Source organism: Panicum hallii, chromosome 2 (genome assembly GCF_002211085.1).
Source record: "Panicum hallii strain FIL2 chromosome 2, PHallii_v3.1, whole genome shotgun sequence".
In the NCBI taxonomy this organism is placed as follows: Eukaryota; Viridiplantae; Streptophyta; class Magnoliopsida; order Poales; family Poaceae; genus Panicum; species Panicum hallii.
Window position 1 is genome coordinate 22,106,542 of NC_038043.1, and position 72,089 is coordinate 22,178,630.

Consider the following 72,089-nt stretch of genomic DNA (forward strand, 5'->3'; position numbering starts at 1 on the left):
GACGAGCACGGCCTGACGCCTGCTCCTCGGCGGCCTTAGCCACCATCTCGGCCCTCTCGGCCTCTCTCGCTGCGCGAGTCCGCTTGCGAGCGGGCTCCTCGACCACGATCTCCTTACCCTTCCTCTTGTCACGACCCATCTCGACAATCGATAGAAACAAGAATGCGACGCTGCGAACTAGGGCTAGCGAAAGGGAGCGCGGCGTGAATGCGCGAGAGCAATGCAATGCGTGTGTGTAGTGGCTTGGTGGAGGTGCAGTGCGATGGCACGGTGGAGCGTGGGCGGCGCGGGCGCAGGCGGTGGCGTGGAATGTGGTGGCGGCGGCGCCGGGGCTGTGCAGGGGCGCAGTGCAGGACGGTGCAGTGAGCGGCGGCGCGACGGGCGGCGATTTGACGGCGGCCGGCGGTTGCACAAGGGAGGCGGACAACGGCGGCGCGGGGGCGGCGCAGGAATGCAGCTGCGCACGGGCGTCGCAAGCGCGGGCGACGGCGGCACGGTGGTGGACGGTGACAGCGGCGGCGAGCGGGCGGCGGACGGCGGTGCACGAACGGCGAGTGGAGGGCGAAGTCGAAAGGACGGCGGAAAACGAAAGTGAGCAGAGGGTCGTGAGCGGGCAAGAGAGAAATATGACATGTGGACCCCGCAGTTTTTCTTATCGCCGGTTGATCCGACGCTTAGGTTTTGAGCACCGGTTGATTGCGTCGGTGTAGTTTACCAGAAACACTGCCAAATTATTATCAGTACGCCGGTTGAACCGATGATCCGAAAAGAGAACTCGTCGGTTGAACGACGCAAATAACAGTTGATTTTCAGGTCGGAAGCATGTTATGTTCACCGGTTGATCCGATGCTGCAAACTTTGTATACACCGGTTGAACGCTTGAAATGTCTGAGCTGAATCTGAAACTTAGTAACGCTGGTTAAACCGATGGGTATAGATCCGTTGAACGTCGGTTTAACCGGTGAACCCAAAAACCCTCTCTCAGCTCACTTTTCTATGCTAAGTCCAATGAACTTATAAGATTCAACTAAACTCAAGTTAATGGACTTGCATAGGCGACTTTACCCCTCAAAGTAAATAGGATAGCTTAATAACTTAAATAGTTTTTCTTTTCAAAATCAAGGAAAAGTCGCAAGAGAGACAAAGTCCCAAATTAAAATGTATGAGCCATGTCATAGGAATATTGAAGAAGGAAAGCTTCAAACTCACCATGACATTGCTCACTAGGCAATAACGCACCTAACACTTTACTCTTTTCACTTCTCATGAATTAAGATCTTGCACGTAAAACAAGTCTCATTTTCATCAAGTGATCTCCTTTGTGACCCTTACGCATGCAATGATAATGCAAACTACAACCACATGCGAAGGAAAGGTAAACATGAAGTGCACAACTATATGACAAGCAAATGCATGGCGAGAATTTAAAATCTACTTGTCAAGTTTGATCCCACGGAAAGCTTCATCATGATGAGCCTTTCTACAAGCCTAGAGGAAAACGAATGGACCACCACCTCTAGCTAAACCCTTGCTCATCACTATCTTACCATGGTTAGACAAGTGACCTATATGTATGCATTTTTCTATATGACATGGCAACTTTACATGACGTTTGCCGCATCTAATACATTAAGCTCATTTCTTAGCCTAACAAAGGTACTCTCGTCTAAAGGTTTTGTGAAAATATCCGCCAATTGCTCCTCGGATCTCACACCTTGAAGGGAAATGTCCCCCTTGGCTTCGTGATCACGCAAGAAGTGATGGCGAATATCAATGTGCTTTGTGCGAGAGTGTTGAACCGGATTCTTGGCAATTTTTACGGCACTTTCATTGTCACAAAGGAGTGGTATTCTTCCTAGTTTCACACCAAAGTCCAAAAGGGTTTGCTTCATATATAGAATTTGGGCACAACATGCACCGGCTGCTATATATTCCGCTTCCGCGGTGGACAAAGCCACGGAATTTTGCTTCTTACTCGACCAAGAAACTAGAGAACGCCCAAGCAAGTGGCAACCCCCGGAGGTACTCTTGCGATCCACATGGCTTCCGGCAAAATCCGAATCCGAGTATCCCAAGAGATCTAAGCTAGCGCCTTTGGGGTACCACAAGCCTATGCTAGGAGTGTGTTTGAGATACCGAAGGATCCTATTCACAGCAGAAAGGTGTGATTCCTTAGGGTTAGCTTGAAAATGGGCACACAAGCACACACTAAACATTATATCGGGCCTAGATGCGGTAAGGTAAAGCAAAGACCCTATCATAGAACGATAGAGGGATTGATCAACTGGTTTACCGTCCACATTTAAGTCGAGATGCCCATTTGTAGCCATAGGAGTCTTAATTGGCTTGCATTCATCCATCTTGAACTTCTTCAAGATATCTTTAGTGTATTTTTCTTGATAGATGAATGTCCCTTCTTTCATTTGTTTGACTTGAAAACCAAGGAAGAAAGTCAATTCGCCAATCATGGACATCTCGAATTCCCTAGACATCATGGTAGCAAACTCATGGCTTAGTAAATCATTAGTTGAGCCAAAGATAATATCGTCAACATAAATTTGACAAATGAAAAGATCCCCGTTGACGTCTTTTGTGAACAAAGTGGTGTCCACCCTCCCGATCTTGAAGCCTTGCATGATTAGGAAGTCACGAAGTCTCTCATACCAAGCCCTTGGAGCTTGTTTGAGCCCGTAGAGTGCCTTGTGCAACCTATAAACATGGTTGGGATTCCTCGGATCTTCAAACCCGGGAGGTTGCTCAACATAAACAAGTTCGTTAATAAAGCCATTTAAGAAAGCACTTTTCACATCCATTTGATATAACTTAATATTATGATGTGAAGAGTAAGCAAGAAGAATGCGGATAGCTTCAAGTCTTGCGACCGGAGCAAAAGTTTCACCAAAATCCAAACCTTCGACTTGAGAAAACCCTTTTGCCACAAGTCTTGCTTTGTTGCGTACCACCACCCCATGTTCATCTTGCTTGTTTCGAAAGACCCACTTTGTGCCGATGATGTTCTTGTCTTTTGGAGGAGCTTCGAGGACCCATACTTCATTGCGGGTGAAATTGTTCAACTCTTCTTGCATGGCCATCACCCAATCCGAGTCCTCAAGTGCTTCCTCTATGCTAGTGGGTTCAATACAAGAAACAAACGAGTGATGTTCGCAAAATGAAGCATACTTAGAGCGAGTTCTTACTCCTTTAGAAGGACTACCAATGATTTGACCGATTGGATGATCCTTGGAGATGCGACCATGCTTCACTAGCGGTATTTGCGTGGATTCTTGTTGGGGTGGGTCATGAGTGACTTGTGCTTGTGGTGGAACATTTTGCTCTTCTTGTTCTTGGACTTGGGGTGTTGGCGTTGACACATTTTCTTGAGGTAGTGGATCAACTTTATCTTGATTTTCACCCACTTGAGGTGCCGTGGAGGTGTTTGGCAAAGATGAGGAAGTTCCTCCCCCTCGATCATTGTCTTCATGCACCTCCTCCGGCTTGATATCCCCAATGGACATCTTCTTTAAGGCTTCTTCAATCTCTTCATCCCCTACATTTTCATAGCCAACAACCTCCTCTTGGGAGCCATTAGATTCATCAAACTCCACATCACATGTTTCTTCAACTAACCCGGAGGTTTGATTGAATACTCTATATGCTTTGGAGTTTGATGCATAACCAAGAAAGAAACCTTCATCACATCTACTTTCAAACTTACCGAGCCTTTTCTTCTTATAGATGAAGCATTTGCAACCAAAGACTCGAAAGTATGATATATTTGGTTTCCTCCCGGTGATGAGCTCATAAGGAGTTTTCTTGAGGAGTCGGTGAGGATACACTCGGTTGGATGCATGACACGCCGTGTTGATTGCTTCCGCCCAAAACTTCTCGGATGTGCCATAATCATCCAACATTGCTCTTGCTAGGGTGATGAGTGTCTTGTTCTTTCTTTCCACCACTCCATTTTGTTGAGGCGTGTAGGTGGCGGAAAACTCATGTTTGACTCCTTCTTCATCGCACCATTCTTCAATCTTCATATTTTTGAACTCGGTGCCGTTGTCACTCCGAATCTTCACGATTGGGGAATTGTATTCCCTTTGAGCTTTTCATGCAAATGACTTGAAGATTTCCGGAGTTTCACCCTTATCGCCTAGAAACATGACCCAAGTGTAACGTGAAAAATCATCAACAATTACTAGGCAATAGAGGTTACCACCAATGCTCTTGTATGAAGTTGGACCAAAGAGATCCATGTGTAGTAGCTCGAGCGGCTTGGAGGTAGACAACATCGTCTTGATAGGATGATGAGTTGCAACTTGCTTCCCGGCTTGACATGCTTTGCATAGCTTGTTCTTGTCAAAAGTGACGTCCTTTATGCCGGTGATCATCCCTTTCTTGTGGGCTTTCTTGAGGTTGCTCATGCCAATATGAGCAATTCTTCTATGCCAAAGCCACCCAAGAGACGACTTGGTGAAGAGGCAAGTCATGGTGCTTGTTTGCTTTGAAGAGAAATCCACCAAATAGATATTGCCATGCCTAAACCCCGTGAATACCAATGACTTGTCTTTTTCATGAGTCACTACAACACCATTCTTGTCAAAGTCACACGTTAGTCCAAGATCACATAATTGTGCAATAGAAATAAGATTAAAACTAAGTGCTTCTACAAACAACACATTTGAAATGGATAAATCTTTTGAAATTGCAATTCTACCCAAACCTAAGACTTTCCCCTTTGAGTTATCACCATAGGTGACATGTTCATGATCGCCGGGGTCTTCAAGTGAGGTGAACATGCTATCATTGCCGGTCATGTGTTGAGAGCAACCGCTATCAAGTACCCAATATTTTCCACCGGCTTTGTAGTTCACCTACACACATGAGAATTTATTTTTGAGTTTTCGGAACCCAAACAAGCTTTGGGCCTTACACATGTGTGACAAGAGCTTTTGGGACCCAAAGTTGCTTGGGGAGCTTCTTCTTCGACTCCTTAGCAATTTTGCCAATGAATTTGGCCTTCACCTTGCCCTTCACTTTACTCAAGAGAAAATGATTATTTTGGAACATTGATGAGTAATTCTTGGGTAATTTAGGAAGAGGACGTGATGGTAAAGTGCACTCCCTAGTGTGGTGCCCAGTGACTTGGCAATGTTGGCAATATGAGCCAACTTCCTTGATGAAGCTTGTCTTGATCTCCGGAGAAGGAGTTGTAGCCATGTTTGGCTCCGGAAATGAACCAAGACCTCTCTTACCATAGTCACGGGCATTGTTAAAGAGAATCTCCTTGTGGATGTATTCTCCCCTTGAGAGTTTCTCCACACTACTCTTGAGACTTGCCACTTGATCCATCAATTCCTTTTCCCTAGAAGAAGCAAGCTTGGGCACAACATTAGTGGCATACGCATCAATGAGTAGGTCATCACATGAAGTAGAAGCATTGACCTTTTCATGAATAACTTTCTCAAGACTTGGGTCAATTACTTCATAAGCAAATTCAAGTTCTTGATACTTGTGAGCCAACTCCCTATGCTCTTGTTTGAGCTTTTTGTGGCTCTCTTCAACTTGCTTAGCAAGTACAAGTGACTCATTGTGCTTTTTGAGCAAGTCATTGTACTTACTAAGTAAGTCGGAGTGGGCAAGCTCTAACTTGGCATGAGTGCTCTCAAGAATTTTGACTTTGCCCTTTTCCCTCTTGATAACGGATGTATACTCATTGATGAGGTTAGTAAATTCATTTGGATCAAGCTCTTCATCACTATCATCTTCACTATCTACCTCACATACCTTGGTGTTACCTTTTGCCATGAGGCACATAGGAGGCGGAGGTAGAGATGGTTCTTCATTGGTGAGGGCAATGGTGACAATGTCTTCATCACTTGAGTCTTCGCTTGATGAGACATCGGTCACCCACTCTTGTTTCTCCACTAAGAAACTTTTCTTGGTGTGCCCTTTCTTCTTTGGGAAGAGCTTGGTCTTCTTGTCATGGGTCTTCTTCTTCCCAAATCTCTTATTTTTGTTCTTTCTCTCCTCTTCTTCATCATCGCTTGAATCATGGCGATGCTTATTCTTGTTGTCCTTGCTTCTTTTGTCCGGCTTGGGGCAATTTGGACGGATGTGCCCTTTTTCGCCACAATTGTAGCAAATCTTGTTCTTGACATCCATTGGCCGGAACATTCCCTTCTTGGAGTCAAAGTTGAAACCCTTCTTATTGATCTTCTCATTCAAGCGTGTGAACTTTCTCATCATGAGAGCAAGTTCTCCATCATCTTCAACATCGGATGAGCTCTTATGATGATCATCTTCTTCATTGCTTGAGCTTGAGTCTTGTTTGACCATCTTGAGCTTGCGGGATTTGTTTGTCTTGGTCTTTAGAGCAATTGACTTGCTTGATGTTGGCTCTTCGGACATACCAAGAATGCTCATTTCATGAGCGCGAATTTCGCCCACAAGTTCTCCTACTTCCATTGTGGCGAGATCCTCCTTTTGAAGCATAGCATTGATAATGTTATACTTAGGCTTCGGGAGGAGCATGAGGATCTTGCGATTGATGGATGCACTGTCAATTTTGGATATTTCAAGTGCATTAATGTCCTTGACAATGACATTCAAGCGAGAATACATATCATTGCAATTTTCATGAGCTAGCATTTTAAAGGAATCATACTTAGCTTTAAACAAGTGATATTTTTGCTCACGGACTTTGGTGGAACCTTCATGAATCTCAATGAGCTCCTTCCAAATATCACTTGCTAGGTCCATGCCATTTACTCTAGCAAAGACCTCCTCACTAATAGCTTCGAAAATTGCATTTCTAGCTTTAGCATTCCATTTTAATTGTTCGGGGGTGGGAGTTCCGGTGAACCCGACTTTAGTTGCCGACCACACTTCGGGGGCAATCGCATCAAGGTATGCGGCCATGCGAACTTTCCAATAGGCAAAGTTCTTGCCCTCAAAGTGAGGCGGCGAACCACCCATCTTGGCCATAGCTCTAGGCGGTGAAGCCTAATGATCCAAATGAGCAACGAGGCTCTGATACCAATTGAAAGGATCGATGGACCAAGAGGGGGGGTGAATTGGGCCTTTTTCAATTTCTAAAACGAGATAAAGCAAGCTTAACCTATGCAAAACTAGAAAGGCACCAATTCACCAACCGGGCAACTAAACTACTTACGCAAGCTAGGAAGGATAAAAAGAGACAAAGCCTAGCAAGGTAGAGCTAACTAGTGATCCCTAAATCAAGCACATGAATGAATTGCATGAAAGATAATGCTTGAATAAGTAAAGTGGACAAGGGACAACCGGATTTTTTCCCGTGGTATCGATGTGTTGGCACACACCCCTAATCCACGTTGTGACACTCACAAAGAGTATTGTCACCTCCCAAGTCACCAAGACGAGGGCGCTCACTAAGAGTCTCCGTTCACCATCCCGGTGTGGTGGAGATCAAGCCACGTACAATCTTCTTCTCCGGGCTTCCACAATCCTTGGCAAGCTCCGCGAGAATCACCTCGATCACTAAGATCGCCTAGGTGATGCCAATCACCAAGAGTAACAAGCTAAGGCCTTCACTTGAGCAAGAACCAATCACCAAGAATGGATGCACACAAGCTTCTCTTTACTCAAGTCCTTAATCTTGCTTCTTGAATGATTGAATGAACAAGTGTATGAAATGATGAAGCTCAAGATGGCTCTTGACTATAGTATAAGTGTTTTGGGTTTTGCCTGGTGTCAAGAGTGGTAGAATGACCCATTGGAGGGGTATATATAGGCAGCTCACACGAATAGAGCCGTTGGAGAAAAAGCTGCCAGAAAACTGCGTAGCGCCGGTTAATCCGACGTCCCTCCAATAGCCATCGTCGGTTTAACCGGTGAATGTAAACTACCCCTTCTGAAAAACTAGCCGTTACAGCTTGAGCAGATTAACTGTCGTTGCATCGGTTTATCCGGTGAGTGTAGTTATCCATTGATCAACTGAAAAACCAAGTCACTGGACAACTGCACCGACGTCCAATTTCAAATAGCGTCGGTTTAACCGATGAGTGTAGTTGTCCACTGATCAACTGAAAACCAAGTCTCTGGACAACTGCACCGACGTTAAATTCAAATATCGTCGGTTGAACCAGTGTATAGACTTGTCCAGACTCTGCTGACCTCGTTTAACCGACGTATAGAAATCTTGAGGCGTCGGTTAAACCGGTGTTAAGGATTTTTCTGATTTTGAGTTTTCTGACTTGAGTCTTGAATGAAATCCAAATATTTCTTGAGATATAAGTTGAGAACCACTTATTTGAGCTTCTAGAAACCTGAGTGACCATTGTGTGCATCCATTTTCAAATGACCATGTCCATGCTCAAGTTACTAAGCCTAAACCCCTCTTAATAGTGCGATCACTACAAAACTATAAAACCTATACTAACCTAAGTGTCCTTCTCATCCTTATGACACTTAGGACTAGAAAGATCCTTAGTCTTGACATATTATTGAGTTAAATACCGAGATCGCCTTTTTGAATAATGAAAGTTAGGGGCCTCTTTTGACATATAACCAAATGAGCGATAATGATCTATAAAGCTGCACAAACTCATTAGTCACAATAATGGTTGTCATTAATCACCGAAACATACCTTGAGGGCCTAGATGCTTACAATAGGGAGGCGTCCTCTCATGAATAATACCATGTTCCTAACAGAATTCATCAAAGATTTTAGAGAAATACCACCACAAAGATCAGACTTTAGACATTTGATCTTTCTCTCTAGTTGATTTTCAACTTCGGCTTTATAGATGTTAAAGTAGTCGAACACTTCATCTTTAGTTTGCAACAAATAAACATAGCAAAATCTAGTCGCACCATCAATCGATATCAATCAATATTTCTTTGCACCTTTTGTCAACACACCATTCATCTCGCAGATATCAGAATGTATGAGTTTTAGAGGTGCCAAATTCTTCTCCTCAGTCGACTTGTGAGGTTTTCAAGGTTACTTCGATTGCGCACAACTATGGCACTTAGAACCTTTGGTAATAGTGAAACTTGGAATTAAACACATGCTGGAAAGCCGAGACATTAAACCAAAATTAATATGACATAAATGAGAATGCCAAATACTTGGATCATCACTAACGCCGCCACAAATATGGTTCATTGACTTATTAAAAAATTCTACAAGTGAAAAGTGGAACAAGCCTCTGCTATCATAGCCTTTACCAATGAATTATCCATGCTTAGACACTACTAATTTATTGAACTCTAAAACTATCTTAAAACCATCCCTACACAAAAGGGAGCCACTCACGAGAGATTCTTGTTGATAGACGGGACATAATGCTCGTTCTCCAGTTGCACGATCTTTTCCGAAGTAAACTTTAGATCTACCATGGCAACACCATGAACAGAAGACTTTGATCCATTCCCCATTAGGACGGAAGAACCCCTAGCGACCTAGTAAGAAGAATACATAAGATGTCAGCACACACATGAACATTAGCACTCGTATCAAGCCACCAACTAATAGATTGAAATACTAAAAAATAGTAGGTAAATTACCATACCCTTTCTCCAGTCTTGGATCCAGATCCATTGCTATCCTTCTCCTTGCGATCTGCATGATTTGGATATTCTCTTGCGAAGTGTCCCCATCACCGCACATGAAACAAGCTCCTTTAGCATTAGTAGTCTTCTTCTTCTTGAAGGTAGTAGTCTTGACAGGCTTATTGGAAACCTTCCTTTCGTTCTTACTGTGTGGGTGGTTCTTCTACACTATGTTGGCGCTGGAGTGAGCCTCACCTCCTTTCTTAGAAGCATCCTTAGCCCGAGCCTTCTCCTCAATATCAAGAGATGCTATCAGATTTTCAACTGATATTTCCTCTCTCTTGTGTTTCAGAGCCATGGCGAAGTTCCTCCATGAGGAGGGCAACTTTGCAATCATGCACCTAGCTACAAACTTATCGGGTAAAGGATACTTCAGGAGTTCGAGTTCCTTCACAAGGATCTGTATCCCATGAGCCTGCTCTACCACAGAACAGTTGTTCACCATCCTGAAGTCATGAAAGCTCTTCATGGTGTACAGTTCACTGCCCGCATCAGTTGTATCATACTTTGCAACCAATGCATCCCACGGCTCTTTTGCATCTATTATGTGCATGTACACATCAACCAGACGATCAGCAAGAACACTTATAACGCAACTCACGAAGAGATTGCTAGCATCCGTGAACTTCTTCCTCTCCTCAGGAGAATGTTCACCTTCTGGTATGCCAAGCCTTGCTTCCCATGCATGCATCACAGTCAGCTAGAGATGGACCTTAACTTGCCATCTCTTAAAGTGCACACCAGAAAACATTTTTGGCCTCCGTGCATCAACAAAACCAGCCATTGTAAAATCAACAAATTGCCTATAATAAGATTTTTGGATTGTTAAGAATATAGACAATCGTAGTATTAAATTCTGTATGAAATAAATCATGATGAACACAGTAACTAGCATGCATAGATCTAACATACTAGACAGTATAAACAATATAGCCAGGATTTCAGGATACATACTTAAGAAACAGATCAGATCACAGATTACGTACCGAGGCTTGGCTGGAGGGCTGACGATGAAGAACTACCACTGCTGGAGACAACAAAGCCGGTTGACCCGTGAGGTGACTGAGTTGGGTGGAAGACGCACCATGGTGAAGATCTTGACCAGTCGCGTGAAGCGCTTCCTAAAAAACTTATTCGCCCTCTCCCGGTGTAGGATCTCAAAGGCGAAGAGTTCCGGACACCCGCTATCCCGTTTGCTGGTGCACGCTGGCACTCGAGATGGAGTAGGCTACGAAGGCGGCGCAATAGCGAGAAGAGGCGAAACCCGTAGGTTTTGATATGATTTTGGTGGAGGCCGATGGGTCATATATACAGGGAAACCGAACTGACCTTGTGTCACGTTAGCTGTCTAAACCGATTTAGTTTAGGGTTTAGGTTTCCATATCTCGCATACTTAGAGCCAAGTCACCAAAAATAAAAACTGCAAAAAGGAAGCTACAGCCCCACGAGACGAGGATCGGATTTCGGCGGACCATTCACGCAGGTGCCACACGCTCTTCGCCCTACCCGTCCCCATCCCGGCGAGGTGTGGCGTCCGCGCACGTGTGGTGTTTCTCTTCTCTCCCCCATCACATATCTTGAAGCAGTGGAGACAACCTCCATATTTATATTGGTCATCCCACTTCTCCACTAGTAAGGTGGAATTAAATTTGCACCACTTGCTCTTGTATACATAGGCCTTTGAGATTTATTAGAAATTTTGAATATGTTAATGGGCCAAGCCCATAAAAATTCCAGCAATTCATTCCCTCGAAAATAACTACGGATTCGTCATTCTAGCATGGCCAAGACAACTCTTGTTTTCTTTCGGTTCCTTTCCCTTTTCCTCTTTCTTGAATTTCATTTTCTTTTGCAAGCTAAGAATTCTTCTTCAGGAATGGCCGTTCTTGCGTAGTGGGGTTTTCATCTGCAACGCAAACTTTGGAACAAAGGAAAATCATAGGAATTTTGAAGGATTCTGATCCTATAGAAAATTTTCCTACGTGACCCTTTGGAACAAAAGATTGTATGCTATCCAATTCCTTAGGATTTCTATGAATTCATAGGAATTTTGGAGGAAAACTAACATGAGGTTGGACCTCATGGAAACTTTCTTTTGTGTCTATCCCTCTCATCGGATTCCTGTATTTTTCCTATGTTGTATCCAAAGACTAGTTTAGAAAATTTTCTGCATTTTGAATTCCTTGGGATTGTAAGCTTCATGCATCTCTAATCCTGCGTTTTTCCTATTCCTGCGTTTTGAGAATCCTGTGTTCCAAAGGGTACCTATATGGGCCGAGTGATGTTAAGCCGAGGTCCTAACTGCCTAGCTATAGCTAGTGTGGGGATTGGGGTCTCTCTCATGCTGTGAGGGTGCGCCTATGTATCCAGGCTTTGTGAATCAGCGAAATAATCACATGCGTAAATATTTTTGCAGTTGTCATGACATAGGGGAGCTCCAACCTACTTGATGATGTGTGGTAGGCTGCAGATCACCCTGTAGGATTAGTGAATTTGATTATGCGCGCCAAACAAAACAATTGAAGTGCAGCTTGGGAGGTCACACCTCTCACTGTAATCAAATAAGTAATTTTTTTAATGTTTGCTCGAGGGAGGAAGAAGCAGGTGAACCATAATTTAATTAGGAGTAGATCACGAATCTGCTACAAGAGCATTTAGGAATTGCTTATATTCAAGTGGGAGTATACTATGAATCCATTCTATATATGCATGGAGAAAGTGTTTCTGGAAATTTCCTCCCAAATCTAGAAAAAGCTCAACACCAAAATCTAGAATAGAAAAAAGTTCATCATAGATGAGATTAATTTTCTACTTGATCAGAAAATTTTTAGTTCAATTCTGATAGTAATCAACTCGAAGACTTAAACCTTTTCAAAGAATTCTTTTTCTTTGCAAGTGTGCTTCAAAAGGCAAAATTTATTTCAATATTTTGCCAACTAGGTTAGTATTTAGTGTTATCTTTTTTTCCTAGCAGTAGGTTAGTATTTAGTGTTTCATGGTGTGTTGCTTAGTAGGTTAGTATTTAGTGTTATCTACAGCCTAAAAGTTTCATGGTGTGTTGCTTAGTTCGAGGTAAATGTACTAAAATAAGCTTTCCACTTAGCTAACTTTAACCTTGCGAACTTCAATAGCTAGTATTGACCTAGCAAACTTCAATAGCCACCAACCGGGACTGAAGATCTCTCATTATTAGTAACGGTTGGTGGCTCCAACCACCATCAATCGGCACTAAATGTACTCCTCCGTTGCTAGCAAGCCGTGAATCTAGAAGTGCTTTCATTTGTTCCGAACCAACAACGGTCAGGATCAGTGTCAGAAAGCGATGACCGATTTTGTAAGTAGTGCTATGTATGTTTGAATTGGCGCCGCAGGTAACTTTGTCAAAATTTACCCGTTGATCCTGGGCGACCACACTTTTGAGTTAAATTTCAGCTCCTGCAGTTAAATTTCGTGCGAAGCCGGCGGATTCCCGGACGGTTGAATCGGTCGCCAAAATTTGATCGCTGCTGGTAAGCACCTTCAGTGGCCAACAGTGACCGTAGAAAAGGGCTACTGCGCAAGGAGGGAGGAGAGGAGGATTGTGAAATAGGCATAGACAGTTAGACACCACTTAATTATCTCTTTTACATGTTTTGGATGAAGCCCACAACATGCTCCCTGTGGCACCGAGACAAAAACACCCCTGTATCCCGGCCAACCAAATCAAATCTAAGGGATCGGAATACAGATTGTTCACCGGAGAGCTACTCCCAACAGTGGCTCAGCCAGCCTCCCCTAGCTGGGTGCTGGCTCCTTTCCCATTTCGCAGAAGCGAGTACTAGTACAGATCCACGGTGAGGGTTTGGGTCCAGCCTCGCCGGACCTCCCACCGGCGGCGGCCGCCCTTTCTCCGGCGCCGGTGCCCTTCTCTCCTTTCGCACCCGCACGCTGGGTAGCGGGGATGAAGGATGTATTGGGGAGCCCGGGGACGTGGAGCGGCATGGCGCTGCGCCTGTCGCAATGCGTGTCTGCCGGCGCGTCCATGGCCGCCATGGCCACCGCGTACGGCTTCTCCAACTACACTGCCTTCTGGTAACCCCGCTTCCCTCCTCTATCCCTCTCCTCCCCTCCGCTCAGTCGCTTCTTGTGTGCTGCATTGGTTTCATGGATGGCTAGCCCTGCGGTTGGGTAAAGGTGCGAATTTTCTTGCTTTGGTAAGCCTTGTCTGAACCAGATGTGCGGCTGTTTCTTCGAATTTTGTTAAGAATTCATAATATGGGCTCTTCTGGGTTTTGGACAAGCATAATCTCAATGTACCTTGAATAAGTGGTTCTTGGTCCAATGCGGCTTGCTGAAGATGCTGGTTTTTTGGAGTTAGTCGGAAAAAACGTTAACCAGCCAAAAGATGCTGCTCCCTACGATGTGAAGTTTTCAGGTTGCTAAAGTATGTCTCCTGCTACTTTTGGTCTTCACTAGCTTGGATTAGTTCTATGGGAGTTTGGCCCCAAAGTAGTTCCGTTATGAGTGGATTTTCTTTTCTTTGTAATGTGAATTGTTCCTCCAGATGAGTTGTCATGGGGCACATTTCTCGGTTAGTTATTGGATATGGTGCTGCTTGTTTGAAAATTATGTGGAGTGTTGCTATGTAACGAGGAACTAAATTGTATGTTCCGTTATACAAGACCTTAAATTTATAACTTCCACAATAATTTTGTCAACTTGCCTATATTTTGAGGGAATTTACTATATTTTCTCAAACACGCAGGAGAGATGTGTATCTTTATATTAAGAAGGTGGGTGGTGGGGGATTTACTATAGCAATATAAGATGTACTCCTTTCGTTCCAAATTGTAGGATGTTTTAGGATTTCTAAATACATTGCTTTTGTTATGCATCTAGATATACACTATGTCTAGATACATAACAAAAATTATGTATTTAGATTTGCCAAAATGACTTACAATTTGGAACGGAGGAGGTAGTTATCTAATAAAATGGCAAAAATTCCCTGTACAGCACTCCCCATGAACCGGTTTGGAAACGTACCATTATTTTTCCACCTATTACTATTTTAGCACTTGATGACTCTGTGAGCTCCACCTTCCATTGTACCATCCTGTTCTATCAACGGTGTAGATCAGTCTCGGATCACATCTTACCCTAACTCTATAAGAGCCCATTGTTTTCCCCGTCGCTTCCAACAAACCCACCGTGGATGTCCTATGCCCCTACCTCCATGGTCATCCACTCATCCCCTTCATCTCCTCCCTGTATGTTGCATATGTGAGCATACCCATGGTGCCACCCGGATCTACAAACAGCATCCTCCTTCAAGGGCCCACCTTATTGGTCTTACTGCCCTGGCCCTCCCTCTAAACTCACTAGCGCTGGTGTGAGCATAGTGTTCACACGCCTGACCAAAAACTTCGGATATTTCAGGAAACTGAAATTAAGGAGCTGTGTAACTATAATATTGACTTCTACAGTTAAGGGCCTAATTCATAATTTTGCACAGGGCCTCAAAATTCTTAGGGGTGGCCCTAGGCCCACAAGTTGTTGCTTCCCTCCCAGTCTCATTCTAAGTGCTTATCCCTATTCATGCGTCCCAAAATATAAGTTACTGCTTCACCTAGGGTTTCCTCTATTCTCCTGACCTGACCATCCACTGCTCCTTCGAAATGCGGCGGCGGCGGCTACCCCCTCGAGTCCTCCACCATCTCAGCCTCATCCAGTTACTTGTTCTGTGAAAGTGAGTCCACAGGAGTGACATAAAGTGCACCGATCTTTGCAGATGAGAGATGTACTGCTAACCTAGGTACCTCGCCAAGTTTTTCTCTGCGAATCTCACAAGGCTTCCTTGTGACTGTTTTCCTTGTCGAGTTGTCGTCATGGCCTCATATTTTGACTTCATCGACTACCCTCCCTTCCGGTACTTCCTCCTCTCTCTACTCCTTTATTATGCGATACTCAAGGTAAAGTATCTCAATTTTGGCAAGCATGAATGAGTGGATCAAATGGGGTTCTGTCTTGTGTTACCCATAATTCTCAAATTACATGCTGTGCTTATGTAGAGCATAATCCTCAGACAGCTGGGTCGATGCTTCAACTGGAATCTGTAATACATAGTTCTTGAATGATGTTACTCTTCACAACTCTATTTGATGTTTTTGATTATTACCAAATTTTGCATTAATGAACTGTATTTATTGTCTGTAGCTTTGCACTTTTCAAGGAGGGCTAGCTAGATCACTAGATGATGTAGGCTGTTTCAAATTAGTCCACAAATTAACAATTGGTACGTTCTGTGAATTACATCGCCATTTGGGTTAGAAGTATGAGCTTCTGGCGACTCAAATGAAAAGAAGGCATATATGGCATAGTTTTAGATGCATTACAGAGTCTGACAGTCTAAGCCTATCTGTTGCCCAGCTGCCCAAAATTTCAATGCGGCATATGTTCTTATTTAGGTGCCTATAAAGGGATTTTACTTGAACTCAGGTGCTGCCCTAATCTTTATTCTTTCCAGTACACCAGAATTATTACTACAAGTAATGTTAGGCTAAAATGTTTGTTTGCGTGTTCAAATCATTCTATGAAAGACAACTTAATTCAAATGTAATAGAAGAACCAAGAACAGCATCTTTCCTGATTGCCCTTTCCATCCTCTTCTTTTGTAGATTAGTTCACATCAAACTTTTTGGCATCCTTCACTGTAACTCATCAAGGGTCCCAATTTGGAGATTTCTTTTTGAAAGCTTTAGTACCTTAGGTATATATATTATGGCCTTATGGAGCTCTTCACACATGATGACTTCATAACTTATTTGTAGCAATTGCTGGTTCAAAGCATACAATTTATGAAGTCCTTAGATAGTAACAGGGTAAAATCTGTGGCACTCGTGATGATTTTGCAGTAATATAAAGTAGTTAAACGGTAATGCCATCCTCTCAAAACAGGTTGCAGCATTTTATATATTGAATTGTTTCTGTTAGAAATGGGGTGAGAATTGTGGGCTAAATCTTTTTAACCGTATGTATGAATGATACTTGCTGTCTTTTGTTCACCTTGATTGAGATCACTCCATTCATAGTCTCTCATTGAGGTGGCCACCCACCCAGGCTCAAACCCAGGTGCTAGCAAAATGTGTGTGCCTCTCTGAGACTCAGTGATGCTGACAGCTATGGGTCAGTGCTCTCCTTAATTCACACAGGGGATGTCACTTCCCTGTGGTCGAGTTTTTTTTTTCCTCACACACGCAAGAGGGCTACATATCATTCGCATTCAGGAGAAGAAAGTAAAGAATACAACAGACATGCCAAAAGAATGAATACACATTGGTTCCTATTCAACGTTGGGTTAGGAAAAGAGTTTTTTATCTAATTCCTATTTAACTTTGTGAGCTAGATTCTCTTGTACCTCGTCCTTTTATATTTGCGCTGCTGTTCCTTAACTTTCGTAAAATTTTTCCTGTAAAAATAAATTTTGACAAATTAAGCACTATGAATATCTCACTGTTCAGTTTAGTACTAGAAACTTGTCATTGATTTTAAATTTTTCCCACCCCCGTGACCCTTTTCTTTTGCCATAGGATTTTCCTATCATATATTTCATGAAAAGAAATGCAAGTTACAAATATGGCACTGCTGTTTATTTAAATTTCTCCTTGCATAGTTTAGCCCTACAAGAATAACCCCGATTGGAGCCGACCCTATCCGTGCCTTGCTGACTCTTGCAACATACATGGGGCTCCCTGGCATTTCAATGTCCTTGCAACATACATGGGGCTGCTCGTCTTAGCGAATATGGGTTTCTATTTCTAATCTTTACCATGGTGCTGCCATGATGTTTGCTAGGGTTTCTCATTAGAATTAGAATATTGATTAGGTAGGATAGCTCTGGAGTGCAATATTGCACATAAGTGTGCACGTGTTCCAATGACATTATTCTATCTTTACATATATCTTTTTTTTCCTGTGATGGTTGGAGTCTCTATGTATCTTGACAACTGCATTGATGCATAAGTGGTTCTCTCTCCCGCTCAGCTAATTTTATCGACTGTAACTTAATCACATCTGAAAGTTATTGAGTAATATTCAGAATGGCTTGGGCATGTGCTCAATGCTCAATTATGCATATATTGGGGTATCTTTTACACTGCTACTAGGTGTCTTATTCTGATCTCTCTTTTTTTCAGCTACTTGATTGCTTCAATGGGCCTGCAGCTTCTTTGGAGTTTTGGCCTTGCTTGTCTTGATATCTACTCTTTGAAGACTAAAAGAGATCTTCACAACCCTGTGCTTGTAAGCCTGTTTGTTGTTGGGGACTGGGTAAGTGGTTTATATTATCTATTTATTGCTGAAGTACTTACATTTAAGTTATTCTGAAGACTTCCCGTTCTAGTGAACAGTTCAAATTACTTGTTTGATTTTACCATATGGCAGTTACTAGTTAGCCTAGAGGAAAGTATGCATTGAATAAGTAATGCTCCATCCCTGAGCTTATTCTTTTCAACATCAGCGATGATAAACTAGCAATGTGTTCTGCATTACTCTTGGATGATACTTCTCTAGTTTGTGGATTGTCTTTCTCCTGTTGGATCAATTTCTAGGAAACTTAGGAAACTGGAGCACGATATGCTGGACCCTTATATCTGATTCTGCGATGCGGTTGGTTGCTGCAGGTGACGGCGATCTTGTCGTTTGCAGCCGCCTCTGCCTCAGCTGGTGTGACCATCCTGTTCGAGAGGGATGTCCACTTCTGCAGGATGTACCCACAGCTGTCGTGCGGGCGGTACGAGCTCTCTGTGATCCTGGCGTTCATCACATGGTCCTTCATCGCGACATCTGCCGTCTCCATGTTCTGGCTGCTGCCATCACTCTGAATCTGCGTCTCAGGAGCCTGTCAGTCCATCCTGTGTACATCCGTTTGGCTGGCCTCGCTGGTGCTGTGTACCGACCGCTGTGTTGTGCCCTGTGCTACCTGTCAGTTGTAACAAGTAGATTTCAGTTGCCGTTCCAGCATCAGTCATCCTGTGTTGTTTGCTTGGCCCAATGGTGCTGTGTTCCTACCTATACAGAGAGTGGTTCGGTGCGCTTCGAAGTGGACATCATTTGGAGGGTAAGTGATCGGTTTGCTGGAAAATGTGACGGCAAGCGGCCTTTGTGAGGTGTGCCAGTGCGTTATGCGCACCGCGGATGCACGGGGAAGCGAATCATGTTTCGGCAGTTTGCAGATCGGGGATCGAGTGCATCGTCATGTTTCGCAATTTGCTAGCTGGCACATAACTGGAAAAGGGTGCCGGGGCATCCGCACCGCTCAAGACTTAAGAGCCCGTTTGGCTGGGTTTTGGCCGGCTCCAGCTCCTGACACGCGTGCTCTGTTGGTTACTATAGCAAGAAGCTGGAACGGAAATTAAAATGAAAAATAAACTAGGAAGAAGGAGAAGCCTGAAAAATGGCTCCTTCGGTTCTAGCTCCACATTGCTCCAATAGTGCTACAATGGCTGGAGACGGAACCAGGGGACCGAGCTCGTTTGGCCGGGCTCCCCTGGTGAAGTCCTACCAATTACCAAACATCAATTTCCAATCACAGTGGGAGTCTTGCCAAACATATCCTTGAAATGCAGAAATCAAGTGGAGTCCTACCAATTACCAAACATCAATTTCCAATCAGAGCGGGAGCCTTGCCAAACGTATCCTGATAGTCTGTTTGAAATGCAGAAATCAAGGCAACCTGAGGAAAAATGGAGCAGGTAATAGTCAGCCAACCAACCAAGGCAGCAGACCAGCGGGTCTGAGGACCGATGAAGCAGGCTAGCTGCTAGGCAAGTCGACCACAAGAGCTGCTCCGTGAAGGTCCGGTTTTGATCCACTAGAGGTTGAGAAAATTTAAACAGACTTCGTAGCGTCCGGACGTCCGAGGCTAGTATCAGATGGTGCCCTCCTGTTAAAACTCCCTTCGATATTCCATTGCAACAGATAAAATAGAGTATGCAACATGAGGAAATAGTATTTGCATCAACAAATGAACATCCAAGACGTGTCTTAAAAATTCTTCTCTACCATCCGACGAGAATAAAAAAATCCACCATAACATGTGTGTTTTGTTGCTTACAACATTCAATCTTTCACTACGTTACATGTTGTAGCATTGAAAAATGCAACTCCCAAACTATTGCAACATCTGGAAGCATCATGCGCAAAATTCAAAAGGACCTACTGAAATATCGTGAAGAAAAGAACCATCTAACATCGAAAGGTCATCCTATGAAATATCTCAAAATACCTCATGATTGCTGCTTCATGGTGAATCCACAATAGAAAAAAATAGGCTGAAACATTTGCAACATCTCGAATCAACGAGTGAGACATCACAAAGCTACCTATTACAATATCTCTAAATCAACCATGCAATATCAAAAGTCAGCCAACCTCTTTGGATTTGTTCTAGTGCGTGCGGTACACATACGAACGGTTGTATCCCGGGTGCACTGCAGATCAGGCCTTTCTCCTTCGACCACAAATCCTTTAGGTCTGTGTGAGCTACCGAGCTTCTTGATTCTCGATGTGTGCGTTGCACGTGTTTGATGAAATGCATGACCTAGCACCATGTCATATCAGGTGGTTATTTTGATTGGTCATATCATTTACTCATTTTTCATCTTCTCATGTTCATGCCGTGGGTAATTCAATTGATAAAATGGGGAATGCACAAAGCCATTCAGGACAAAGCCGGAACAGAGCTACATGGGGCTAACAGCAACACAGTATTTAGAGGGAAAGGGGTGGTTTCAGGGTACGACTATTGCAACACAGTTTCAATTTGGCTGGCTTTCTATGGTAAAGTACTGTGTGATGTAGAGTGTGTTCATGAGGCAAGTGTGATATTCGTATCCGAATTTAACGTGGTACTAAAATTGATATATCCGAATTCAATTTTGTTGATTTTCTCTATCCCATTCTACATTCATATTTAACAATATTTGGCACTATCCGTATCCGTGAAGAATAAAGCACCATGTGAAATTATCTAGAACTTATCTTTATAACTAATGACAAATGATATTAATTTTAATATTGCTAATGATGTATCCACCGAAACTATTTAAAAGTTATATCTATTTTTTATGACCAATATATTAATTTTAATAATAAAGATATATGAAAATTAAGTTTAATTTTAAATTATCTAGTTTATCTACTTGTGGATGAAATTATTTTTATACAATTATTATTTATATATAGAGAACTATTTATATATTTATTGAAATTACATTTTTTACTTATAATTTTATTTATTAGTATATAATTACTAAAATATTTATTGATAAACATATTATTTTTATGAGTGTTATTTTTTATGAGCAATCTCTATCTATGTTTGTTTATATTATCATACTTCAGCTTTTACTTGTATAATGATTTTATAGTTTTAAAATCATCAATAAAGAAAATAGCTAAGTGCTAGCTTCTTAATTGAGTGAATATCAAATGTGAATACATGTCCGAACAATCCTTTTTGCATTCATATTTGAGAGCATCCGAATCTGTATTCATATCTGAGTTAAAATATGGTAAAATATTATATCTGAATTCCGATTCCATATGAATCCTTAATACAAATATTGCCATCTAGTGTCGGTGTAATATCTAATACCCAGAGCTACATACCTGAAGGCTGCATACAAATATATCGTTACCCATATATAGATATGCTCTAACCTATTGTATTGGTGTTTCGATCATACGGCTAGTAAATTAGCGGCGCGCTTCTCTGTAGCTCGATGGCTAACACTCAAAGACAAAGGTTTAGACTGGTTCGAGCGACTGCCCTACATCCAGTCTGGGAGGTGTGCTTCGTGTTTCTTGAGTTCGAGTGCTAGTGCTTACAACAGGACGCTTGCAAGCGGTGAATGTGTGTGGGTCATAAAGTGTTCAGAGAGAGAAGGCCCAGCTCCACCTTATATAGTCCAGTGGGCCGGGCCACAATGCGAGAGAAGGGGTACCTCACCCATCGGGGTTGGCATCCCGGTGAGGAGTCGGGAGCCCTACACGTGTCCCGTCTGGGGCCCTCGGTTGGTTGCGCTTCCTCGTATCCCGAAGCCAAGTCGTGTTCGCCCGTTCCGCCGCCTGACGTGACCTCGGTCTTATCTGCCATGCCCATGGTAGGGCATGTGTTGATATTTCTTAGCGTCATCACCAGCATTGTTAGCCCCAGGCAACAGCCCCAGAAATACGTGTTGGTATATCTTAACGTTTACAGAATAAATCCGCAAGTGCACAGATATACCGTTGTAGCGTTTCACCCAGAGAGTATCAGGGTATCATTATTTATATTTTCCCAAATGATGGCATGGTGTAAAAGAGTTTACTAGGTACATAATCAAGACAATATGCTTAAGCTATAGACTATATTTCATACAGGGGTAAGTTATGATAGATGGTGTATAAGGGTAATGGGATGAACACACAAGCCAATCTCATGAATAAAGACTAACAAATAAACCAAGGTTAGTGGGAGCATAGGCATACAAAGATTGTTCTAGTGATATCTACTCAAGTTAGCAAGGATTATACAACACATGGTTAGAATTAGATTTAAGCATTCAACATTATGGGGAGACTACCCAGTACTGGTCTGCCAACAACCTAGAGTAGCACTTGGACTCCTACACCACATCCGAATGTGGGGGACTACAAGGGACGGACAAGGCTGTCACCACCTGCCGCCTACCCCGATGCAGTTATATTCGATGGATCCTTCGTGCCCTGGGCACCACACCCATGCACAAGATCACTACTTAGCCCCTCCAGAACCTCCACCATAATGATGGATAGGCATTGAACTAGAGCAAGCCCGAAAGCACACCAAACCGATGTTGAGACTCAAAGCTAAGCTAAACATGGTTATATAACTTGAGGGAGCATAAGACATGGTATAGCATACTATAAAGATAGCAAGATAACTATGAATCTACTATATATTATGAGTAGAGTACTGATGAGTAGGATACAAAACCATACCAAGGTCTGAAGGTTGCTCAACGACCCCGAGGACGACTTGGATTCGCTAAGAGAGAAAACTAGTGTAGCTCCATTAGCCTAAGGATTACAAGTCACAACTAGAGGGAGGGAAAGAGGCTTCATGTGTGGTGTGTGTCATGAGAGGGCTCATTCTCCTCCTTTTATACTCTCTAAGCGCGGTTCCCGGCTAAGTTAAGGATGGAAACTTGTCAAACCGACCTCAAGAGGATCAGATCAACCTTCCCACCAAGCTGCCTCTGGATGGGAGTCAAGCCGGGTTCGGCCGACCGTGATGTCAGACTGGGGCCACGGGACTGCGCACATGGCATGAATATTCTAGAATAAAGGATGGGACATATCGCATACCTTATATCTATTGTAAGTTTCTCGACCACGAGTAGGACTAGTCGGAATAGAAAAAAACTACCCGAGTAGTACTCGGGTAGGACTCCTGAGCTCCTATCTAGCTAGGATATCTGTAACCCTGTCCCCCCAAACTATGTAAGGGTGGACAGGGACCCCCTCCAACACATAATCATCTAAGGCAATACAAACCACCACACAGAGGGTATTATGCTTTTGGCGGGCTGAACCTTTCTAAAGTTTTGTGTTCCTTGCACATTCGAGTTTCAGATCTCGGCGACACCCCACCTCCAACCTACCACCTCAGGGGTATCCCTCGGTAGGCTTGGCAGTAAAACACTGACACTTGGGGGTCAGCCGAGCCCCTGGTGGCCCCCCTGGCCACCACCTTCGAGTGGCTTGCTGACAGGCGGGTCCTCTTTTCAGATTCTATATGTTCGCCATCTTTGCACGTCGGTTTGCCCTGCCATGTGGGCCCTCTTTGTAAGTGTGACGCATGATGGGATCTTCTGTATACTTCTTCTGCGTCCTCTGTGTATTTTCATCTTAGTTTGGACTTGCATCCCTGAAATGGCTTGATAGACAGTACATCTATGAAACTAGGTTAGTGATACAAATATGCAAGTAAGGTAGTTCTTCCTTATTCCTTAGTATAGTTGGCGGTTGGATTTTGCATTTAAGAACTGCCAACAACTCCCCCAAGCTAGGCCTTTGCTTGTCCTGAGCAAAGTTTAGACTTAGGTTGTTGATCAGGAGTTGCTACAATGTTGCATTTCCAACTTATACCATAGGCACAACAAAGTGTTCTTGCCATGATTTTGAATAAGTTGGCTCTTGATCTTACCTTTTGCCTTACTCCTATAGGGCTTTTAGCTTCACCTTTCTTTGGCGGTTGAGAGTTAGAACAATTTCGTAGTATACCTTTAACTGACCCCTTTTTTCAACCATCAATCCGGAGATTTTATAAAGTTTTTCAAAAGAAATGTTAAAGTTCCTCAAATGATCTCTCGGATCGCTCAATGTGTTTCATTCCTTACCAAGGCTTTTATTTTGCCCTTCTTTCTCATCCTAGTCCTGATGGCTTGTTTTTTGGAGCTATATGTATGGAGAATTTGAAGGCTTACTTGTTGCTCATATTTTGTTAAGTCAAAAACCAGATCAAAAGAAGAGACAAGTCATAAACCTTGATGAAGATGTGCACGTGTGTGGATATTTTTGGTGGATGATGTATAAACTCCTTTTCATGGATCACCTCCCCTTTATTTCTTTTTCTCGGACATTGGCTATCTTTCTTCTCTTTTTTTTTTGGACCTTCTTGAGTCCAATTCTTTTTTTTTCTTCTCATACTTTATTGAGCATATCTTTTATTTCTTTTTGCATAGCCCATATCCTTTTTCTCATACTGATAACTTTGGAGAGAGTGGTCATGGAACAATATGTAGTTTTATTTTGTGGGTGAATGGAATAAGTGCTTGCTATCTTCTAGTGTAGAAGCTTAGCACATGGTGGTTACATGTACGTAATCTTGATCATGGAAATATGAAATGTAGGGTCACAACAATTTGACAAAACTCAATGAGATAGCAAGTTGCATACGTGGAAGGTTTTCATATGGGTTTAGATAGGAATTTCTTATCATTGAGGAACTTTCTTATATTTTTTTATTTCAAAAATTAAATACTCCGGATATCAAGTTTGACGTAGGAGAAGATCATAGCAACTCTATTTCAACCATATCATAGCTCACAACAACTTAGATTCGGATCATGTTTTTTGCTACCCACAAGTTTTAAGTTTAAGGTTTGATCATGTAAGCCAACAAATTAAAAACTAGGTAGAGCACAAAGTTGTAACTAGGCATAAGAAGAAAACTAACAGAGCAACTATTCATCATTTCAACAAGGAAGAACTACACCATGCTTACTACACATAAGAGAGCAAGTAAATATTTTTGGTCTTTTCTAAGTTTTGCAAATTTTTATTTTCTTTTTGGTTTTGCAGATTTTTATTTTGTTTTTAGACTTTAAAATTTTTATTTTATTTCATGCATAAGTTTAAAAAGTGGTAAAGATACAAGATACAAGGTACCTCTCGTGGTGTTCCTCCTCCAAGCAAGCTTCAAGCTCACTGCTGTTAGTTGGGGTTGTACCCTGCCCAACAGAAGTAAGCCCTCCACTCCTCCTACTGCTGTAGCTGCCTCTGCTCCATGGTGTGGATCCTCTCGTAGCCATTCTTGGTTGGTCTGGATGTGTTGGTTTAGCGACTCCTCGATGTCGTTGGCCTGGACCCTAAGCTCGCCTATCTGCTGAGTGATGGAGCTGAAGTCTCGGGTCAAGGCCGTAGGTCGTGCGAGGTGTGGGACCCCACTGGAGCTGGAGCTGGTGGATTGGCGCCTAGGGGCTTACCGTGCCCAGTCATTGGTGCTTGCACTCCGCCATGATGATCCACCTGCCTCATGTGGATAGGGTGGCTGAGGTTGTGGAGGTGGCAGTGTCGGCATGGCTTCCATTCTGGTCCTGGTTCGTGTCACCCTGCCAGGTAAACCAGAAACACTATGCTTGCGGACTTCCTCTTGTAGAACAAGAGGGAAGGGTAGTGACTGGCAGTTATACAAATGGTACCCTGCATTAGGTAACAGGATCTTATTTGCATAGCCTAGGGAGAAGAAAATCAAAGAGTCGTTCGGGCCTTTCTTGAGTGTGTGACCCTAGGTCAAATAAGTCTCATCGATAAGAACACGGTAATCCTCAATGAAAGGAATAACATTCCCATGTAAGATCCCCATGCTCGAAGCGATGTGAGTAATCAAAGAAGTGCACTGAATAGGACCCATCATCTTGAAATTTGTAAGCCATTGCTTAACCACTGCCTTCATGGGGGAGATTCAGATTTTGTTGACCATGGCGTATAGGATCATTAACTCATTGTTGCGCATAGGCCGAATGTCCATTGGAAAGGGAGTGACGACCAACCAGTTGTGCATCAAACGAAGAGTCGGATTTTGGATATTGTTGCACCGAGGTGCAAACTTGCCATGGACAACTTGACCCAAAATCAAACCCCAAAAATCGTGGCGATTAAAACCGCGACAACCTTGTTCAAGAGAAATTGGCAAGCGCGCGCTAAAACAAGGGTGGTGACTCAAATTCTTCCAAGTAAGATAGTATTCATTTCCAAGAAGCCAAAAACAAACACCGTCATCCACCTCCCGGAGAGTGCAAACAAATTGGATGGTGAGGAGATGAGAACTGTCCTCCTCAATGGGTACAAAACCATTCCATCCAACCGCATGCCAAACGCAAGCAAAGTCTACATCGATACCTATTTTCTCGAGGAGGTCCGAGTCAAAGGCTTTGGTGTGACCAAAGTCTCGACGCTTGATGATGCTGTAGGATTGCCTCTTGCGTTCATCTTACAAGTTGAGGTAGGGTGCATCGTCATCGTCCATTTCCATGTCCTCGGCTTGAGGTTTGGCTAGCTCTTTGGCATGTTCTTCTTGCTCTTCTTCGTAGTCCATCATGCTTGGGCTCAGAGTAGGTTCGGTAGTGTGACGGGGACTCGAGCCACCCCGAGAACAGGATGAGCTTGCAGCCGTCATCTTCTTCAATGCACTAGAAATTTTACGATCCATGCCCTCATGGTTGAAGCTTAAAGAGCAAGAACAAACAAGAACAACTTGAACCAGGTTACATTAGTGAAACCGAATGAAAGCTCTTACCTGAAAGTTGTTCCTCCAATGGTGTGACAAATCTTGCAACAAAGAAATGAGAGAGAGAGGTTTCTTGTACTTGATCTTGAGCAAAAACCCAAAGGAATCCCGAGAGCAAAGAGTGTGAGAGGGAGTGAGTGAGTGAAATGAGTCTGAGAGCTCCATTCCCCCCTATCGGCCTCTATTTAAAGAGCTCGGGCAACAAACATTCATGGGGAGCTAGGCAACAACGGCTAGTAGCCGTTGGAGAAAGGTGGGGCCCAGAGGCCGTTGGCCTAGGTCAGCCAACCCAGGGTGGTCCCCCGGCTGACAGCCGGGGCCCATCTGCTCCCCAACGGTCATATTCTTTCATGCCCGTGTGCTCGCTCAGAACTTTCTTAGAAAAGATGTTCAAAATATTTTTCCAAAGGATTTTGTGCTCTGAAATATTTTTTAGAGTTTTTGTAAAAAGAGAAAAAGGCTAGAAAACATTCCAGCATGCAAAAGAGTGTTGGAAAAAAAATCATATAGGCAAATAGAAAATTCAAATAGTGAGAAAAAGCAAAATTTGAAAATTCAAATATGAGATAATCACCTATTTACCTTCGGTAAGAGCTCATTGTTTTGAGTCCAACGAGCAGGACTTTCTCCGGCGTGTTTACTTTGTTGATAGGGCATCTGGTCTGGGAGAAACAAGCACGGATGGTTGTACGTCCTTCACCTTCCACACCTTTTTTGTTTTCTTCGGTGTTGCTGGTGTGGCTGGTGGTTGTGTCTATGCGGACTTCGGGGTTTGTTGCTTCTTTGGTTTGTGTCTCTGGGCTTTCCACTCCCCGGACCTCTTATCCATTCTTTCTTGGTCTTCTTTTATGAGTGCCTTCATGAAGGTGATGAGGCTATCCATCTTATGTAGCGTCAATTCGACCTCCTTAATGCCTTGTGGATTTGGCCCATATTTGATTTTGATCATGGAGCATTGCTCCGTCTTCGGATGAAAAGGGAACATTTCTTCCTTGCCGTTGATGTTGAAGCAGATCTCTCTAGCTCCTACATTGATCGTTGCTCTAGCAGTGCTCAGTAATGGCCGCCCTAGGATGAGCGGGGTTTCCTTGGATATATCCATGTCGAGCTCCACGAAGTTGACAGGGATGAAGTAGTCCCGAACCTTTACCCGAATGTCCTCTGCTTCCCTTCTCGATAGCGAACTGAGGAATTGGCCAGTTGGTGTTGATGTGAGATGAGTGAAGTTTAGCTTGTTGTAGATGGCCTTGGGCATCACGCTAACACTAGCCCCAAGGTCGCACAAGGTGTGCCCGAAGTGCTGTGTGCTCCAATCCAGCATGTGATCGTTGGCACCCTGGATCCTTCTTTTCCAGAGGTTGGTTGAGTATAGTTGCGCTACACTCTTCTAAGAGCTTGACAACCTCTGTGGTGGATAGTGGGCGCTTGTTGTTGATCATGTCCTTGATGTACCGAGCATACGTTGGTACATGAATCATGTCCAACAAGGGCACGTTGACATGTATCTTCTGGATCATCTCAACAAAATGGGCGAACTGCTCGTCCACCATGTTGCACTCATTATGAACCAATTTTGACCGTCAAATCCTGCATAAAAATGGAATAAAACCACATGCTAACATTAGAATAGGGTCGCTATCTAACGGATCCCACATATGTTGGTATTAAAATGTGTGTAGGTAAATTTGGACTAAAAATGCATGAACAGAGCAAGCATAATCCAAGCTACGAAAGCTCAGCCAATCAGAGACAAGCACACAAATCAAAGGGCCCATAAACCAGGCCAAATCGACCTAGAAACTTGCCATGCATGAAGATAAGGAAAAGGGACTGACCTGTTAGCCTCCTAGCCAAAGTTGGTGGCCAGGGGTCGGCCAAACTGGCTCTAGCCCCCCTCGCCTCTAGCTTCCACGTGGCAGCCCCTACTGAAGTCTAGAAGTCGGTTCTGTATGCCTTGACGAGTTTGCCGGCCAGGAACTGCCTCATTCACACCTATAAATATGAGGGGAGGGGCTGCTAATTGAGACACACAACTCACACTCCTCTCTTGCGCTTACACTCCCATACTTGAGCTTTAGGCGCACCTTAGAGGCTTAGTGCTGTCTAGGTAGTGCTTAGAAAATAGGGAGAGAGGGAAGTTGGGGAGGTGCCGGGTTTGTCTGCCCTCGACGCTCTCCTCCAGCTTGTACCTCGACTGATGCTTATTAATCACAGTAAGTATTGGTGATTTCTTTTGTGCTTTAGTGTGTTAGTTAATATTAGTCTAGTCCCCTAGCTATTTACAGGATCAATCGTTCACTAGTTTAGTGGGTGCTCTAGTCTAAGGCTTCTGATAGAGATGGATGTCCTTGATCAATTCTAGAGTTAGTAAAAGACGGTGTAGATGTGGTGTTTGGACTAGACTTTACCTGCCGGTTGTGGTATATCCCATGGTTAGATGAGGTAGGTAGCAGGTGGTGATAACTTTGTCTACTTAGTGTAACCCTTACTATTCAGGTATATCACAATCCATGTATTGCTGGAGCAGACCAAATTTTATCTAGGGAGAAGCCAGTATCCCGAAGTAAACAATTAGGATAGTTCTATCTTATCTTAGATTCTAGCCTTAGAAATCCTCTCTACCCCTTTCCCTTATACAGTGTGGTGTCCTTGGATGAACCTGAACCTTAGATAATATACTCACATTTCCATGTGGATTACAATACCTTGGAATATTTCTAGGTGAAAGCTACAATGGTATCTGTACGCTTGCAGATTTATTTGTGATTGCTAAAATACCCAACAAGCTTTCCAGCGCCGTTGCTAGGGAACGGTAGCTATATTCTCTTCGAACCAAGTTCGTCCTTGTATCTATTTTTTCTTTGATTCTATCTCTACCCACACTATCAATGGAGAGTCTATCCATCCAACAGCTCTCCGTCTCTAGGGGCGAGTTCTATGAGCCTTCACAATCTTCAAAATGATTCCTTTCATCTGGCTACGAACTCCGTCCTGGCTTTATAGCCATGGTTTGAAATCGACCCTTCTCTAGGGTGATTAATGTAGAACCCTACAATCATTTGCAAGAGTTCAAGGAACTATGTTTGTGCCTGGTAATCCTAGGCATGACACAGGAAACCTTGCGGTGGAAGTTGTTTCCTTTCTCTCATAGAGAGGGCGGAGCAATGGTACACCCGTACGATAGGGAGTATGAGCGGTGATTGGGAAGAACTCCAAATTGAGTTTTGTTACTCATTCTCCCTTATAGAACGCATAGACTCTCTACCGATTGACATCCTCAATTTTGATCAATTAAAGAAGAAGTGCATAGGTGCAGCATGGGCGAGATTCTCACCCCTTTTGGCATCTAGCCCAAACTTGTATACCTGATGATATATCATTGGACATCTTTTGCTTGGGTTTAGATATGAAATCTTCCCTAGACCTCGACATCGCCGCCAAAAATTCGTTTGCACACAAAACTCCGATGGAAGGAAGAGAGATCCTAGATCACCTCTTAGAAAACTCTTCTTTTCCTACCGACCATAACGAACCCCACCGAGAGAAATCCGAGTCAAGGCATGCGAGTCTGTCAACAGCCAAATTCGAGCTTTCACCTTTCATAACCCAAGATTCATCTGTTGAGCCCTCTCCCGAACCACGAATACCGAAGGAAGAAGAAATTCAACCTTCAGAGTTCTCTTCCCGATTCGAGGATGATCCTTCAGGAAACATTAGAAACACCTCGAATCATCTAAGGCACAAGAAGCCTACGCCATCGTTGTGTCTTTATGAGACCGTCGATAAAGTTTTCCACCATGCAACCATAGTGGATTGATCGAAGGAGGTAAAGCATATTTCCGAAGTAATTCAGATTAGTACAATTTCCACAACCATCCCTTGTACTATGAGGTGAAATGCCGTAGAAGCCCTTCATGATCCTGCTGCCGAGGCTTGTATCATATCCGAATACCTCATGAACACTCCTATGGGTAACAAGTCTCAAATACCTTAGAAGTCCCTTAGGACTCTTCTTTGAATGTCGGGGGATCGCAAGGGATGTGCCGATCACCATAGATAAAATCGAAGTGTGCTTAGATTTCTACATCTATAATGTCATATATTTTGATCTCCTCCTAGGCTACCCTCTAGAAAAACTTCTTCAGAAAAATGTATCTCAAGGGAGCCTAGATGAAAAGCTTAGGGAAACCGGTTCTGCCAGCGCTACCACTTATTTAGAAAATCCTATGGCGAAGCCTCTTCCCAAGAAAAAACCGCTCGAGAAAATGATGCAAGTATCTCCATTCGTATCATCTGAGCTTGTTCACTTTGAGGTTACAAAATCTGCCAATCCCAAAGAGTACAACTTCGAAGAAATCCTTCACCTTTGTGAAGATGAAGAATCATCATCACCCTTGCTCGACTTTGAGCCTCATCCCGCTGGTCGGGAGTGACTGTTAGACCCAGGCCTACAGGACTACGCAAATGGCCTACATCTTACAGGATAAGAGGTCGGACTGTAACACCCTACGTGTTTAGAACCCTAAGCATGAAAATCTAAATATAGCATCATGCATAATAACCTAGAATCATTGAAACAATGCATTTAATTATGTGTGTGCATATGCATGTGTATGAATGTGAATGTGCATGTGTATGTATGTGTGTATGTGAGACTTTTTCCTTTTGTGTTTATAACCTTTTCATGCTCCACAATTCATGACAAATATAGTATGACAACACACTCATATTTTAGTACCTTACAAAGTGTACTTCAAACACCAATTGCAAATTCAAAATTTAACACAAGAACTGACTAGTAATTCAAATCCTAGTAGTCTTGAATTTAAAATAACTTTTAAACTGTGGCTCTAATAAACTTTTGGCTAAAACAAAAGCTGTAGATTTTCAAATTCCCTACAATTTTCGTGTTTAAAGTTTTTCAAGTTTCTATGCAAAATTTTGAGAAAATTTAATTTGAATCCTATCCCTTCTCTCTCTCTCTCCCTCTCTCTTCTCTCCACACCCCTGCTTTGCCCCGGCCGGCAGAGAAGCACCGCCACGCGGCGGGGCATCCCTGCGCCAGCGAGCCACACGAAGGTGTGACCCCCAATGGGCCATGACCAGCCACTGACCATGCCTGCTGCCGGCGATTTGCCGTGCCCCGTGTCCCGCCACTGCCAACTCGCACGCGCCACGCGGCCGTCGATTTCCGACCGCATAGCCATGACGCGCCGGTGATGCCGCGCCCTTGCCGCGGCCTTGTCCCGGCCATGCCCCCCTGATCCGCTCGCAGCCAGCCCTACCTCCTCTGTGTGCCTATAAATGGCTGAGCCCCTGCTCACACACGTCCGAGTACCACCACCACCGCGCCATTAGCGCCGCCACTTGACCTCGCCATCAAGCCCCACTTTCTGCTCTTCCTCCGCCCAAACCAAGGCTCTAAACAGGTCGCCCTCGACCTACTGGTACTCCCCGACTTCCCTACGCTACCGTCCCTCGCCGGACTACCGCTGCCCGCCGCCCGCACCTCGCCGGAGCTCCTACTCACCGCCGGCAGCCCAACTCCGGCCACCCCATCCCCAAAAGAGCACACCAACAGGTTCCGCTCGACCTCCTCGTGCTCCTCCAACCCTTTCCCCTCACTGCCGACTAGTTTCCTCATCTGATTTTAGCCGGGAAATACCCAGCCCCGCTCAGGGACTACCTTGCAATCACCAATTTCTTTTTAGGGTCCTTTCTACTAGATCCAGGGATCTATCTATGAGAACTCGAGTACTTTTATTTTCAAGAGGCTGTCACTTGTAAAATCAATCTAAAATTATAGAAAAATTAGAAAAATACAAACTAAAATTTTTTGTTACCCTTGTAATGAATCCGACAACTTTTGCACAGATGGATGACCAGTCACAAACTATAACTTGATCTAAAATTGATCATATTTTAAATAGCCCATAAATGTATCTCTTGATTTAGGACAGTATTATAGATGATTTTTGGACTGTAAGCTAGTCTCTGCTTGTTAAGACTTATGTAAAAATCTCAAAGCCAGAACAAGTCGCTACGAGTAGTTTTTGTTGGACCTTATTTGACGTGCTATTTTGCTAGAGTTATTTGTTCATGCTATTCTACTGATATTTTAGGGTTGAATCTTTTACAGTAGAGTGACCTTGATGCCTAAATGCTATGGACAAAGTTTGAGAGCTTTTTACTTCTGTCTAACTTGCTCATATGTTTTTAATTAAGAAAAACTACATTAAATTAAAAGTAACTAGTTCTGGTGCTTAGAAAAATAAGAAATTTTAACCAGAGACTACCTTTGAGTAGATTATCATGTTGGAAAATTTTGAGACACATAAAATTTATGGAACTGCCTGTAGAAATAAATCTTGATTAATGTAGATGTATCTTGACTTATTTTCTATACTCGATATCTTGCACACTAAAACCTATAAAATTTGCAGTAGACTCACCATAAGTTTAGGAGTACTCAGTAAAATGTTGAGCACCAGTTTTTGCATGGTTTGTTCTGTATAAATGGATCTTGATCCTAGCAGTAGCTATTTGTATATTTTTCATGATTAAATTGCTAAATGAAAATGGCTAGAAATTTTACAGTGAGTTTGTACTTAAGTAATGTGCTTTGCATAAAAATCTCAACAGCAGAAACTATCAATATGACTTGTTTTGTTTTAATCCACGCTTACTCTTGAAAAATGCTCATTTATGAATTGACAAAACCACTCACTTACTTAATAAAGTTAATTAATACAAATACTTCTGGATAAATGACTGTCCAAGGAAAAGAAAATGAAGTGCTTTACAAGTTAACTTGAGTTTTGTTGAATTACAACTTTATAGTGAAATAGTTATTTATCTTGTACCATTAAAACAACTCATACATATGCATTCATATAGAATCGATGACTCATACAAATTTTAGTTCGCATTTTTCTGATTTTACTATTATTTTAGATTGATTTTACAAGTGACAGCTTCTTGAAAGCAAAAGTACTCGAGTTCTCACAGATAGGTCCCGGGATCTAGCAGAAAGGACCCTAAAAATAACTTGGCGATTGCAATGTAGTCCCTGGGCGGGGCTGGGCTGTTCCCGTTCGAAATCCGGTGAGAGGGAACTAGTTGGCGGCGAGAGGAAAGGGGTGGGGGAGCACGAGGAGGTCGAGGGAAATCTGTTGGTGTGCTTGGTTGGGGCTGGTGTGGCCGGAGTTGGGCTGTCAGCTGTGAGCAGGAGCTCCTGCGAGGTGCTGGCGGTGGGCGGCGGTGGTCCGGCGAGGGAGGGCAGCATGGGGAAGTCAGGGAGTACCAACAGGTCGAGGGTGACCCGTTTAGAGCCTTGGTTTGGGCGGAGGAGGAGCGGAAAGTTGGGCTCGACGGCGAGGTCGAGTGGCGGCGCTAATGGCGCGGTGGTGGTGGTACTCGGGCGCCTGTGAGCAGGGGCTCGGTGCAGCCCTTTTATAGGCACACAGGGAAGGGGAGTTGGAGCTGGGTGCAACACAATGGAGGGAGGCGTAGCTAGGACAAGGTCGTGACAAGGGCATGGCGTCGCCGGTGCGTCGTGGCTTGGCCGTCGGGAATTGATGGCCAGGTGGCACGTGCGAGTTGGCAGGGGCGCGGCAAAGCGCTGGTAGCAGGTCCAGTCGGTGGCGGGTCCAGGCCTATTGGGGGTCGCGCCTTGGCACGGCTTGCCGGGGCAGGCATCGTCGGCCAGGTGGCCGGCGGCCGCTGCCCCTTGACGGGAGTGTCAGACCTGGGCACATAGGACTATGCACGTGGCGTACTTTTCCTAGGATACAGGATGAGACATGGCCCATGCCCTACGACTGTTGTAACTACTCGTTGTGCAGGTAGGACTACTCATACAGTAGTGAAACTAGTCGGACATGGTAGGAAACTACCCGAGAAGTACTCGGGTAGGACTCCTGGACTTGTACCCGACTAGGACTTCCATGTAAACCTTCCCTTCGGACTATATAAGGACGGACAGGTGTGGCAGAACCAACCTGAATTACACCGGCTTAAGTACGCAAGTCCTCTCTCAAGGGCTCCAATCGTACTTCAAATGGTGTAACCTCTTGGCCTGTCGGGTTACGTCCCGATAAACCACCAAAAGCAGGATCAAACAAGGTACCTCGCACGAAGGCGAGTCCAGAGATACAATCGCCAACATATTTTACATCACAGATATTTATATTACAAGAGTTTTCAAAAGTAGCATAAGTTCTAAACTGATAGAAATTATTACAAACCAGTTTTAAAGTTTCAAGTTCACAGCAGCGGAATTTAAATTATGATAACTATACACATCGCCAATACGGACATCATGCTAAGCCCTGACATGACATCACTCGGTATGATCAGTGTTGGCCGGGAACGGGTCTCATTCCACGGATCAGCCATCAGGAAGAGCATAGGGCCATGGCATGGTAAGAGTAGGGTCTTCAGAGACATTACCTGAAATAAAGTCATATTGCAAGGCTGAGTATTCTAATACTCAGCAAGACTTACCCGGAATTAGGTATACTTAGCCCATAACTAGACCATGGAGGCTTATAATGGTTTTGGGTTTGATTTCAGCTGAAAAGCAACAAAGAGTAGATCCTTAGTTCTAAATTTTAGCTTTCAGGTTCTACTTGATTATTCAATCTAAGTAAGCAACTATAGCTACTCAAACATGGTAGATCTTTCTCATCAAACATCATCTTTCATCATCATTAAGTTGTTCTTATTACTCTATGTGGTAGAAGTATTAAGCAGTCTCAATCTCCACGAGAAACGGACGATTCTGAATCGAATTTCAACCCTTGCAAGGTAAACCTAACTCACACACTTGGAACACCGACAGGTTGTTCCAAAGCAACTGTTTGCCTTTCATTCCGGGTCATGGAACAATGCCACCACAAGCGACTGCAGGACCATACGCACATCCAATGTGCAGGACATACGTCTACAGCACGACTGTATGATCGTACTCCTGTCTGCTTTGCAGAACGTACTCCCACATGTCGGTGTGTGTAAACATAAAATAAAAGTCTAGTGGTAGGGGACGAGTCCACTTCTCGGGCCGATTGATTACTAGGCTTACCGCTTACCATATTTTATGACATGTGGCTAGTACTTTCAAATGCTTAACTGCCACTACCACACTGCGACCTTAACCAAATTCATCAACACAGACGGGGTAATCTTCCAAGTCATGATACCGCACATGACCCCGTCCATCATCCTTATAGTGATTGCAGAATAGTAAATATTCAACTCCTATATCGCGCGAGTGACAGGAAATCACCCGACTTCTACCGGTCCTATTAGCAGAGCATCTATGCGATAAGGACTCAGGCACAATACATAGGTTCCTAGGATTCATGCATTTAGGGTTTCATTTCAACTTCTAGACTTAATGGAAGATATAATATATAAGTATAAGATTGCATAATGTAGTAATTTGAAATACTAGGTTATGCACCGGGGTTTGCCTTCACTGGAGAGGCTGGGGTCAGGGACGTTAATAAATTCTTCCGAACTCGGGTTCAGGGCTTCAGTTAAATCTCCGATGATGTTCCCGGTGTCTTCCGAGATTTCTACTTCGGGTTCCGGGAGAATCTGATAATTTCCATCGGCGAGAAGCGTTGAGTCTACATGTGATGTAAATGATGCAGTTTAGAAGATGCATAGACTTTTATTCTATTTCACAATAAAGTTGCAATCCAACGAAAATATAGTTCACTCATCAAACATATCATTTACTCTTCTACTGGGCAGTCATTTATCGAGTATAAACTAAATTACCTAGTTACATTAAGTAACATAGTTGTTTACCCTAAACATTTAAACTAACTGCATTAGATAGCATGTTTGGTTATCTTAAACAATTACACTAATTACATTTAACAACTTTATTTATTTGACTAGCTAATTATCTCTAATAACCCTAGGTTAGTATTTAATTATGGACTTACTGAACCCTAAGTTAAGAATATAGCATTATCATACCAAGTTTTATTTATTCTGGTTGTTCTACACCTGATCATAGGTTGAAAATTTGTGGACATGTTACACTACTCAAGAGAAACACCTCAAAATATTTTCATAATTTTTCATGAACTAGAGCTATAGTTCATGAATTTCCTTTGAATCTAAGCTTAAATTCATTACTGAATTGATACTAGGATTCTGACTCTCAAACTTTTATCTTGGATTATTTATTCTGAAACAAAGCTAAGGTAAAATTTTCAGCTATAAACATGAAGATATGCATCTGGAATTAAATTATGAAACTTGTGTCAACATCAAGCAAAGTTATTTAAACATCATAGTTAGACGACTATTTTGAGCTTCCAAATTTTACACAGTTCTATTTATGGCACATGAATATCATGTTTCAAATTTGAGCTTCAGCACTGCTGTGGATCAAAAGATCTAATTAAAGTACCCATTATATACTAATTAAATTGCAGTACAAAATACACATATTCATCAAATGATCACAATACAAAAGTTGTAGAATTTAACACAAGGATTCAAACCCAACTGGTTTGATATTTTTCTGAATTTTCTACAATTTTCTACACATTTTTGAAGTTCACAGCTTTTGAATTGGGGGGGCTCTGTAATCTTGCAGGAAGACCCTTGGAACTTGTCAAATCATTTCAAATAAGCCCTTGGCTCGTCGGGGAAGAAGGGCAGGGACATCGCCGGCCAAATTCCAGTGAGGGGAGCGGCGGGGGGTGGAGAAGGAGTGGTCAGCGAGCATCAGTAGCTCAAGGCGCACCTTCTAGGGGTCTTGGGAAGGGGAGGGGATGACCGGAGGTGGGGTTCTCACGGCGGCCGAGGTGGCGGCGGAGAGGAGCTCGTCGGCGAGAGGATTCCGGCGAGGAAGTGGGGCAATGCTCCGGTCCAGAAGCGGCAACAAGAGGAGAGGAAGCTATTGGTGTGGTTGAATTGAACAGAGAAGGAGCGGAGGGAGGGGTTCGACGGGGACAGGAGCTCACCGGAGAGGAGGGGAACGACGGCGACAGGAGCTCACCGGAGAGGAGGGGAACGACGGCGGGGTGGTTCCGGTGGAAATCCGGCCATGAGGAGTGGCCTGGGAGTGTCAGTGAGGTGAGGGAAAGATCCCCAGGGGGTCGTAGTGTGCAATGGGAGGCGGACGGCGGCGGCCCACGGCGAACAGAGGGTCGCCGGAGTGGAAGAAGGAGGCGGCGGTGGTGTTCGGGGCTCGGGGTGCGCGCGGCAAGGGAAAGAGAGGGAAACGGATTGAGTGCAGTCTGTTGGTGCTACTGGGCAGAAGAGGGAAGGAAGAAGAGCAGACGCGGGCACGGGACACGGCAGCGGCGAGGTGGCAGCCGGGTGGCGCCCGGGTTGGCGTGGCGTGCTCGGGAAAGGCCAGCAGGGGAGGGAAGCAGGACCAAGGAAGGGGGAGACCGACGTGTGGAGTTTGCCTGAGCAGGAGGTGGTGCCGGGGAGGAGCTGGAGCGGCGGTGAGCGGCGCTGACAACCGGTGGCAGGGAAGCAGAGCAGGGGAGCAGAGGGGCGCCAGAGGAAGAAGAAGAGGGGAGGGGGTCCGATGGACTCGTTTGCGAAAACAGAAAAATGACCAAAATAGAAGTTGTAGAATTTTTCGAACCCTACAACATTGCTTTAAGGTTCAAGTTCAAAAACCTAAAGTACAATGCTTTATTTTACAACTTTACACTCAAATCAAACTTAATAAAGTTTTATCCTTATTAAGGTAAATTTCTTATAATTTTGGACCTAATTGCAAGTTTTCCTGTAATGTCATGATTACTTGCATTCTTACACTTTAGCCCTTAGTAACTTCAAAAGTTACTTTTGTAATTCAACTACTTGCATAAAAGGACTTGTACTTTTGTAAAATTACATAAATACCCTTATTTTCATAACTTTACTCAAATTTCACACCATTCAAAACATACGAAACATTCTTCCTATTGGTTTGCTATATTTAACACCTAGGGTGTCACAACAGGGACCCCCTCCAAATAGAGGAGATCATCCGATCACTACCTAAGGCAATACAAACCACACAGGACGTAGGGTATTACACTCTCGGCACCCCGAACCTATCCAAACCTTGTGTTCCGCACCTTCAAGTTCCTAATCTCAGCGACACCCTACCTACGTACAAACTCACCACCTCGAGGGTATCCCTGGGCCAAAAGAGAAAGAGAGGGAGAAAAAGAAATGCATTCAAATGCATTTGAAAATTAATTTGAAATTTAAATTCAAATGGAAGACAAGTAATAGAACAATGCAATGCGGCATGAAATGCACAAGACCTATATTTCCTTACATTTCTTTTTATGGTTAAGTAAATTATTATTAATTCATGGTAAATATTCTAAACCTAAAAGAATTTGAATAAAAACCTTATGGATCCTGAAGATAATCTAGCAAAGTTTATTTAGGTTCCTAATTTGAAAATTAGGGTGTTACACAGATGTTGGAGGTCTTGGTGGTGTGTTTGTGGGGGGTCTCCTCTCCTCCTTTTATAGTCCTCCAAGGTCGGTTCCCGTGAGAATTATGTATGGAAACACTGTGAACTGCCTTAGGGAAGCGTGGGGTTTACTTCCCACCAAAACTAAGCGAGATGGGATGCCGTCTAGGTTAGGCCGAACCTGGGGTTCGGCCAACCCCTGGATGCCCCCTCTCGCGCCGCCTTTCATCCATGACACTGCCAGGTGGGTCCCCAAGTTGGTACATGGTGGTTGGCGGTAAGTTTAGGCGGTTCCCTCATATTTGTGGGCCCTTGAATCCGTGTGCCAGCCTCTGATTGGTCGGAGGTGTGTTTCTTGGCCTCTTGGGTTGATTTGCTTTAGGATGTAGGCCCTCCAATTCTTGTGCTCTTATAGAATGCTTTGAAATGTACTTTTCTCTTTATTTGAGCATGGTTTTCCTCCGTATGCAGGTGTGGTCTCCTGCAAGCAATGATTCACCAACACTTGTGGAATACGTTAGTAATAACTTCTACCACTATTGTTGATGTTCATTCTTTACGTGTTTATCTAGGAGTTGATGGCGTAGATTTTGTACTTAAGAGCCGTCAACAACCATCGCGATAGGTACATCGGAGAAGACTGCAACACACGACTTAGACATGTCGGTTCAATATCTTCTTGTTTGCACAGTTAGCCCAGATGGTGATTCCAGACGGTATGGACAAGTCATGCGCACAGCTGAGAAAGAACACGAACAAATCTACAGTCATCCACATGCTATCAACTCGTACCGATCCCATACCGTGCACCAATCTATACATCGTATATGAACATATTGCAAAACCCTAAACAAAGCATATCTCTATATGCGCATACAGACCAAAAGCTAAACATGATCGCTCTGGTACCACTGTGAGGAAATAGAAATGCTACGCTAGCACGAATTTAGAATTCTACCGCATTCCACAAGGATCTCATGTAAGCAGATGATCATGGATCATTACCACTAGACGCGTAACGCAGCGGAAGTAGAGTTGGGGTAGCTCGCCCCAACATAGTCGCGCGTTGGTAAAGAGGAAGCAGATAGCAGCTTGCAGCTCCTCCTCCTTGTCCCACCGATCAGCACCACAGCAACGCTGTAGTGCCTCCTCGAAGTCCACATGGACGAGGCAGGAACATCTATCACTAGTGTGCTAGCACCGCGCACTTGGCTAGGGCTTAGTCGAGAAGAGAGGCGATGGCGGCTAGGGTTTGTGGCGCAAGAGCATTGGCCTCCCATAGCCCCACCCCTCATTATATAGACCCCACTAATGGGTTATCACGCTGGAGGCCCATTAGGGTTCTAATCCTTCTTGGAACAATATCCGGCCCACGCATGATTTCCTCTTGGGCATATCACCAACAGTAGGTAGGGTGTCGCCGAGATCAGGAACTTGAAGGTGCAAGCAACACAAGGTTTAGATAGGTTCGGGCTGTGATGTGCGTAATACTCTATGTCTGAATGTAGTTGTTCTGACTTGTGCTATCTATGCCTTTGTCAGTGCAGGATATGATCTTGCGCGATTCGTCTCATGGCTGCCCCGCCCAAAAGACGATGAGCCGGCTGCCCAAGAGGTGCTAAGTTCCGCTAGTGAGGAGGCATTTCAGAGCCCCCCGTGTAGGTTGCGAACCATTGCGTGAAAGCGCAAAGCCATCATCCACGCTGATGATGATGACAACAATGATGAACAGTAGCATGAGTAAGTATACTTGTCGATTTGCTGATTTATCTGCCTGTCTTGCTGCCTCTTGAGTACTGATCTGTCAATAACCCCAAGCCCCCAAGGCGAGGGGTTGATGAACAACTGGGTGAGGGGAACCTGGTGCCTGGGCAATCTACACCCTCAGCCTCCAAGGATACCACCCCCATCAGTCGAAAAGTTATAGCAGCGCCCAAGGGACTTGTTGTCCTGAAGGCGATCGCCTTGAAGATATCTTCTCGGTAAGTACTGGGGAATTTCTGTGTAGTGATTTTTGTAAGTTCGTAGATACATATTTGACTAGTCTTGGCATTATTCTGCAGAAAATCCTCTATTGATCAGAGCTCGGAGTTGTCTGGTGCTACACCTGTGAGCAGGGGTCAAGACCTATCAGACCCGGGGCTATGGGACTGTGTACATAATGTAGTTCATACAGGATTAGGGGATAGGGTATGTCCTATACCTTATCTATGTTGTACTCTACTCGCATGCGAAGTAGGACTAGCCGGTACAGAAGGAAACTACTCGAGTTGTACTCGAGTATGATTCCTAGGCTAGTGTCAGAGTAGGACTCATGTAACCCTGTCCTCCCGGATATATAAGGGCAGGCAGGGACCCCCTCAAAATATCAATCAACACCCAAGGCAATACAAACCACTAAACAGGACGTAGGGTATTACGCACATCGCGGCCCGAACCTGTCTAAACCTTGTGTTGCTTGCACCTTCGAGTTCCTGATCTCGGTGTCACCCTACCTAAAACTTACCACCTCGAGTATACCCCTCGGTGGGCAGGCGGTAAAACACCGACAAGACCCTCTACACGAGATTCAACCTGCCCTGACTACTCCAGCCTTCGAGCCGGAGAAGTCTATTGATGCTGCAGTGCTGGAGGAGCCTTCCTGCAAGATCCTGCATCCCGCACCTGTCGTGACAAGCGAAATATCAATCAACGAGGGTGCGGAGCAAAGCGGAGGAGATGAACTCGTTGTGGCTGATCAGGCGGCTAAGTCATCAGCCCCCAAGTAGAAAAGCCTAGACCGAGTAGAAGAAATCCCGCCCACACCTGTGAGTCTTTAAGATACGGACATTGCTGCAGTAGGCGCGACGAGAATCCTAGGATCATTGAGGTGGCGGAGCAGTTGCAACAGAACATACCAGAGGGCCCCACTACCGGCACCTCGACTTCTGAAGGTAGTCGTTTTCTGTTTTCAATCAACGAAGTGCCTAATCTGACTCTAGAATTGCTTGTAGATCCTCTTCTACATCCAGATAAAGTATCCCACATGCTGGAGTTTGGACATCATTTTGTAGAGTACACCAAGGTATGTAGTCGAACTTCGTGTAGTGTATAATTTGTTGATAGTTTCGTCTTGACACCGTGGCTTTTGTTGAGTAGGATCTGATCCAACGCTCCAAGGAGAAGTCCCAAATGTTTGAGAGCCATGGGTGATGGGCTTCACCGTGCAGATCTCCTGGAGAAACAACTCACTAAGGAGAAGAATAAGATCTCCCAGCTCTAGGAGCGCCTTGATTCCATCATATCAGCTCAACGGAACCAGATCATGGATATTCAAAGAAAGTATGATGCATCACCAAAGACTTGGCTGCTTAAAACCAAAGTAAGTGTAGCTGGCCTATCTCCGAGTTGTAGCTTCATCTCGAGTAGTTATTTTGATTGTTCCAGCTGAGTACTGACTGGAAGTGTGATATATATCACCTTTCAGAACAAAAGGAGCACCTTCAGCAAGCCTTTGATCATTTTTCAAATGAATTATGCAGATCTTGCTGAAGAGCACAAGACTGTCACCAAGCAGCTCCAAGATGCAGAGAAGCAACTGGTGGCCAATATGCAGAAGATCCAAGCGTTGAACCACGACAAGGTGCGAAAATAGAAAGAATTCGACAAGCTTGAGGCCTCTGCACGTGCTGTATTGACATGGTGGACCCCACAGTTGATGGTCGTACCTTGCTAGAGCGTCTCCGGGATGCTCCATGGAGCATTGTTGGGTATGCTTCCAGCGCTATCAAGGTCATGTTGACGCATGTTCTTGGACTCGTCAAGTCGTATCATCCGACCATGGACATAAACCTCTTGAGGATGGTGCTACTGAAAGCTGCATGGAGGAGAAGTTCACCAAGTACCGTCAGGAGGTAGAGCCTGTGGCCTACCAGATTGTTGATGGCATGGACTTGTTTTAGATTGCTGTGTAGCAAAAACATTTATCCTTTCTTGTAATATATTGTGTGATATGCCTTTCAAATTGTTCAAAGTACTCTTGGATGAGTGGTACTCACAATCGTAAAGTTCTTGTTAGGGTCCTTTCTCTAGATCTAGGGACCTATCCGCGAGAACCCGAGTACTTTGTGTTTCAAGAGGCTATCACTTGTAAAATCAATCTAAAATCCTAGAAAAATCAGAAAAATGCAAACTAAAATTTGTTATGAACCTCTTTATGAACCCGACTACTTTTGAATAGATGGATGACTAGTTAATAACAAAAACTTGATCTAAAATTAATCTTATTTTAAATAGCCCATAAATTAATCTTGTTTTTGGACTATAAGCTAGTCTCTACTTGTTAAGACGTGTAAAAATCTCAAGGTTACAACCTGTCCCTACGAGTAGGTTTTGTTGGATCTTGTATGATGTGCTATTTTACTAGAGTTATTGGTTCATGTTGTTTTACTGATATTTTAGGCTTAAAACTTTTACAGTAGAGTAATTTTGATGCACAGAAGCTATTGATAAAGTTTGGAACCTTTTACTTCTATCTAACTTGTTAGATGTTTCTAGTTAAGAAAAACTATATTAAATAAAAGTAACTAGTTCTGGTGCTTAGAAAAATATGAAATTTTAACCAGAAACTACCTTTGAGTAGATTATTATGTTGGAAAAGTTTGAGACACAGAAACCTTATGGAACTATCTATACAAACAAATCTTGATTAATTTAGATGTATCTTGACTTATTTTTTATGCTCTGAATCTTGAACACTAAAACCTGAAAAATTTACAGTAGGCTCACCATAAGTTTAGGAGTACTCAGTAAAATATTGAGCACCGGTCCTTGCAAGAGTTGTTCAGCATAAAATGATCTTGATTCTAGAAGTAGCTGTTTAATATATTTTTATGATTAATATACTGAATGAAAATATCTACAAATTTTATAGTAAGTTTGTTTCTAAGTAAATTACTCTACATAAAAATCTCAACACCAAAAACTATCTTATACAATAGTTATGAATAATCCATGTTTGATCTTGAAGAAATTGCACTTTTGAAATAATAAAACCCCACTTACTTAATGAAGTTAATTACCTTAACTTGTACTCTACAAATGACTGCCCAAGGATTTGTAAAATATGTGCTTCACAATGAAAGTTGAGTTTTGTTGGATTGCAACTTTATCGTGAAGTTAATAAATCTTTACCACCACAATAAATCCTACATGTGCATTTCATATAGATTCGACTACTCTCGCTGACGGAACGTACGAGCTGGTGCCCGAGTTCATGAAGGAGTAGCAAGAAGCTCAAGCTATTCGAACTGAAGCCGCCGAAGACCCGAACCAACATTCGGAAGAGCCCAAGGCTAACTTTGCCCAGAAAGGCAAGCCCCGGAGCATAACCCATGTTTCAAACTTATTCCATGTTGTTATATTATTTATTTGTGCATTAAGTTGTAGGAGTTGAATGAAACCTTAGATGCATGATCCTAGGTACCCATGCTATGAATACTAGTTGAAAGGTACGATAGTTGCCATGCTAATAGGTTTGGTAAAAGTCGAGTGATTGCGTGTCACTCGCGAGAAATAGGAGTTGCTTGTTTACTTTATGTTGGAATCATAAGGTCGACGGGCGAGGCTGTGTTACGATATTCATGTTCATGTTGAGGCCCCATTTGTATGGCGAAAATGGCTAAGGTTGCATTGTGTGGTAGTGGTGGTTAAGCGTTTGAATGTACTAACCACATGCCGAGAATATGGTAATCGGTAAGCTGAGTAACTGATCGGTCCGGCAAGTGGACTTTACTTTCACCCCCTGTATTTGTTAGACACGCACCGGGTGCAGAGCTAGGCTCTATAATCGCGGGGGGTGACCCTGATCCACGATACGGAAAGAAAAGCAAAAGGCTGCTTGGGATGACTCTTCGGTGCTCCAAGCGTGTGTGTTAGGTTTCCCTTGCAAGGTTAAGAAATTTGATTCGAACCGTCCGTTTCTCGCGGCCATTGAGACTGCTTAATACTTCTGCCACATAGAGTAACAAGAAGAATCATGGCTATGTTAATGAATATGGTTGGATGCAAAATCAATTCTTTCCAACATGTGTGATGTTGGATAGTTGCTCACTTAGAATGGTTAATGGAACTAGAAGTTTTGAAGCTAAAACTTGAAAGCAAGGACTCACTCTTAGTTGCTTTTCGGCAAAACAAACCCCTCAAGCCAAAAGCCTTGCATGTCTAGGAGTCGGCTAAATATATTCCACTAGTCGGGTAAGCCTTACTGAATATTAGTATACTCAGCCTTACTTGTGGCATTATTTTCAAGTGTGTCCTTTAAAGATATGATAGCGGGTTTGACTTGACCTTGTAATTTGCCGTCTCGTTGGTCTGTGGAATGGGATCTATCCCCAGCCATCAATGACTCTGCCGAGAGATGCTACGTATAGGCTTCATCATGGCATCCGAATTGATGATAGATGATCGAGTTTTTCGCTGCTTATGAACTCTGAATAAAGCTTTCATACTTAAACTTTGAAGTACTTTCTCAATTCAAACTCGGTTTCTAATTATAAATTCATGTCGGACTTTGTGATGTAAAATTTGTGGAATGTTATAATATCTGGACTAACCTTCGCGTGGGTTTAATGTATGTAATGTTTCGATCGAAGTCCCTGTGGTTGGATCAGGATTTTACCTGACAGACTATCCAGTTACTCCATTTGAAGTGCGAGTTAGCCCTGATTACCCTAGTGGTGATGGTTAGCGCACTTGAGCTGGATTAATTCGGACGGTTCTGCCACAGGTGGTATCAGAGTGAAATGCATACACCAGATGATGCGAACCCGTTAGGGTTTGTTCCCGATCTTTCGGTGAGAGGGGATGGATAACTCGATTGGTGGATGGAGACGACGTTCACGGCCCGACTACAGCCTTCCAAGGATGCTGCGCCTTAGCAACCGATACACCACCTCCAATGGCTGCTGCGATCTTGTGGAGTGCAACACCCGGCCACTAGGGCACTTGTCCTGCAAGCAATCGAAGAACAAGCAAGAACAAGTAGAACAAGCAACTCAATTGCAAATATGGAGATAAGAACCAATCTAAAATCACAAAGGTGGGGTTCTGAATCAAGTAGAACGGATGGTCTAGCCGACACATGCATCTACAAGCAAGTAGCAATGGCTAAACTTTCAACAAAACAAAACCCGATCTGTTCGTGGTGGCTATGGAGGTATATGAGAGGGTAGAGGATGACCAGGACGTGGTGGAGGTCATCCCTAAACCCTAGGATGCGCCCCTATTGGGCCCCAATTGATACACGCCCCATCGGGCCAAAATCAGGTGACGCAGCACCGTGGACAGAAAAGGTCTTTATAGTAAATCAACGATTGTGGCCGCCTCGGAGAAGATATGGACATGAGTCCGGATCCATATGAAATTAGACTTTATAAGCTTTCCGTGAAGTCCAAGAACTCCCCAATTGGAGTCCTATGAAGTCGTGGCAGCCGTTACAACTTGATTCTGTCCTGCAGTCCGAATCCAATATCCAAAACATGTTGGATTTGGACTCTTCCTTTCCTTGCACCAAAAGTGACGTGGTGGCCTGGTGGAGAATATTGGGAAGACTTGGGCTTGGTCCCCAATCTATTTCTTTAGTCCTCCATGTTTTCGATGTAATTTCCACACACGGCTTTATCCAGTCAAGTAATTCTGAAAACGAGAATGCACAGAAATCATCGTGCAGCATTAATTGTTCAAATGTATCAAATTTAATCTTGATATGGAGTTGATTCACCTTTGGACAAGAAGGCACTAATATGGTCGTATCCATGCTAGTGATGTCCTCATCATTCTCCCCTTCTTGGCTGCAAACCGTCCTCGGTTTGGCGTTACGAGTGTTGTTCAGTAATGGAGTCTTTTCAAATTCTTTCAAATATAATCTTGAAACTTCCAATAAAATACAAGGCAGCAAGATTTGCTCCCCTTCTTGAAAATTGACCGGCAACATGTTATCAATAGCAAAGAAACTCGATATGGTATAATTAGTTTCAATGCAAGTCATTTGCTGATCGCTTTGAGGCACTCTTAAAGGAGGTTTCAAATCTAAATAAATGTACACCCGACGCACCATGTACTCTCCACGAGTGTTATATTTTCCAATTCCATAGAATGAACAATGATCAAAACATGGCGAAATGCAATTCTGAAATAATTTCTTCTCTAAACAATCTAGATTGCAAAGAATATCAAAATCAATGTAACCCAAAGTATTCAAACATGATATGAGTTTCAGCTCTTCGTTCTCATTATTAACGCAACGAACATGAGGAAAAGCAACATGTTCATCATTCAAATCAGATTGCACATGTCCATGTACTAGTTGTGTGGTAGATTTGAGTGAAGTATAATCACACAACTCCTCTTTATCACAAGGATCAACAAACAAATCACCATGTAACAAAGGCAAATCAGCAATGATTTCCACTATTTATTGTTCTCTAGTAGCATGATAAGTGGACAATTGCGTTTGATCTTGATGGCACTCACCTCTAGTATCTGAAGCACTCCATACATTACCTATATGAGCCTCCTTAGGAAAGGATGGCAGAAGAAGCTTGTCTTCTTGATTATCCATTGATGCACATGGCAGCTCATCTCCCGAGTTGGAGATGAGCCCAATTTCCTGCAAATTGTTAAAACCATACACAGGAACAAAAGGAATCTCCTCTGCTGAAAGCACTTCTTCATTGCAAGTATGCAAGGCTAACAAAATCTCATTTTCAGCAGTGCAAGCTAATTTTAACAATTGAGTCAAGGAAGTATATGTTTCATAAACAAGAATATCATAGATTTCTTTGTTCAGCCTTCTCAAAAATCTATTTTCAATAGCATCTTCGCATTCTAAGTGGAGATCTAAGTAGTATGTTTCAACAGTGTTACTATCTTGTTTCAAACTTTGTAGCTTAGCAAGCAAATGATTAGCATAATATTCAAGAACAAAGTACTCTCTCAAAATAGTTTTCAACGCATTCCATGTTTTAGGTACCTTATCATGTCTACACAAGCGTTTCCAAACAGCCAAAGCATAATCAATAAGAACTCCACCAGCAGCTAGAATTTTTTGCTCTTCTGACAAATTATGTTTGCGAAATTCTAAATGTACTGCTAGTTCCCATTTAACATATCCTTTAGGATCAAACTTACCATCATATAGCGGCAAGTGTTGAATGACATCCTAAATCTGAAGGTGTAGTTCCGTTAGCTCAAAAATCACCGTATCACCTGCCATGATTAGTAGAAAACAAGAAACACAAAAATAATATGTATCCTCCTATCAACTAATAGGATGTGTTGGTTGTAAAACTCTCAAACTCAACTTGTTTAAAACAAGCTCTTACAAGTTCTTACCAAGCCAAAACAGGACAGGTCGGCAACCAACAAGTCAAGCACCTTGAAAGAAGTATATCGGTGCTGCAGCAACAAAACCTATCAAGCCATAGTCGGATATGTGGAGCTGTAGGTGGGCTAAAAAAACACAAGAAAATACTAGCACCACATTAGTCATAAAAGCAAGCTCAGTAATCGTTCAACAGCGGGAGTGTACTGGTCCTAACCTAGACCGTGCTAGAGGCGCGAGCCTGGATACAAAGGAAAGTCACAACACACCTCCAGAATCAAAACAGAAACACAAAGAACAGCCCCTTTCCTTTTTTCCTTTTCTCTTCTTCTTTTTTTTCTTTCTTTTGTTTTTCTTCTTTTGTTTTTTTCTTCTCTTTTCTTTTCAGGGGAATAAAATCTTTTGTTTGACAACCAAAACAAAAAGCTTACTGCATACAACTGATACCAACTGATGCGAACCCGTTAGGGTTTGTTCCCGATCTTTCGGTGAGAGGGGATGGATAACTCGATTGGTGGATGGAGACGATGTTCACGGCCCGACTACAGCCTTCCAAGGATGCTGTGCCTTAGCAACCGATACACCACCTCCAATGGCTGTTGCGATCTTGTGGAGCGCAACACCCGGCCACTAGGGCACTTGTCCTGCAAGCAATCGAAGAACAAGCAAGAACAAGTAGAACAAGCAACTAAATTGCAAATATGAAGATAAGAACCAATCTAAAATCACAAAGGTGGGGTTCTGAATTGAGTAGAACGGATGGTCTAGCCGACACATGCGTCTACAAGCAAGTAGCAATGGCTAAACTTTCAATAAAACAAAACCCGATCTGTTCGTGGTGGCTATGGAGGTATATGAGAGGGTAGAGGATGACTAGGACGTGGTGGAGGTTGTCCCTAAACCCTAGGATGCACCCCTATTGGGTTCCAATTGATACACGCCCCATCGGGCCAAAATCAGGTGACGCAGCACCGTGGATAGAAAAGGTCTTTATAGTAAATCAACGATTGTGGCCACCTCGGAGAAGATATGGATATGAGTCTGGATCCATATGAAAGTAGACTTTATAAGCTTTCCATGAAGTCCAAGAACTCCCCAATTGGAGTCCGTATGAAGTCGTGGCAGCCGTTACAACTTGGTTCTGTCCTGCAGTCCGAAACCAATATCCAAAACGTGTTGGATTTGGACTCTTCCTTTCCTTGCACCAAAAGTGACGTGGTGGCCTGGTGGAGAACATTGGGAAGACTTGGGCTTGGTCCCCAATCTATTTCTTTGGTCCTCCATATTTTCCATGTAATTTCCACACACGGCTTTATCCAGTCAAGTAATTCTGAAAACGAGAATGCACAGAAATCATCGTGCAACATTAATTGTTCAAATGTATCAAATTTAATCTTGATATAGAGTTGATTCACCTTTGGACAAGAAGGCACTAATATGGTCGTATCCATGCTAGTGATATCCTCATCACCAGAGATTATAACAAGCCTTAAAAACTTATTTTCATAGAACTTGACAACAAAAATTGCGTTTGCAAAAAAATACGTTGGTTCGTTAAGGATGACGCCTAGTTCATAAAGCCCTAGGGGATTATGGGAAGTAACTAGGTGGGTATCTTAACTATATTATACATAACTAACTTCCAGCATATTACTTACTGTCAAAACTTAATTTTGTGCACAACCAACCTTTAATTTCTATAACGACGCACTCATCGCTAAGGTAAGAAGGTAAGGATCCTTAGTAAACTGAGAGAACTTGACCCTCATGTCGGTGACGTGAACCGAACGCTGCCCACAAGCAGTGGCTTACTTGAAGTGCTGTCAATATACCAACCCCTTGTTGATTATATTGGGAGTAAAATATGCTGCACGTACGGTGTCTTCAACGTACAAACATCCCATAAGGTGATTTATACGAGAAGTGAATACGTTATCATGGTAACGTATGAAGCACTGTCCATGGATGCTGCTACTATGGTGAGCGGTAATGTATGGGGACGCTTTCGTGAGCGTTGGCACGAAAGGTTCAATATATATATATATATATATTCTGTAAATCTTCTGCAGGTACACTAACTGCGATTACGTAAGCTAAGAATGGTTAGAAAATTTTGGCTAGTTAATATAAGGAGAGACGTATTATGTATGCCACCGAAATAACCACATAAGATCAAAGCTATTTGGCAATTATTTTGCTTTGTGAGGACGAATAGAACGTGCATGCATCATGATCATACATGAAAATTGATTTCTCTCAGGACCAAACCACTAGCTGGCTGTTCACTGTAATTTCTGGGCAGACAGCAAGAGAAATATTTAAGGAAATGACCATCTTAGAATCTGATCCAAAGTATTGAATATAAATTTGGTGAAGTGTGAGAATTTTCGGATTACTCAAATTGGAGTTATGAAGTTTTGAAGTCACTTCCAGAAATATTGGGCTTCTGCTGTCCAGTTCATACCCTACAGCAGGAATTTGTCAAAGTTGTTACCCTTGAAGATGATTCTTCTAGGCAACGAGTTGAACACAAAAGTTGTAGCGAGTTGCCTGAACTACTCACCATTAGACTTTTGAATATAGAGTTATAGGCAAAATACTATAGCTCGATCTGTTGAAAAAACCACCAAAATAGAGAAGCAGTGGAAGATGTAGTCGAGGAGGTCGAAGATGTAGTCATAGTAGTTGGAGGTTTCGCTCAATGAGTCGGAAATATAGTCATAGTGTCGAAAAAGTAGTCGTACTAGTCGGGGATGCAGTATAAGCAGACCAGGAGGTAGTTGTAGTAGTCAGAAGTGTAACTGAGGCAGTCGGAGATGCAGTATAAGCAGTCCAGGAGGTAGTTGTAGTAGTCAGAAGTGTAACTGAGACAGTCCGAGATGCAATATAAGCAATCTAGAAGGTTGTTGTAGTAGTTGGAAGTGTAACTGAGGCAGTCAGAGATGTAGTCGAACCAGTCCTAGATGCAGTGTAGTCGAAGTGGTAGTTATACTAGACAAAGGTGCAACTAAGGCAGTCGGAGACGTAGTCGTAGTAGTCACAAATAAATTTGATATAGTCGGAGAGCAGTCGAAGTAGTCGAAATTGCAGTGCAGTAAAAAATTAAGTCGTAGTAGCAGGAGATAAGGTTTAAGCAGTCAGATATGCAGTTGAGGTAGACAAAGATGTAGTGTAGTCGAACTATAGCCGTAGCAGATGAAGGTAAAGTTCAAGCAGTCGAAAATGTAGTTGAAGCCGTGGTAGATGTTTCTGAAGCAGTCGGATATGCAGTCAAGGTAGACAAAGATGTAGTGTAGTTGAACTATAGCCGTAGCAGATGAAGGTAAAGTTCAAACAGTCGAAGATGTAGTTGAAGCTGTGGTAGATGTTGTCAAAGTAGTAGGAGATGTAGTCGAAAGGAGTTGTAGATGTAAGGAAGAAGTCGGTGATATGGTCAAAGTAGCCGTATAGTAGTCAATGCAGTCAGAGTTGTTGTCGATGTAATCGATGATGAAGCTGTAGCAGTCAAAGATGTAGTAGTGTATTCCGGAAATATAGTTGATGTAGTCGATGATGAAGCCATAGCAGTCGAAGATGTAGTCGTGGTATCCGGAAATATAGTCGATGTAGTCGATGGTGCAGCCAAATTAAGGTCAAGGTTCTAGTCAGAACAAAAAGAACAAGGGCAAAAGACAGACTGTTCATGTTCAGCATGGAAGTAGTCAAACTAGAAGATATTCCAGTGGTGTGTGAGTATACCGATATTTTCATAGATGACTTACCAGGCATGCCACCAGATTAAGATATAGAGTTTGTCATCGAACTGCAGTCAGGCACTACACCTATCTCTAAATGACCCTATCGAATGCCACCCAATGAATTAGCAGAATTAAATATACAGCTGCAAGAACTTCTAGACAAAGGCTATATTCGTCCAAGCGCTTCAACTTGGGGTTGCCCAGTCCTATTTGTGAAGAAGAAAGATCATAGTTTGAAGTTTTGTGTAGACTACCGGCCTCTCAATGCGGTGACTATCAAAAACAAATATCCACTTCCTCTCAGTGATGTTCTTTTCGATCAGTTGTCCAGAGCAAAAATCTTTTCCAAGATTAATCTTCGTTCGGGCTTTCATCAAATCAAGATTCAACCACCTGATATTCCAAAGACCGCTTTCTCCACTCATATGGACTATATGAATACTTAGTTATGTCTTTTGGTGCCACAAATGCTCCTGCCTACTTCATGTATCTCATGAATTCGGTTTTTATGTCAGAGCTTGATAGGTTCGTCGTGGTTTTTATCGACGACATTCTTATTTATTCCAAGAATGAGGAGGACCATACTAAACATTTGCAAATTGTCTTCCAATGCCTTAGGAACCATCAGTTATATGCTAAGTTCTCCAAATGTGAATTCTGGTTGGTTAGTGTGAAATTTTTGGGTCATACTATCTCCAGTAATGGTAGCTCAGTTGACCCCAGTAAAGTTCAAGAGGTGATGAATTGGAAACCTCCCACTTCTATTCATCAGATTCGTAGTTTTCTTGGTTTAGTTGGTTATTAAAGCCGCTTCATTCCGGATTTCTCCAGAATTGCTAAACCTATGATTGAACTGTTGAAGAAAGGAGTAAATTTTGTGTGGGATGAAGATTGTGAAAAAGCTTTCCACACCCTCAGAGCACATATAACTACAGCCCCAATTTTAGCTCAACCTGATAATACCAAGCCATTTGACATTTACTGTGATGCTTCTGGTACTGGTTTGGGCTGTGTACTTATGTAAGACAATCAGGTTATTGCCTATGCTTCACGAGCACTTTGGCCCCATGAAAAGAATTACCCAACACATGATCTTGAGTTAGCAACTGTCATTCACGCTCTCAAGATTTGGAGGCACTACCTTATGGGCATCCATTGCAATATCTATACTGATAATAAGAGTCTCAAATATATAATCACACAAGCCACCCTGAATATGAGACAAAGATGATGGTTAGAATTAATCAAAGATTATGATCTTGAGGTGCACTATCATCCAGGCAAATCTAATGTAGTAGCGGATGCACTCAGCTGCAAAGCTCAATGCAATTGCTTATCGGCCGCATCATACAATTAGACGTTATGCTCTGAAATGCGGAAACTTAGGTTGGAAATGATTCCTCAGGGAGCTTTGAATCACACCTCGATTGAACTAACTCTTCATGACCCTATCATCATTGTGCAACTACATGATGAGGGTGTTAAGATCATAACGCATAAACTGTCTCAGGGAGAGGAGAAGTACAAATGTTTTCAATAGGATCACAAGAGAGTTTTATGGTTTGAAAGACGCATTGTTGTTTCGAAAAATCATGAACTCTGAAAGAAAATTCTTGATGAAGGACATCTTTCCAAATTCTCTATTCATCCAGGCAGTAGCAAAATGTATCAGGACCTCAAATAAAATTTTTGTTGGACTAGGATGAAGAGAGAAATTGCCCAATACGTTGTAGAGTGTGATACTTGTTAGCGAGTAAAGGCTAGCTCCTTGAAAGTAGCTAGTACACTTCAACCTCTGCCTATACCATCCTGGAAATAGGAAGACATCAATATGGACTTCATTGTTGGTTTGCCTAATACATCTCAGAAACACAATTCTATATGGGTTATTGTTGATAGGCTTACAAAGACCGCTCATTTTATTTCCGTACACACCACTTATAGTGCCAAGAGATACGCTGAGATATATCTTGATCATATTGTTTGTCTACACGGTGTACCAAAGATAATTATTTCTGATCACGACACTCAGTTCGTAGCACGCTTTGAATCTCTTGGTAACAAACTAATCTGAAGCTCAGCTTATCATCCTCAGACCGACGGCCAAATCGAAAGAATAAATCAAATTCTCGAAGACATGCTTAGAGCTCGTATCATTCATTATGACAAGAATTGGGACAAATGCTTATCTTTAGCAGAATTCTCATATAACAACAGCTACCAAGCAAGCCTAAAAATGGCACCATTCGAGGCATTGCATGGTCGAAGGTGTCAAACTCCATTGAGCTGGTCACAAATTGGAGAGCGCAAAATCTTTGGACTAGACTTGGTAGTCGAGGCAGTAGAAAAAGTGGAAGTTATCCAAGAAAATCTTAAAGCAGCCCACTCTAGACAAAAGAGCTATTTTGATAAGAGGAGAAAACCCTTGAACTTCGACGTTGGTGATCATGTCTACCTTCGGGTTTCACCAACCAAGGGTGTGCAATGATTTGGAGTGAAAGGAAAGTTAGACCTCGTTATGTTCGTTTGTAAGAAATCATTGAAGAATGTGGACCCATGGACTATAGAGTGCGACTTCCTTCGCAACTTACAGCCATTCATGACATTTTCCATGTCTCTCAACTAAAGAAATATGTCAGAGTTCCTGCCGAAATTGTTGAGCAAAAAGAAATCATGGTGGAACCAGACCTCTCATATGTTGAGCAACCCATCAAAATCCTTGACCAGAAGGAAAGAAGTACCCGAAGGGCGGTGATTAAAATGTATAAAATTTAGTGGAACCATCACACTAAAGAAGAAGCCACATCGGAAACTGAAAGTTATCTCAATCAAAATTTTTCTAGTTTTCTTGCTTCCCTCCAAAGTACACAGTTTCCGCACTTTGTTATTTATCCGAATCTCGGGATGACATTCTTTTTAAGAGGGGTTGGCTGTGACACCCTGGGTGTCTAAATGGATAAAAAAAGATCCATAACATTAAATCAGGCATAAAAGAGCAAGAAAAGTATAAAACAACCTATCAAAATCTATCTTTCAAGCAAATGTATATGTGTATATGTATATATGCATATACATGTGAACCCTTGCAAATAAACCCTTGTAACTTTCAAAATTGATCACAAAGGACCCTAAAAATTGAATGGCACTTCTTTCATAACAGGAGCAACAAAAGTCTAGTTGAACTCAAGGGCTAAAAGTGCAAAAATTCACATGAAATGACATGTCATTTAAATACTAGTTTTTAGAATTTCAAAATAACTTTCTATACATTGCTCAAATGAACATAGTCATGAAAGAGAAAATGTATACCTTGAAAAGTTGAGCAAAAATGGTATTCAAATGTCTTTGATTTGACCTTGGGAAGAATGAGTTTTAGCTCCCTTTTCACCCAGACCCCAATTGTTTTTGCTTTTTGCACTTAAGTCCCTCACCTTCTCCCTTCTCTCTCCTCCCTCTGCCCTGTCCCAATGCCAGTAGGCCAGCTGGCTGGCGCACCCCAGAGATCCCCCGCTAGCCCACAAACTCCCGCTTCCCCTTCGGGAAGCCTCCACGCGGCAGAATTTTCTTGCCACGGGCGCTGCTGGAGCCACGGCGAGACTCGCCAGCGACAGCGAGGTAGCCGCGCCCCCAGTTTTGGACCCCCTGGTTCCACCTCCCCCAGCAGCTCGTGTCCAGGCTGCCATCCTCCCTCGCGCGCCTATAAAAGCCCCGCCGAGAACCCTGAGCTCGCCGCCCCAACCCAACTCCGGCGAACCGCCACCCGCGCGTGGTCGCGCCCAGCTCCACCTCCCCTTCCCTATGCGCCTATAAAAGGGCTACACCGAGCCCCTACTCACACGTGCCCGAGTACCCCCACCACCCCACCATTAGTACCACCACTCGACCTCACCGTCGAGCCTCACATTCCGCTCCTCCTCCGCCCAAACCGAAGCTCTAAACGGGTCGCCCTCGACCTGCTGGTTCTCCCTAACTTCCCCACGCCACCCTCCCTCGACGGACCACCGCAGCCCACCGCTCGCATCTCGCTGGAGCTCCTGCTCATAGCTAGAAGCATAACTCCAGCCGCCCCAGCCCCAACCGAGCAAACCCACAGGTTCCCGTCAACCTCCTCGTGGTCCCCCACCCCTTTTCCCACGCCGTCGACTTGTTTCCTCACCGGATTTTGGCCAGAAACAACCTAGCCCCGCCTCGGGACTACATTGCAATCATCAAGTTCTTATTAGGGTCCTTTCTGCAAGATCCAGGGATCTATCTGCGAGAACCCGAGTACTTTATGTTTCAAGAGGCTGTCACTTGTAAAATCAATTTAAAATCCCAAAAAAATCAAAAAATGCAAACTAAAATTTGTTGTGACCCTCTTGATGAACCCGACTACTTTTGTACAGATGGATGACTAGTTACAAACAATAACTTGATCTAAAATTAATATTGTTTTAAATAGCCCATAAATGTATCTATTAATTTAGGACAGTACTGTGAATGATTTTTGGACTGTAATCTAGTCTCTGCTTATTAGGACTTGTGTATATCTCAAGGTCAGAAACTGTCCCTAAGAGTAGTTTTTGTTGGATCTTGTTTGGTGTGCTATTTTGCTAGAGTTATTTGTTCATACTGTTTTACTGATATTTTAGGGTTACAACTTTTACAATACAGTAAATTTGATGCATAAAAGTTATGGACAATGTTTGGAACCTTTTACTTCAGTCTAACTTGCTCATTTGTTTATAGTTAAGAAAAACTACATTAAATCAAAGTAACTAGTTCTGGTGCTTAGAAAAAATAAAATTTTAACCAGAAACTACCTTTGAGTAGATTGTCATGTTGGAAAAGTTTGAGATACAGAAACCTTGTGGAACTACCTGTAGACAAGTCTTGATTAATGTAGATGTATCTTGACTTATTTTCTATGCTCTGAATCTCGCACACTAAAACCTAAAAAATTTACAATAGACTCACCATAAGTTTAGAAGTACTCAATAAAATATTGAGCACCAGCCCTTGCAAGTGTTGTTCAGTATAAAATGATCTTGATTCTAGAAGTAGCTGTTTAATATATTATTTTCATGATTAATATACTGAATGAAAATATCTGCAAATTTTACAGTAAGTTTGTTTCTAAGTAAAGTACTCTGCATAAAAATCTCAACACCAAAAACTAACTTAAACAGCAGTTATGAATAATCCATATTTGTTCTTGAAAAAATAGCACTTTTGAAATAATAAAACCCCACTTACTTAATGAAGTTAATTAACTTAACTTGTACTCTATAAATGATTGCCCAAGGATTTGTAAAATATGTGCTTCACAACAAAAATAGAATTTTGTTGGATTGCAACTTTATCGTGAAGTTAATAAACCTTTACCAACACAATAAATCATACATGTGCATTTCATATAGATTCGACTACTCTCGCTGACGGAACGTACGAGCTGGTGCCCGAATCTGTGAGGGAGCAGCAAGAAGCTTAAGCTATTCTAACTAAAGCCGCTGAAGACCCGAACCAACATTCGGAAGAGCCCAAGGCTCACTTTGCCCAAAAAGCAAGCCCCGGAGCATAACCCATATTTCAAACTTATTCAATGTTGTTATATTATTTATTTGTGCATTAAGTTTTAGGAGTTGAATGAAACCTAAGATGCATGATTCTAGATACCCATGCTATGAATACTAGTTGAAAGGTACGATAGTTGCCATGCTAATAGGTTCGGTAAAAGTCGAGTGATTTCCTATCACTCACGAGAAATAAGAGTTGCTTGTTTACTTTATGTTGGAAACATAAGGTCGACGGGCGGGGCTGTGTTACGATATTCATGTTCATGTTGAGGCCCTATCTGTATGGCAAAAATAGCTAAGGTCGTAGTGTGTGGTAGTGGTGGTTAAGCATTTGAATGTACTAACCACATGCCAAGAATATGGTAATCGGTAAGCTGAGTAACTGATCGGCCCAGCAAGTGGACTTTACTTTAACCCCTGTATTTATTTGACATGCACCAGGTGCAAAGCTGGGCTCTGTAGTCGCAGGGGGTGACCCTGATCCACTACCCGAAAAGAAAGGCAAAAGGTTGCTTGGGGTGACACTTCGGTGCTCCACGTGTGTATGTTAGGTTTCCCTTGCAAGGTTAAGAAATTCGATTCGAATCATCCGTTTCTCGCAGTCATTGAGACTGCTTAATAGTTCTACCACATAGAGTATCAAGAAGAATCATGGCTATGATAATGAATATGGTTGGATGCAAAATTAATTCTTTCCACCATGTGTGATGTTGGATTGTTGCTCACTTAGAATGGTTAATGGAACTAGAAGTTTTGAAGTTAAAACTTGAAAGCAAAGACTCAATCTTAGTTGCTTTTCAGCAAAACAAACCCCTCAAGCCAAAAGCCTTGCATGTCTAGGAGTCAGCTAAGTATATTCCACTAGTCGGGTAAGCCTTGCTGAGTATTAGTATACTCAGCCTTGCTCGTGCATTGTTTTCAGGTGTGTCCTTTGAAGATATGATAGCAGGTTTGACTTGGCCTTGTACTTTGCCACCTAGTTTGTCCGTCGAATGGGATCCATCCCCGGCCAACAATGACTCTGCCGAGAGATGCTATGTACGGGCTTCATCGTGGCATCCTAATCGATGATAGATGATCGAGTTTTTCGCTGCTTATGAACTCTGAATAAAGCTTTCATACTTAAACTCTGAAGTACTTTCTCAATTCAAACTCGGTTTATAATTATAAATTCATGTCAGACTCTGTGATGTAAAATTTGTGGAATGTTATAATCTCTAGACTCACCTTCATGTGGGTTTAATGTATGTAATGTTTCGATCGAAGTCTCAGTGGTTGCATCAGGATTTTACCCGATAGACTGTCCAGTTACTCCATTTGAAATGCGACTTAGCCCTGATTACCCTAGTGGTCATGGTTAGCGCACTTGAGCCGGATTAATTCGGGCGGTTCTGCCACAAGAAGGGAGACTTGCTTGGGGTGAGCATGCCGGAGACGTGCAACATCATCTTCTTCAAGGTACTCGAGAAGAGTAGGTTGAGCCCACTCCCCCCATCGACGAGTACCCTGGTCAGCCTGGATCTTGACACCACAGGGTCCAACACTAGCGGGAATTTTCCCAGCTCGGAGAAGCTGGTCCATTGGTTGTCCCTAGAGAAGGAGATCGGGGTCTGGGACCATCTCAAGGGCCATGGCATGGCGGACTCGATCGTCATGATCTCACAAGAGTGAGCTTTTGAGCCCTCTTGGAGGGGAAGCTGGAGTCACCATCGAAGATGATGTTGATGGTGTTCGATGGGTGCTGGAACCCATCTCCCTCCAACTTGGCCCCATCGTCCTTGTCCTCCTTGTCCTTGCCCTTCTTATTCGCATCCTTGTCGAGGTGTGGGCGTTCAAGGAGTTTCGGAGGTTGTGCCACTCCCACATCGAGTGCTTGGACATCGAGTGTCATGGGTACTACTTGTGCAGGAGCTTCTCAAACTGCTCCTGTGTGGTTTCTGACTTCTTGCCGCACGGATTGCGCTTAATATCCATGACGACATCATTTGGCTTGCGCTTTCGGGAAGGTCCCGAGTAGTCCCGCTGGCTTCTGTTGTCGCTGCAGTTGTCACTGTTCCACTTGCCGCCGTTATCGCTACCACACCTTTGATAGTGGTCGCGCTCCTGGTCCTCTTGGTCTGCCCAACACTACATTATGTTGTGAAGCTCCACCATGGTTTTGGGGCGGTTGTACTCAAAATCCCTGAAGACGTGCCTCTCATAGAAGCCATTCTGGAAACAGTCGATGACGATGTTGTCAGTGATGTTCGCGATGGTGGCGCGTGTCTCAAAGAAGCGGGGGGTGTAGGACCTTAGGGTCTTGTTCTGCTCCTGTTTGCATTGAGACAACTCGTGTGAGTACCTGCTCTTAGCATGGAGCCCAAGAAGTCTCGAGCATCGCGGCCGGCGTTGACGATTTCCCTTAAGTCAGCTGAGGCAAGGTCGTGGAGTGTCCTTTAGTGTCCTCGGCCTCCCATGGGGTTGCCTTCGCCTTGTGGTATTGTGGTCTGAAGGTTTCCTTGACCACCTGTAGGTTGTGCGACCTCCTGGTGGCCTTGGCCGACCTGGAGATTGTTTCCCCACCTTGGATTAGGCCTCCCTCCAGCTGTGCGACTAGCTTCAGGGATGCTGCTCCCGTGCTGCTTGCTCCTAAAGCGACTACAGGATAGGGATGGAAGAGGTGCGCGTCCAACTGGATGAACGCATGCTGGGCTAGCCTGATAGCTGCCTCAATTTCTAGGTTCACGGGTAGTTGTTGGAGTAGCATGGTAGCCCTGGTGATGTTTACTATCGCAGTGGCGTACTCACAATTAACAGCACCTACAAAGGTGTCGTTGAGGTTGCGGGCGGCGGGTCGGTTTTGTCACTCTACTGCTTTCCGCCTGCATTGAGCGCGCTTGGCATTCTTTTCTCTCCGCGCCCTTCTCCTCTGCTCATCTTCATCCTGGAAGCGTTCGTAATGAGCTCATCAGCAGAGATATCTCTGGGTAGCTCATTGGTGTAGTGGTCTTCAAGGTTTGCAATGGTGGCCATGCATACGTGGCGGTCCGGCGAGTAGTTGCCGACGCAGGAGTTGTAGTCGACTAGGCCGTTGCCGCTAGCCTCCTCTTCCTCGATGGGGGAAAGGGGCCTGCCGTCCTAGAAGGGTAGTTCTTGGAGGAAAGCCAGAAGGCAAGACTCATCGCAGGAGAGGAGCTTCAGAGGTTCCTAGCCCTTCTAGTAGACAAATCTTCCTTGTGAGGTAGATGCAATCGTCAGACCGCAGAGACCGCGTAGTAAAGGCGCGGAGTTGTCGTCCAGGTTCGAGTTGTAGTCATCGTAGATGGGAGCCTCTCGGCCTGCAGTGGCTTCCCCTTCTTCGAGATAGAGTAGGCGATCTAAGTTCTCCTCCAATGCGGAGAGGGGCTCAGACCGTGCGGCCTCCTGGTGAGCAGTGGCCGAACTATGTGAGTCGGGTACGCTAACTCTCAAATCAGATTAGATCCGATCCGAGGTTTCCTGGTGTAGCGTGAGTGGTAGTCGGGTTAGACCGGACTCTATGACACCCGGCCCAATTTGGATGTGGGCCAGTAGTGGCCCACAAGTGCTACGTGCACATGTTTAGTACCACCTTTATAGTTGAGCAAGGGTGGAGCCAACTTATAAAGCTTTTGGCCTCCAGCCATAGCACCTTCAGGTTGACCGTTTTACACGAAGCGAGGATGAAAGTGTAAGCAGGGTGCTATGTGTCTGTGGGCTCGCCCCTCGGAAGGGCTGGGCTGTGCGGCTATCGAGGACGGGGTGTGATAGACTCCTCCTCGAGTTCCCTGACTAGGTCAGGGAGCAACATCTCGCCGAGAATTTTGATGAAGTCATCAAGCTCGCGGCAAAAAGTTGTTGAAGATGCCTCCGGCTTCGTGTCGTTGACAAATTCCAACGAAAGTCAGCTGCGCTGTTAGGGACGCAGACCCACGAGCCGAAGGTGAACTTAGTGCCCTCTTCGAGTATAGCATTGGTGAAGTTAAACATCGCCATAGAGTTCGGCAGGGGATCTTCGATGAACACCCCTACCTGGCGCGCCAGCTGTCAGTGTTTTACCGTTAAACCTACCTAGGGATACCCTAAGGTAGTAGACTTATAGGCAGGGTGTCACCAAGCTTAGGAACTCGAAGGTGCTATCAACACAAGATTTAGACAGGTTCAGGTCATGATGTGCGTAATACCTTACGTCCTGTGTGGTGGTTTGTATTGCGTGGGATTGGTTATTATTTGGAGGGGGTCTCTGCCCACTCTTATATACTCTAGGGGGATAGGGCTACAGTTATCCTAGCCTGATACGAGCTTAGGAGTCCTACCCGAGTACTATTCGAGTAGTTTCCTTGTGTACTAACTGGTCCTACTCGAGTTCGAGTACACTACTTCAGATACAAGGTATTGGACATGCTCCATCCCTTATTCAAGAATTACCTATGTCATGTAAGCAGTCCTGTTGTCCCGGGTCAGACAATACCAACATGTATGTCAGGTACTCAAGATTTTACTATTAAAAATCTATATCCAATGTTGTGTATAGTGTAATCAAGAAAGACACAATCTACATCTTTAAGTCCAAGTTTACGTTTCTTAGTTACCAGCACATTGACCTTTTGCCAAACAGCCCAAGCCTATAAATAAGAAAGTGTAAGTCTTTTCTTCTCGCACCACCGAATGGTGTTATGTCTTTTCTATTTGTAGGAACACGATTCAGGACATGACACGCTGTCATACAGCCTCACCCCCACCATTCCTTGGAAAGACCCACTGTGTCTAATATGGCGTTAACCAAATCAGTTAGAGTGCGGTTCTTTCTTTCACCAATTCCGATTGAGGTGAATAGGGAGGTATCCTCTTATGAATTATGTTATGTTCCTAGTAGAATAAAGTGAAATTTTTTTCAAAAGTACTCTCCACCATGATCTGACCTTACACATTTGATCTTTCTCACAAGATGCTTTTCTATTTCAGCTTTATGGATCTAAACTAGTGCAATAATTCATCTTTTGACTTCAACAAATAAATATAGCAAAATTTAGTGCAATCATCTATTAATGTAATGAAACACTTCTTATCTCCTTTTATTAACATTCTATTTATTTCACATAGATAGGAATGAATTAGTTCGTGCCAAGTTCCTCGCCTGCACAACCTTGCGAGGCTTGCGAGGTTGTTTTGATTCAATACACACATGGCACTTAGCTTTGACTAAGATAAAACTTTGGAATCAAATTCAAACCAGCCAGCCTCATCAACCATCTAAAATTAATATTACAAAGACGTGGATGCCAAATGTTTGACTCATCACTAACATTAATCACATAGTTCGCAAATTTATTACACTCATCAGATAAGGAAAAATGGAACAAACCTCCACATTCATTACCTTTACCAACAATATTTCCATACTTAGAAAGTATACATTTATTAGATTCAAAGACTAATTTAAAACCATCTCTACAAAGTAGAGAGTCGCAAACTAGATTTTTCTTGGTAGTGGGGACATGCGGCACGTTCTTCAATCGCATGGTTTTTCTCGAAGTAAGCTTCAAATCGACTGATGAGGACATCACCTGCTTGGATCTTTTGATTCAAAGGTGAAACCATTCTTTATCATGATTGTATTTGATACATTTGATGAATTGATGCTGCGCCATGATGTGTGTTCATTGTCATTTTTAGAAATTCAGTATTAAACACACACAGAAGGTATGGAGGACCAAAGAAGTTGATTGGGGACCAATTTCATATATACCCAACGTTCTCCACCAGGCCACCATGACACTTTGGCCCAAAGAAAGAAAGAGATTGAATCTAACACGTTTTGGAAGGGCTGGATTCGGACTGTAGGAAAGTGTCAACTTCTGATAGCCACCATAACTTCATCCACACTCCATTTTGGATGTTCAATTACTTAATGGAAACTTTATAAAGTCTAATTCCATATGGATCTAGACTCATATCCATATCTGCTCCGAGGCGGCCGCAATCACCGATTTACTACAGAGACCTTTTCTATCCATGGTGCAGTGTCACCTGATTTTGGCCTGGGAATCAAGTGGGGCCCAATAGGGACGCATCCTAGGGTTGAGGGATGACCTCCACCACATCCTAGTTGTCCTCTAACCTCTCATATACCTCCATAGCCATCACAAACATGTCAGGTTTTGTTTAGATCAAGTTTAGCCTTCGCTACTTGCTTGTAAGTGCGCGTGCTGGATCAGCCGCCATCTTCTTATCTTCGGAACCCCACATCATTGGAGATTAAGTTTGAAACCTTCATCTACATCTAGTAATTTTAGTACTTATTTACTTGTTCTTGCTAGTTCTTCGATTGTTTGTAGGACGAGTGCCCTAGTGGTCGGGTGTTGCGCTACACAAGATCGCAGCAGCCATTGGAGGTGGTGTATCGGTTGCTAAGGTGCAGTGTGCCTGAAAGACTGTAGTCAGGCCGTGAGCATTGCCTCCATCCTCAAATTGAGTTATCCCCATTCTCTAATCAAAAATCAAGAACAAACCCTATGGGTTCACATCATCGACCTTACTAACACACACTAGCATGCGGTCCATTCCCCATCAACAAGGAGGTAGCCCGCCGACCTAGTAAGAAGAAAACAAGTAAACGTTAGTACACACATGAATATTAGCCCCTATATCAACCCACCAATCTGGTGAATGACAAACTGAAAGAACTGTAGGTAAATAATTACCGTACCCTAATGTTCCACCAGTTTCTTTACTAATAATCATCTTTGCAGACTTTGACCTTTACTTGCGGTCCTTGCACTCTTTAGCAAAGTGCCCTTCAAGACTAGTGGCGGAGCTAGCAGAATTTCATGCCTAGGGCCACTTATTTTAGTACTTAAAGCACTCAAATGAATTCACATACTGATAATTATAATAGAGATAGCTAAAATTGCATAATTTAGAGCATATCTCCAATTTCAAGTCTAATGGTACAACAAACTCGATGAAACTGGAATAAATTTAAACATATCTGATTATTGCCGAGTTGGTTCATCCCTGCGGCCCCATCTATCAATCTATCATATCTTCATCAACAGTAGGAAGTGAACCCTTCAAATTAATGAAACATTCAAAACATAGGCTCTTTTCACATGCATCCTTAATGTTTGTATGCATTTGCTTAATTGGTATGCGTAGCCCAGGATCTACAACAATGTCACCATCATTGAGTACAACATGAGGATCATTGCTTCCGTTCTTACCGCATCTACATTGCTAGCTCTCAATGTTGTTAAGTGGAATTACAGGAGTAGGAGCAGGAGAGAAAAAAGGATCTCAAAGTCCTGGTCCTCTTCATTGAGTAATTTTAGTGTGTAAAATGGGGAATAAATAATCTCATAAGTCAGTTTGTTCCATTTTACCAGACAAAAAGGAAATGACAATTGGGAACTAGTATGTATAATCCAAGACCTGCTGGCTGCTGGCGTGCGCCGGTCTGCTCCAAGGTTGCCGCGCTAGCCTCCAGGCACTTGTGTAGCCTCAAAGAACTCTCCTTTATCGCCTCGTCCACTCGGCGCCCTGTTGGATGGCCCGTCGCTGGCACCACCAGCCCGCTAAGGTTTGGGACATGGGAACAGGAGACTGGGATGGCCCGTGGCCGTGTGAGGGACTGAGTGAGAGGAAGCGCTAGTCCAGTCATCCGCTCAGGCTGCTTGCTTCCTTACTGGCCGCAAAGGAATTTGGACCAGCAATGAGTAAGGCCACTTCATCAAAATATATGCTGGACTATGGAAAAAATGCATGGGTATAAGAGGTGTTTCGGGCCATGCCTAGAGCCGTGGCAAAAAGACCCCAATTATAGCACCTTCCCTTGCTCTTTTTCTTCTTAAAAGTGGTTGTTTGTTTGGTCTTTGACATGTCCTCCTTCTTGTTTTTGTTCTTCTTTGCTACAGTAGACATTTGAGTTGTTCTTCTGCACCAAATTAGAACTTGGAGTCCCAACAACTCCTTTCCCCGAGTATCATTTGCCCTCACCTTCTCCTCAACATCCCAAGAGGCAATGAGATCAACAACACGGAACTGTTGTCTCTTATGTTTTCGAGAAGTTGCAAAGTCCATCCAAGAAGGTTGCAGCTTAGCAATAATGCTTCCACCCACAAACTTGTCGGCAACTCGCACTTAAAGCCTTCGAGTTCTTTTGCCAATGACCGAATTTCATGAGCTTGTTCCACTACTAGAGGGTCATCAACCATCTTGTAGTCTCAAAAATGTTCCATAGCATACAACTCACTACCAGTATCAGAAGCACCGAACTTGGCCTCAAGTGCATCCCAAAGCTCCATGGCATACACCTCACTACCATCGTTAGAAACACCGAACAAAGCCTCAAACGCTCTCTCCTCCTCGACAGTTAGTAGCCCTATGGGCTTACCACCGACAATCATAGCCATCAACCAAAGAATCATCCGCTCACACCAATATTTGTAATTTGAACCATAAAACAAAAAATTTGGTTTGAGCGTAGAAGCAAAGCCAGATACAGTAAGGCTATTAACACGAACAGATTTTTGGATTATTAGAAAGCTAGGCATTTTACTGTACATTTAATTCTAAAGATTACAAAGTAATTCATGATTAAATCCATGATTAATTCTATTGATCTTATGACAAAGCATGCGCAAGTGTGCATGATTAAATCGCTATTTAACACGAACAAAAACAACCAGAGAAGGTTGGGAGTTTACCCTTGGGCGGGGCTGGTGCCAAGGGCACCAGATGCGCTGTTACCAACTAGAGTAGACATACACGGTTGGCCTTAGTCGATGTAGTTGATCTAACTTGATGCAATGATGGTGGATGCAATGAAGTCTCTATGCATGTAGAGCCTTGCGATAGAAATGCCAAATGTAGTAGTAGCAGAGGAAGAAGATGTATCTCTCACTACAAGAAAATAGCTTAATTTCATCGGCCAGTCGAAAATAGCCAGAAAGCCGTCGAAAATATATATATTCGTCGGTCGGCCGACGAACATAGGCTAACGGAATAAAATCAACGAAAATGTACGCATTTTCGTCAGCAACCGACGAAAATACACACCATATTTTCGTCGGCCAGCGCAGCCGACGAAAAAGATACAGTTTGTTTTGTCGGTCTCGAAGACCGACGAAAATAATAGTGTGACAGTCAAGTACCTGTAAATTAGGCACATTATTTGTTAGTGTGAAGTAAGTGCATGTTAGTGTAAAGTTTGTGTATGTTATGTGAAGCTTTTGAAAATTTAAAGTGCAAGTAAAAAGGGTATTTTTGTAATTATGGAAAAACTAGGGTTGTTTTGGCAAAATATAATTGGATAGGAGGTAACTTCAAAATAAGTGAAGGGTGGTTTTGCAAACATGTTTTTCTTACTTTATCCCTTGTAAAAATATATATATTTATTTATACAAAAGTTGCATTTGTAATGTATGTGTTGATTTGTGTAAAAATTTGGGTAAAGTTGTGAAAATAAGGGTATTTATGTAATTTTATAAAAGTACAAGTCCTTTTATGTAAGTAGTTGAATTACCAATGTAATTCTCAAAGTTACTCAGGGCTAAAGTGTAAAAGGTGCAAGTCATTATGACATGTCTATCCAATCATTATGATGTGTCTATCCCGTCATCATGACGTGTCATAAATGCTTGCATTTAGGTCCTAAATTTTATGAAGTTACACTCTTTAGGACAAAAGTAATTCAAATCCAACCTTTGTTCAAAATTTCACATGTAAAGATATAAATTTTGAGTTTTTGAACTTGAGCCGTAAAGCAATATTGTAGAGTTTGAAAAACTCTCCAACTTTCGTTTTGGGCATTTCTTCATTAGGCTTTTAGATTAATGAGAAAATTATGTTTTATAGAAAGGTCCCTGCAGTTTTCTGAATTTGTGCATAAGTCCTTGGGAGAATTCCAATTCCCCTTCTCCTCTGTTTCTCTTCTTTTTGGCACCCTCTTCTTTCCCCACCGCCGGCCCTATCCTTATCCACCCCGGTTCCCTTCTCTCTCTCTCTCTCTCTCTCTCCCCTCCATGCGGCAGCAGGTGGACTGGCTCCAGACGGCGGCAGAGCGGCGCGCTCTAGCGCGCGCGAGGGGGCGCAGGCGTGGGCGGTGCGCAGCTGCAGCGCGGCGGCTCGGGCAAGCGGCGCTGGCGGCTCCAGGCGGGCAGGCGACGCTGGCTCGCGGGCGCTGGCGCGTGTGCGGGCACGGCACGGCCGGCGTGCAGGGCTGGAGCGCGCAAGCGCGCGCGCGGGAGGAGCTGCGGTGATGGCTGCGGGGCTGGCAGATGCGGCACGCGGGCGGCGTAAGACGTGGTAGTGAAGGGCTTCTGCGCGAGCCGGTGCGGGCACCACAGGTCTAACGGCGGCGATGTCCTGGGATGTACTTTTCCGCGACCTCCTATGCGGGCGAGCAGCTGCGGCACACACACGACACGGGCCTAAGACGCATGTGGCACGGGCGTGCACGGATGGAGCTAAGGCACGGCAAGGCCGAGGCGAGCACGGGTCCGGCAGCAGAGGAGGAGGAGTAGCAAGGAGTGGACGTGCGTGCGGCAGAAGCACGCGCAAGGGAGCAGAGGAGCAGCAGAGATGGGTTCGACAGCATCTTGTCTGCAAACAGCATGGCGTCCAGGGCTTCCTTCCAGGGTTCAACCACATCGAGTGCTCGGCGTGGGGCGGCTGAGGCCACGGATAGTGATGCGGCTATGGCTATGGCGAGGCGAGCTGGAAGGAGAAGCGGCGAAGTGAAGGCGGCGGTTATAGCGCGGCGAATTCGGAAGGAACAACCGCGCAGCGGCAAGGCGGTCAGGGCAGAAGCAACGCGGCGCGGGTTCGACGCGCAGCGCAAGACCGGCGGCGGTGGTAGGCCGGTCCTGATGGCGTCACAGCAGATGAAAAGGACGGCGGAGTTGCAGGACCTGGAGGTCCGAGCGGAATTGAACCGGCGCGTTCACGAGTGCGAACGGAAGTGTTTTGCCAGTGGCCGGCTCGGCTCGATTCCGTAGGCGTGTGCGCGTGCAAGACAACGGGCCACGCACGAGCAGGTTAAGGGCCAGTGGTGTGAGAGCAGTACAGGAACAGTGTGCAGGAGATGCGACCGGGCGCGACGATCCTGCAGGAGGCTACGCGGGTGTGCCGACCGTGTTTCTGCAGCACACGCGTGTGAGCAGAGGAGGCTCAGCCCGTGAGTGGGTGGACCATGAGGTTCACGGAGAAGTCGGCTTAGCGAACCAATCCAGTTCCATCGTCTAGTCCCATAAGTCCACAACGTCCAGCAGCTCCTATTCCTCGTTGATCGCCCGAGCGAGACCACAACACTCCAAGGAAGCTCTTGAACTCCCATCGAGCCTCTTCGATCCCTATATACCAGAACATCATTGCCGTGGCAAAGCCAATAGCCATCACCATGAATCACCGTGAGGAATATCCCTCCGGTCATCCTCCACCCACTACAATCCCCTGGCTAACTTCTTTGTCACCCACGGAATCTCGTCACCGTCGAGCACTTCTCATCGCCGATCTTGTTCATCATGGGAATTCACTTTTCGCCCGTTCTCCTCCACAACTAAAGTTACCCCAAGGTTTGCTCTGACCCACTGAATCTTCCTAGTGTCGGCGACCCCTTTGCCGGTTATCCTCCTATTCTCTGTTTTCCCCGACTAGGGACTTAATTGCTTTGATTTAGAAAGTTCTAGGGTGTTCTTTGTAAAATTTACAAAGCCTTCTTTATTTCAAATCAATGAACTTCTACATTTCATAGGAATTCGTAAGAAGTTCATAAAAATACAAAATCAGTTTTGTTTGAGTCCTTAGGTCAAAGTCGACAAGTTTTATGTTGTGATCTTGAATTGAAAGTCTTTTGTCGGGTTTTATCCGGCTGCCCACCGAGGGGTATACCCAAGGTGGTAGGTTTTAGGTTGGGATGCGCCGAGATCAGGAACTCGAAGGTGCAGACAACACAAGATTTAGACAGGTTCAGGCCGCAATATGCGTAATGCCCTACGTCCTGTATGATGGTTTGTATTGCCTTGATGTTGATCTGATGATCTTCTGTTCTGAGGGGGTCCCTGCCCGCCCTTATATATCCGGGGGGACAGGGTTACATGAATCCTAGCCTGATACTAGCTTATGAGTCGTGCTCAAGTACAACTCGAGTAGTTTCCTTCTGTATCGACTAGTTCTACTCCGCATGCGAGTAGGATACAACATAAATGAGGTACAGGACATGTCCTATCCCCTAGTCCAATACGGACTCCTTAATGTACACAGCCCCGTGGCCCCGGGTCTGACAAGCCCCCGAGCTCTTCGTAGCTGAGTGTTGCAGGCTCTTCGAGTACTTCTGAAGTAGTCTTCGACTTCTTTCGCAACTCTGTGTCGATATCTTTCTTCGAGTACTCCTTTTGGCTGCATCGAAGCTATGAGGTGCTCATGCCCCGAATTCCTTCTTTTATATGGGGTGCGATGAATAATCGCACTCCATATGGAGTAGCCCCCGAGCCTTAGGTTGAATCCAAGAATCAGGCTGAGGGTCAAATTAGTCTTGAGTCTTCTTTTCTTCTTATCCTTCGAGTACTTTCGAAAAATAAGTAGTCGATGCCACGTGTCTCACAGCCCCCGAGCCTTGAGTCCAAATCTTTTGGAAAAAAGGATCCCAAAGGTCGTGGCAAAAAGAGTTCCTTTTGAAAAATAAGGTCTAAGAAGAGGCAATTTAGCAAAAAATTAGACTCGAAACCCGAAAAAACCTCTTTTTTCGGGAAAACTAACCCAGAAAAAATGGTAAATCGAGTAACGGCCCAAAATAAAAAACTGCCTGCATCCAATTAATCCTTTTGCGCGACGCTTCATCTTTCACACAGTAAACCACTGACTGAACGCTGGTTATATAACCCCGCAGCTAGTTAGGTTTTACCTGAGCCTTCAGATCTGACGCCGCCACCGGAGAAAAACAAAACCCTAAGCAAATCCTGACCTGCCTGAGCCCCTCCACCGCCCCACGTAGTCGAAACTTTCGAGCCCACCACCGCAGCCCCCGAGCATTGGTCGAACAACTCGTGGCGAAAAAAGAGGTGGAAATGGCGCCGAAAAAGATCAACCAAAAAGACTTGAAGGAAGCGCAGGCGGCAACCAGCGAATGGTCAATTAGTAAGTGCTCTCGCCAAAATCTTGCGAGTTTAGTATTGGGAGGTCTGCTTCAAGAGAGAGATCTCATAAATTGGCGCCTTCCTTTTCGTGATCCCTTCCCAATGGAAAGCGTCGATGAGATTGTTTCTTTCTGCTCTTTTTCTGAACGGGGATTCGCCCTCCCCACTTGCTCATTCTTCCGCGGTCTTCTCTACTTCTATGGGATTGAGCTGCAACACCTCAATCCCAACTCGATCTGCCATATTTCCATCTTCATCCACTTTTGTGAAGCCTTCCTCGGAATTGAGCCCCATTGGGCGCTTTTCCGCTATCTTTTCCGCATGAAGCCCCAACCCTCCTCAAAAAATCCATCTGCAATTGGGGGTGCTGGGATCCAGCTTAGGCAACACGCTAGTGACAAATACATTTCTTACAAATTTCCTTCCAATGTCCCTGGGTGGAAACAGCACTGGTTCTACATTACGAACCATGCCCCCCAACTCCCTGTGCGATCCGGTCGGCCTCCCGTTCAACGCAGCGAGTGGACATTGGAGCCCAGTGAAGCCGAAATGGACCAAGTAAAAGAGTTGCTTGAATTGATTGCCGCTCACAAAGAGATGGGTGTAACCGGGGCATCTGTGATGCTATCCTTCTTTAAACGTCGAATTCAACCCATCCAACAGCGCCATACCTTAGGGTTCGAGTACATGGGTACTGAAGACCCATCCCGTATGTGCGCAGAAGAACTTGGAGATGATGCTGCGCTTGTTCGCGTCAGGCGAATTCTACTGGAAGTGGATGCTGTCCCATATGTTCCAGCAGGGTTCACAGCGCAAAACCGACCACCAGCAGTAAGTGTTCGACTTTCTCGACTTCTTCCCTTGATCTGAAAAGTTGATACTAACTGATTGTCGATTTGTCTTAATGCAGGAAACATCAGCACTGTATCGGAGCTACCCGCCACACCCCGATCTGCCCCGGCCTTACCATACTTTGCCCAGTGCCGCCAAAGCGAAGAAAGATCAAGTTGGCAGCGAATCAGCTACGGGCAGCCGGGCAGCTGGGGAGAGGGTGCATACCGACGAGTCCTCCGGATCATCCGTGGACTGGTCGGACGACGCACCTCTCATCCCCCGGCGACGTCGGGATATGAGGAAGCGCAAAGCCAGCGCCACTGACGCTGCCGGGTAAGTGTTTGTCGAAACATGA

General features: G+C 43.8%; 2 protein-coding genes across 3 annotated transcripts; one reads left to right on the forward strand and one right to left on the reverse strand.

Annotated features, from left to right (window-relative positions):
• Positions 1–13,336: 13,336 nt before the first annotated feature.
• Positions 13,337–18,596, forward strand: LOC112881887 (CASP-like protein 5B3). 2 transcript variants are annotated; one of them, XM_025946794.1, is made up of 3 exons: positions 13,337–13,660; positions 17,764–17,896; positions 18,250–18,596. In XM_025946794.1, the coding sequence occupies exons 1-3, from the start codon at positions 13,530–13,532 to the stop codon at positions 18,448–18,450; spliced, it is 465 nt and encodes a 154-aa protein (XP_025802579.1). In that variant the 5' UTR covers positions 13,337–13,529; the 3' UTR covers positions 18,451–18,596. The 2 variants fall into 2 exon arrangements, with proteins under 2 accessions (XP_025802579.1, XP_025802580.1); XM_025946795.1 differs by lacking the exon at positions 13,337–13,660 and adding an exon at positions 15,369–15,497.
• An 8,821-nt stretch (positions 18,597–27,417) lies between these two features.
• On the reverse strand, positions 27,418–27,918 carry LOC112880921. Its single transcript, XM_025945647.1, has one exon. It carries the CDS (start codon positions 27,916–27,918, stop codon positions 27,418–27,420), a length of 501 nt encoding a protein of 166 aa, XP_025801432.1.
• Positions 27,919–72,089: the final 44,171 nt, after the last annotated feature.

Bases quoted from the DNA above. Each gene is read 5' to 3' on its own strand.
- LOC112881887 (XM_025946794.1), top strand. From the start codon at position 13,530: ATGAAGGATGTATTGGGGAGCCCGGGGACGTGGAGCGGCATGGCGCTG. The intron at 13,661-17,763 runs GTAACCCCGCTT...TCTTTTTTTCAG, and splicing joins TCCAACTACACTGCCTTCTG to CTACTTGATTGCTTCAATGG. The intron at 17,897-18,249 runs GTAAGTGGTTTA...TGGTTGCTGCAG, and splicing joins TGTTTGTTGTTGGGGACTGG to GTGACGGCGATCTTGTCGTT.
- LOC112880921 (XM_025945647.1), bottom strand. From the start codon at position 27,918: ATGCCCAAGGCCATCTACAACAAGCTAAACTTCACTCATCTCACATCA.